Consider the following 60,948-nt stretch of genomic DNA (forward strand, 5'->3'; position numbering starts at 1 on the left):
ATTCGCAACTGCCTGATTGATGGTCATTAACCAATCAGCCTGTGAAAACAAAAATCATAACATTAAAACAGCTTCTGGTTCAATTCAAGTAAACCAGACTTTGGCAGATTCAGCTCAGCTGGAGGTGGATTTGCCTGTAGGAGCAGGAGGTTACACCTCGAGGACAGAATTTTACTGTCTTCGCTCTGAAAGATTAGACCTTTACATGGCTTGAATGACCGAGTACCAATGGCGGTCCAGTCTCCACTAATGGAACAAAAAATATATTTTCCTGAATCGTACTTCGTCCTAAAACGGCTCTAAAATTTTCACTGAATAATGTTAAGACAATACCCTTTTCACAAGTTGAAACGACAAAATGTGTCAAACAAAAATCAAACGAAAAAATCGTTCAAACACTCGGAAGGATCATAATTCTCTCAGCTAACAGTTCATTTACAGTTTGCCTTGCCTCACCTTGTCAACAGTTGAGGGAGCACAAACAAGCAAGATCTCTTCCGGCGTGGTGATTTTGATGCCATTCCTTTGATAACCAATCAGAAATAACAAGAGTTCAGGTACGTTACTTTCTGACCCTCAATGGGCGTTTGAGAAGGGGGGGAAACTGTGTTTAAGTTTTCCTTCTTTCTTTCTATGACGCTACATAAACTCGGCGCTAAATCTTAACACTAGGGTGCGTTCCTTTTGGCCCTCGGATCATGGTAGATCAAATCAACCAATGAATCCACTCTGAACAAAGGATTCATCGGTTTATTTGATCCGAGTGCTCTCAGATCACTGATCCAGATCCGGATCATCTCAAAGGAACGCACCCTGGTCTGTGTTCGGAGTAGTACGTTGGGGTGTGCATCTCAGTATCTATCACACATCACTGATTTAACACATGTCGTCTCTTGATTCCCGGGTAGTTTAGAAAATGTAAAGGATAACCTACAAAACGCGGTCGCTGTAGCGAGTTAACCGTTTTGCAGCGGTAGTTTAAGTACTCACGTGATTCCTTGCTTCACGTCGATGCCTTCAGCCCACACCGTGGCTAAAGGAAAGGCTTGAAAGTGTTTAGCAGACTAAAGGACAAAAAAACAAAAGGTCACTGATAATTTTTTAGTCTCAGTAGGATGGTTCATCAACTAATTGGCAAATGGTGGTGAGCAGAAGAAAAGCTCGCGTACAGTTTCACGTAAACCACATGTATTTGAGACATTATTCCAACAAACCAAAACTTGGAAGGGGGTAAAAGAATTGTCCGCGATATTTCAGCGACGTTAACTTCAGGAAAACGGAAACAATTGTTTTGGCCAGATATGTACGGTAATTGTTTTTCAATCGTCTCTCCCCTTTCCACACAAATAAATTTGAACGGAACGTACATGCTGATTTCATGTATCCGTTAAACTTAGGCGCCTTGGATGAGAGGAATGGGTATTCAGCATACGTTCTTATCCCAGCGCTTACAAAGGTAATTAATGAGGAATATTTTGAAGAGACATTTATAATTATACTTTGAGGCGATCGACTACAATTTCGGTACGCACGAAGAGTTTAAAGTACAAAATTAAGGACGTAAACTTGGTATGTTTTATTGTCATTGACTGTGCAAATGAATCAGTGAGTCATACCTGAAAGTGGACGAAGAAGTCATCAAACAAGACATAAAGAGGAGATGAGAATCTTGTTCCTTTTGATGGATATAGGCTGTGTATATTACTGCTTCTCAACAATCTCCTTCGACAGTCTTTAAATGTTTCCTACAATAAACGTTCAAAAACTTGCTTTACTCTTAATGAAAATACCACAAAGATTAACTGCCTATCAAGGAATGTTACAAGTATCGAATGAAACACAATCAGTCAAGTTTTGTAGATAGAAAACTCTTTCATCGAGTGCCGTTAAACCCAACACCAAATCTGAAATATAAATTGACCAATCACAACAAAAGCTGACCATCAAATGAATCAATCATGTCTTGAAGCAAGTGGTAGGCGCGAAAAGCGCGGGAAAACCACAAAGCCAAACATTATTTCTCTAGCCAATCACAGCACGCGCAGACAATCAAATGAACCAATCAGAAGTCGAATTAATACGACTGGACATCCAGCAGGCGCCTTAGCCGGCGCCGTGCCGGGAAACGTGCCAGGTCAAACCAGGTCACCATTGGTTTTGGTTTTAATTTTGATTGGCTGCAAAAAGGTTCCGCGAAAGTTTCAAGCCAATGACACTGAGAACGAACATCTACATCTATAGTTTCAATTCACAACAGTTTCCCCATACACCATAGGGATCCCAGACTCTCAACAGCCTACTGGAAGCCAAATTATAAGGACTTGTATGGGAATTTATCGTAAGATCGATAAAACGGTCTAAAAAATGTAAATAAGCAGCTATTAAGTATGCATACCTTATAGACACGCCGTACATTCAAAATCCCCTCGACGAGGAACCCGTGTTTTTCCCGCCACTTCTTTGTAAAATGAGCGAAAGCGTTCCCTGGGTACCCCTGCGAATCTGGTTTTCTATGGATTGATTTTTGTCCTGTCTATCCCTACCGAGGGGATTTTGACTGGCAGCGTGGTTACTAAGCCAAGAGCAACGGCCATCGGTAGTTCACTACGAACCTGGAGAAGAGCGGTTCCACGGAAGCGCTAAGTTCAAATTCTCACCCTCTTGAGGCCATTGCCCGATGTTTGAAACAAGATTGAGATTGGGATGGCCTTCGGTCTATGCTCAAGCGAAGATTTGGAGCGATTGAGTGGAAGAAAGGTAATTTTTGTAGCTTTTTCTTCGGGCAGGGTAGAACAGCTGTGTTTTCCCCTTTCTTCCTTATAGTAGGTGAGAAACCAAACATTAAAACTTGCTTAAATGGCGTTTATAGGAGAGGAAACCGTAAGAAAACAACACAAAGTCAACCCTTTATGAGGTATGTATAATAGCTGTTTATGTATACTTCGACCGTTTATCGATCTTACGAAAATTCCCACACAAATCATTAGGCTGTTGTGAGTCTGGGATACCTGTGCACACACGTGAACTGGTCAGCACTTTTATTATTAATTAGATAAATAAATAAACATAAATTACACAATAAATGAATAATACTGGTTAAATAGATATATTAGGAAAGGGTCGCCTGCTTTGACATACAACTAGTACTAATGTAGAAAAACAAAACCAAAGACTCTATGAAATTAATTTCAATACTTGACTAAAAATTGTTTATGACAAGAGCTATTGACGCCATTGGCAACTCACTGATATTTTAGCAGGGCATTCTTGCCAAAACTTCTGTGTAGCTGCAGCTTGTGATTGTGTGTTTTCATCTCGAGTGATAAACTGTTCCCATTGCTCGGCCTCTTCTTGCAAACGAGCGCAGTCCACTGTGTTTTTCTACAACAACAAAAAAAGAAGATAAGCACCAGCAATACCACTTGCTAGCACTTTTTTAGCACTTACGACAAAAGACGCATCTGTCAGAACGAGAAAAAATGTATTATAAAGACAAATTGAACTGCAAACCATCGTTGTGAAAGATAAAAATACATTCAATTTTCTCCTAGCCAGAGAATCTGCCATCTCTCCTTGCTCCTTACCACAACGGACATTTCCGTTTTTAATAGAGTAGTAGTCCGAATCATAGAGATGACGGTTAAGAGAGAATTTACTGTAATAGCTACAAAAATCCGGTCCAAAAGTGTGACTCGACTTGCTTGTGTACCCCGATCTAAACGATGATCGAACCATCGAAGTATTTTTCTGCAAGAAAAGCTTACTAACCTCGGTCATTTGTATTGTACTGAGCAGTTTTCCTACAATAACTCGGTAATGTTGCATCTTTAAGAGTGGAAACTGCATCATGTACTGGAAGGCGTTCTCCGAACTAACAAAGTCCTGAAGCAAAGACAGGTACAAAATATTCTGTTATACACACACTACCACAGAAAAAAAAAATCCTTTCTACATGGACAACTTTAAGAGCGCTAATGATTGTCCCAAACTATTTCCTATAGAAGAGGGAAGAAATAACTTGACTTTCTAAGAACCAAAAGTAGCAATGACTGTACCATCCTATCAAAAATATACTTTAGTAATTAATGTTAGCCGGTGTTTGAGGGACTTTTCTTGTTGTAACCTTGTATGCTTAGAATTTGAATTGAAAGTTAGCAAGCTATACATATAGTTGACAAACAGTTCATTTATTGACGCGGTTCCGTCTACGGTTAAAAACGTCTTTTGAGGCATGTAAAGGGGGTTCGTTACCTGTGCTGAATCGTCTAAAATATCACACAACACAGCCTTGCTTTGCGTCGTTATGTCACTAAAAAACATAACACAAAACAGTTAAAAGAATAGTGACCAACATCAATTTTCTCCTAACAATGTCTGCAGAAATGGTTACGAGACTTAATCATATGATTACCAAAGAGAAAATGCTTTGATCTTTTATTAAACTCTCTCAACTTATCTCTAAAGAAATGTATGAATATCAGTCTGGAGAATTTGTATGTGGATATTAGGAGTCTTAAGTTGATAAATGACTCAGTACTTGAAAGCATGCACCGTATCATTTTTTAGAAATTAGTGTCAGGAACGCAAGGGTTAAAGTGCTGTTTTACTAAAAAATTGTGACATGAATGATTTAAAGCTGCAGTTACTTAACAAATACCTTGACACATTTGAAAATGCTGTAAACACGCCAAATGCCACTCCATTACTGAAACTTGCAGAGTACCTACGCAAAATAAACTTGAGGTAAGTTTTTTTTTTTATGCGAAAGATATAGCATCAACTTCACAGGAAATGGTAAAAATAACATGCAGTTTCTTGTCTATCGCGGATTCGACAGTGTAACGTTTTTATTTGGTTCTCACAGACATAAACATTGAAAAAGCGCAAATGCCAAGACAAACGTAAACAATTCGGAAATGGTCATCTCCCTCGGTTGCCACAAACGTACTACTCTAAGGGGATATGCCATGATGATTTCTACATTTTGGGGTCAAGGATGAGTTGAAATTCTCAGTCATCTTTTTTTAATAGCCCAGGTAGCTGGCGGTTTGTTTGGCGGGGGGCCGGGGGGAGGTTTGGCTCGTTTGCACACCCAACAAACAAAAACGCCAGCTTCGCAAACTACTTTTTATCGCTAATGCTGGAACCAGAAGGAAAGACATCAAGCGATTATCCCATACAAAAGGAACAACCAAGCATGGCCAGTTTTTATTAACTTTTTTGACAGAGTTGGACTTGAAAAAGGGGCCACGAATTCCTAATGTTACAATCCTTTTTCCCTGACGGCAATCAAAATCCAGGGAATGTCATTAACACAAAAACAGGACATAAATGCACTGATGATCAGTGCAGTTGAAGAAGCAGCTTATGCAGTTGCAAAAAGAAAGCCTGCAAAAATTTCAGGCTTGCTGGGATTCGAACCTTGACCTGTGCGATACCGGTGCAACTTACGGTGCAACGCTCCTAAAAAGTGGAACTATGTTGTATAATTATGTCTGCAAAGAATGCATGGAGCGTTTAAAAGGGATAAAATAACTTACTAAACAACCAGTACCTTTCAAAAGCTTGTAAAAACGCATCAGACCAGCAGTGTTTAAATAATTCATGGAAGCTTTTCATTGATGAAACTATTTGAGTAGCAGCTTTCTGATTTGAGGAGACACACTTTGTTATGTCATAAAAACTCTTAATGATCGGCGCTAAAACTTGACCAATCTCTTGCAGGGCCAAGACAGACCAAACTTCTGCAAAGAATTGAGCACAAAAGTCCATCAAACAAGGATATATCCCTCTCTTACTGCCTTCAAAAGATTTAAAAGACGAGCTGTAAAGCCCTCCCCACCCTCCACCAAATTCTAATGGAAGGAAAATCTCTGAATACGCTCCTCTTTTTTCTAGTTTTGTTAATGGGGAGGCATTCGAATGCAAAAGGAGTATACTAGAATGTGATTATTGGGTTTAAAATTTGGATAAAATTTAACCACAACATAATTTTTTTCATATATTTATTTGTGAATGTCTTGTAATAAATCTAACAAACTTTGACTCTTACTCAAAATCTCTAATCCAGACATATATTGTTTTAAAGGCATCAAGGAATTTAACTTACAATGATACTATTTGTTTTCTTTTGTTTTATCAAAAATCCTCAGTATGAGTTACAAGTTTTAAAAGTACATTAACTACTGTTACAGCTTTACTTTGTACGCAAGGTTTGAACAGGGTACAAAAAAATTTAGTTTTACAGCTTGACATTAAGGCAAGCTGTAGCTAGCATGTACTATAAGCCCAAACATCATTTCGACTAGCACGAAAAACAATTTTTAATGAGCAGGTTTCATTACAGTCCTTTTGTGATTTTAATTCCCTGAAAAATGTCATTTGCCCATCGTGCAACTTAAGAACAGAACTCATAAGTCGACGGCAAAATTCACTAGCCCCGGGCTATCAGACACTACTGTCTTGCACACTATTGAAGCGTATTATTATTATAATTACCTGACTGAAGCAGTGGTGTTAAGACAGCCTGCCAAATCAGAGCCAGTTGGTAATAAAATAACCTCTCTTTACTCGCAAGTTCACTCAATATCTCAAACTTGCCACTCCTGTCACTGTCAGAGAAGATCGACAATTTACTGTTAAAGCAGCAAATAATAATTGAATATATAAGGTAAGTTAAAGTTTGGATATATGGTAATCACTAGCTATCCAAACAACTGTAAATTAAACAGAACCTACAACTTACAAAGCGCCTTTTTTTAAAGTAAGATGCTACAAACAGTAGATTGGCTCAATGCAACAAATGCAAAAAGTATAATAAGAGCATAAAAAGAGCATAAATGTAGGATCTTACCTGGCTGCTAGACAACCACAGTGCTCTGTGTTAGCGGCTATACTGCGCAGTTGCCCCACCTATCAGATAAATACTCATTAGCACTTCGCAGGGTCGGCCAGGGTTTTTGGGTATACGGTATACAGGGGCTTTTTAAATCGGGTATACGGTATATTGCAGCTTAAATACAGGTATTCGGTATACCACTTTCTTTGAATTTCAGGTATAAAGTATACCTGGGTATAATTTTGGGTATATTTGGATGAATTTTGGGTATTTTGGGGTATTTTGGCGAATTTTTTTTTCGGGTATACTGGTATACCACTACCCCCCCTGGCAGACCCTGAATTCAAATTCACAGAGACAGCGTGGCCAAATGGTTTGAGGGCTAAACTTGTAATTCTAAGGCACAGAGTTCAAGTCCTTCCTTGATCGCTAGCTTGATTTTTTTCTCAGTATTCCTGAACTGGTTTGCATCCAGGCTAGTCATGTTCTATTTACATTACTTGCTTCGTTATCCCTGAAAAGCCTTATAAAGGAAGAGAATACTTAAAACATTATTTATTTATTTACTTGGGGACAGGGACAGGGATTTCCCTCGGCTACTGGGACCCCTAGTTTGTTTGCTCTGAGTAGCTTTCATTCGAATGGTCACACAACAGGATTTCATCCACTAATTCAAAAGTTAGAACCACCTTGTACAACATGATAAACAGTACCACAGCAAAGTACTGCTCAGTAGCTTTCATTTGAATGGTCACACTTTAGGATTTCATCCACAGACTCAAAAGTTAGAACCACCTTGTACAGCATAATATACAGTCCCACCAACAGTACCTGCTGAGTCAGTAGCTTTTATTCCAATGGTCATGCTTTGAACATGATTTTCTGCACAGAGTAAGCCTTGATAGTACTTTAAATACTTAAAACTAACCCTAGCCGAATGCATTGATTATACAAACCGTTCTAAACATAGTGAGCCGAACAATCTCCACCCTACAATGCTGAAGAGATCGTTCTTTGGTGTCGTCAAATGACTGAGATGATAGTAAGACTGGTCTGTCCTGGGGTGGTGCTGTGGCTCTTTTGTTTTCATCACTGGCACCTGTTGGCAATGACATTGACCTGCTTTCTTTTATGCTGTTCATGGTGGCAGCCACATTAGGCATAGCACTAACATAGAGAAATACTGTATTAGGTTACAATATGAAACGCATTTATAGTTAACATTATAACAGTCATGCCAGGTCAAGAAACCCTGAAATGGCATCAAACATCTATTAAACAACTCAGCCCAGGGTCTTGGCATGTAAGCAAGTCTTGGATAGTACTAATTGTCACCCCTTATGAATTATTTCTTATGAATATATTATTTCTTATGAACTTGTAACTTCCTGCAGGCATGCGCGTAAATTCCTTCTTAGCAGCTTTACATCTTCCATTGGCATGCAATAGTTTTTTTATTCAAATTCCATGTGCCCGTTTGTAGTCCTAGCGTATGTTGTAACAAACTTTTTGTTGGCAATTTTATCTGAGGAGTGCCGTACATGCCATGCGGTATGAAACTAAGTAGTAGTAAAAATGCCAAGTCAAATCTCACGTTGACTCCAGACAACCTTGATTATACTACGTCCTAGTCCTTCTATTGAGCACTCTGCTGATAGCTGTGCATATATGCATCAACTGGTATATTTCTTTTTTTCTGTATTTTTCACTATACCTTGGTTGACGTCCACAGACGTAAATATCAGGCTTGCTAACAGCCATATCACCAATGAACAGAGAATAGTGGCTGCCAGCTGCAATGTCCCACACCAACACATCTGCAAAACACTACATTGAACACATAAAATTACTTAAACAGTACAGAAGAAGAGTGACAAATATTTCAACATAAGCAGAAGGGAAGATTAAAAAGTTCTTATTAATTAATAATACCCTTATCTTCTTAGGTTGTAAAGCCATGCTCTTTTTCCTTCCAAGCTGGCCACAGGAATTGTCTCCCCAAGAAAACACCTGTCAACAGAAAATCGAAATTAATAAGGAGAGCAAAGAAATGAAATAAAAAGAAAAGTATCAAAAATTAGATCTTCAAGGCAGGCCTTTTAAAGTGCACAAAACTGACAAAATAGATAAATTTATTATAATGATTAATTATTATAATAATTATAATAATTATTTGGGTTTTTCAGGAGACAACGTTATGTGGCCAAGGGGTCTAACTAGATATAATTATGTGGAAAATTCTTTAAGAGGCCTCTGGAATAGATTTGGGATGGAAAATGTACTGTTGATTCCAGAGACTGTACATTATAATTTCATGCAAAGAAAGCTATGTGGCCGTAAACTAGCATTAAGTTTAACTTATTGTAATTTTGTCTCGATTATGAAATCTAAATGTAAAGAAGATCACTGCATGCAAACTGCATGTAAACTGCAATGATCTTCTTTGCATTTAGTTCTTCATCCCGCAGTTACATTATTTCATTATGAAATTAATTTCGAGTAATGACAATTTTTATTTGGATGCGACAGGATCAACTTCCCGAAATCAGATTTCCTAAAATTTTAAACTACCTCAATACAACCACATGCATTATTCTTTTAACTGCAGCATGACAAAGCATCAATGATATTCAAATTCAATAGAGTACCTGAGAACAAGCAGTTTGAGCCAATGAGTGAAATGTTCCTGCAGCCAACTTGGTGATGCCACCATCATTCAGAGTTTCCACACAGCATGGAAAATACCTGAGTGACAAATGATTTTTGTAAACTCCTCCAATTCACCTTTTTTCCAGCTTTTAATTATTGCGACTCTCTTAGCAGGGCTGCCATTAAGAGGTGCAGGGTTAGGGATTTCCCCTGACTACTATGAATGTGGCCCCCGGCTACTTTCATAGGAAAATAGAAGAAAAGTAGAACCAACAGTAACCCCTAGCCCTTTGATTCCCCAGCTACTTGTTGTAGTTACCCTGCAACTTGAAATCTTAGTGACCACCCTGTCTTAAGGTGATGTAACATGGGACAATTCACAACGACGATTTTTAGCACAACACAGCGTTGCCATGCTGGAACAATGTTGTAACCATTCGAAACAATGTTGCAACAATGTCGCAACGCTGTGTTGTGCTACAAATCATTGTTGCAAATCGTCTCATGTAGCATCACCTTTAATTAATTAGTTGAGGTTCATACATCCCTGGTCAAATTAAGCCAGTGGTCAAGGTACCTGTATTCCATTTGGAATACTAAATAACCCATTCTGCAGCCATGGACCAGGCCAGCGTCTCTTAACAGGGCCTTTGAACAGAGTACAGACCTCCCCAATGGGGACTAAGGAAAGTACCCTCCTAACACAGTCTCATAACCTAAGAAAGACAAACACTTAGCTTTGTCAGGAGTCCCCTCCCTGAGATTGCAATGTCCCTTATGGTTCTATAACCCTTTCAAGCCCAATATTTACATACTGTACAGATTCTCCAGACTTAGATCAATACATTTCCTTAGTGGATAAGTTGAGAGAATCTGAAAAAAGATCAAAGAATGTTCCCTTTGGTGATTATTTCGTCAATTGAAAGGCTCCATGCAAAAACATGTAGCTGGGAAATGGGAGTTTCTCTCTATAATATCTATAGATCATCAAGAAAAGAAGGGCTCCCTTCAAGAATGTCCCCTGAGCAAACTGGTGTCAGAGGACATTCTTGAAGGGAGCTCTTCTTCTCTTGATGATGTGTAGATATGTTAGAGAGAAACTCTTGAGAGTTGGAGGGTTAATATCCCAAAAAATTCAGATTGGTAAAAGCATTATGAGATGGAACCAGCATTTTTCATTTGTATCCAAAGACAAGAATACTCAACCATCACCCATGTCAAATATTTTTTTTAACCTCCTTAATTCAATACACACCTGTCTTCAGTGTCTCCAAGACCAAGTTGTCCACAGCCTCCTCTTCCCCACGACCATACCTGGGTGTTTGCACCAACAAGCTTGAATTTGCTACCATCTGTATCACACAAACACAGGCCAAGAAGACCACAGTTTTTACATGGCATCTTTGCCGTGACTGCCTTGGGTGGATCATGTAAAAATATCTGTCCAGGTGCCGATGTAATGAACATTCCGGCAACTGAACCAACGACGGCGCTTGTCAGCTTGCTAAGGTTAACATCAGATCTGATAAGTCTACTACTCAGAGCACTGTAAAAACTCAGTGAATTCTTTGAAACTGTGGAAGTTTCATCTAATTCCCTGCCGCGATTATCCTCTGAGTCTGAATCAGTACTGATGAAAGACAACATGCTTTGATCACTTGTAGGTGATGAAGGAAACAGTGGTGAAACAGATGAGTACAAAATATTCTCATTTGATTCAGGGAGCTCGACAGACAGTGGATGTTCAGAAGATTTAGTTTGGTCAGCATCGATGTGGAAACATTTGTTGTTGTCAACAATGGTTTCCTCTGAGTCACCAAAATGAGAATCACAGATCGTAAGGGAAGAATTCTCGTTGTTTGAAATTTTAACTGAATCTGATGCACATGGTACATTACTATCAGCACTACACTGAACATAATCTAATGAATCAAATTCCTGTGGCTCTACAGTCCTTTTATCATTTTTGCTTTGCACGATCTCTGGTGTAAGTACGTCATTCGTAACAGTTTGGCTCGACATCTCATCCTTTGAAACACTTGACACCGGTTCATAACTGAGATATGTTCTTGTGACACTACTCTTTTCAGCATGTGATCTGCTGATTTCATGCTTTTGCTCGGCTTTTGCTTTTTGCGGTGACACTGCCCCTTCATGATGCTTTCCTGAAGTTTGGTTCTTTTTTAGTGATCCTTTGGAACTTTTCCGTGGCTTCTTCTTAGATCTATCACGTTTTAACTTCGGTTCTGCAGTTGATGGAAGGTCATGTTCACTCTTACTAAATACAAAGGTTGGAAACGATTCCCCTCCTTGAATGATTGCTAGGCTATGGTACGCTCCACATGCAATCGAAGTAACATTTTTTCCGATCAAAAATTCTATTTGCTTAGGGAAATTAACTTGCTCTAATTTTACTCCATGTCCTAGCTGACAGCCGGTTCCCCAAGACCACACTTCTCCTTTGGAGGAAAGGGCTAGTGAATGAGATTCGCCGCACGCAATTTCTTTGATCACGGGTCTCTTCTTTGGAAGTGGCGGTGCATCGTCTTGCTGTGTTTCTGCTTGTATATTGTGAACAGTTTCACTGCGATTAAAGAAGATCTGACAAGGTTGATGAACTAGTTTATTTTCACCAACACCGCATTGGCCGCTCGACGAATCGCCCCAAAAATAGATTTCATTGTTAGCGCAAACGACTCCACTGTGATGCCCGCCACAAGAAATCTCCTGCACGCATTTGTCGCCAAAATAATCGATCACCGTTGGTTCTCGTCGCGGTTTGAAATCACCGAGACCTAGCTGACCAAAAGAGTTATCCCCAACGGATAGCAGTTGTGAATTGAACGTCAAAATCAACGTATGATGATTTCCCAAAGCTATCTTAGCAATGCCGTCACATAACGCCACACTTCTGATGCGAGGTTCCAAGTTGGTCGACCTCCAAAAATAAGAAATTCCTTTAGCAATGTCATCCTTGGATTTCTCTTTTTCCTCAGCGGCGTTCATGAAAACTGTTAGATCATTTTCCAGTGTTTAGTTTTCAAAAGAAAGGTTTCGAGCGCGGACAATGTTTTGATCGAAAGACAGTTTTTTTTCCTGGTACCCAGTACTCTCTCGGCGATTTGTTTGGGATTATGTAAGTGATGTGAGCACAACATTGTTCGATTCCTTTGCGCAATATTCAATACAGAAGGCAACCAATTTTGTTGTCGTTGTTGTCGTTATTATTGTTGTTGTTTTTAGTTTTTTTAATTATTTCCAATGTGGAATGTGCTCCCAGGAAGGGTCAAAATAAGCCCCGTGGCTTATATTTTTCAAAGGCCTTTTTTGGGGGGCTTATTTTTGGAGGGGCTTATATTCGGAGGGGCTTATGTACGGAGGGAAATTTGCGTTTCAAAATCGATTGGGCTAACTCGTAGTTGGAAGGAAATTTACCATTTTTGCTTTGTTTTACTTTGTATTCGAGAGCAAATTCCATGTACAAGCCCCCCCGGGGGGCTTATATTCGGAGGGGCGATTTAGCGGAGGGTTTTTCGCGTTAGGATTTTGAGGGGCTTATATTTGGTGGGGCTTATTCATGCAGGGACTTATTTTCGGAATTTTATGGTAATTTCTTCCAGTAGTACCAAATGTTCTTGAAAAACTGGTCAATGCAAAAACTTGATGTATTATTCAAATAAATATGCTAATATGATGGTGTTGCGAGAACATCCCAATCCCAGGTGCGAATCCACACTGGTTTCCACTGTTTTAGGAAAATTGGTCAGATTCTTAATAAATAAATATATTTTAATAATAATAAGACTTTCCAAGTTGAAATCTGGCCAATACCCTGTCCAAATGACTCAGAAACCCGGGAAAGGGAACTTTGGGGAGTTAAAATCCAAAAAATTTCTCAAGGGGGACCATGCCCCGGATCCCCCTAGAAGCTTGCGTTGGTGCTCATTTAGGAAATCCGTCAGTATCTATCCTAGATCTGCGCCTGAATCCTACGTCACAACAAACCCTACACACACTTTTTCAAACTAACGTGGAATTTTCATTCCTCTTTTAGAGCTGACTCCAAAGAAATCCTGACTGAGCTCAAAACCTGTAATATTCTAAAGGAAGAATTGTCTCCATCCAAAACATTTGCTAAAGGAGGAGAAACTACAGTGAACAAATAGGCAAAATTATAAATGAAAACGATAGCATCTGAAACTCTGAACATATACAGTATAATAATGAATAATCCACTCATTCGAGGATACCCAGGAAGTGCTGGTAAATGAGCTGTGTTTGCATTATCTTCAAGGGACAAGTGGCAGAAAAGTTTTTTCACCATTTTGACATTGCCCATTTTCACTTTATTTGTTCCACAAAATTTTGCATAACCATTGGGTCTATTTCACCAGGGTATCACAGTTCGCTGAAGAGAAATTAAAGACAGTCAAGACAATGTTTACCAGGACACAATACTTAGGGATGTGGTGCCTGATTCATCTTTATCGGGAAAATTCCGAGATGTCAGGATTTCAAAGTTTTTGCGATCATCCCAGATTTTTTAAGCAACAATTATTGCCTATTGCAGAAATCTGGGCTACATCAGGAATATGGAAACACTCCTCTCCTGATTTGTCCCTGACCTCAGTCCCAGACAATTGGGGATATCAAGTTCCTATTAGGTGGAAAAATTTTGGACAGGCTGGAAACAATAAAATCCCCCAATTGTCTGGAATTTTCTCCACATATAAAAACCAGGTTCTATGGGCAACTTCAAAGATACTGATGCAGTATATTAAGTTCTACACTGCCAAAAACATAGTTTACTTGATTCTGGGTTTTCACTTCAGTGAGCAGGAGTAAGTTACCATCAAGAAATGAAAATCAAGCCTGAGGCCAATTTAATAAAACTTTTACAAGTGTAATTTACAAGTCTGTACATTGTTTAAGAGACGAAAATAAATAGCTACACTTGTAAATCGTGCTTGTAAAAGAGGTTTGTGATGCGATGGGTTCACAAAAGAACCATAATAATATTGCAACAATAATTAACTTATACCTATTAATCAACTTGGTTTCATCATCTGTAACTTTTTAATATTCATATCACATTTTTTCATCACGCAAACAGTTTACAAGATCACCCACCGTCCCCGCTGCCGGATGGAATATTTGACCTGCTAAGTTTGATTTGCCACGTTTATTAAATTCAGCTATTACATGAATGAATCAATAAACAATCTTAGGTTGCCTTTTTTAGTTTTTGCATAATAAGCTCTAGAGTTTTAAAAACCAGTCAAGTGAATCATATTCACATCAATGAATCAACAGTGACTTCTTTTCATGAGCAATTTATTTTAGATTCTTGAAAATCGTCTTAAATTTTCTTTACATTGGACTAATAAAATTTGAATGATGAAGAAATAAACTAAAAATATACATTCGATCAGTTTCTTATAATTTTACAGAGTATTAAACTAGAGTACATAAGCTTCTTATTGTAATTAACTAAACAATAAAAACACAAAAACTGTTTGTATTTCTAATACAAACTTCATTACAATCGGCATAAAACTTCACAGCATGCACTAATCGCCCAAGAAAGATTTCACGTCGTTATAACCACGTTCCTTGGCCAGATGAATCATAATTCCGGTGCATCGGCGACCCCGCTTCTTCATGCAAAAGCTGCAGTTACAAATTCCTCGACATGGCGGACAATGCCATGCCGGATCCATCAAAGCTTTCTTGGCATCTTCTCCGTACCGATTCCTGAGGCACGGTCCACAAAATTGACCTCGTACACCAACACATGCCGGATTTCTACACGCCGTTTTGAGATCGTCGGTTTTCTGTCGGCATTGATGACACGTTGTACCATTCTCGGCGTCGTAATTCTTGTCAGCTACTCGCTCTGCTACCAAGATCAAATCTTCTTCGCTGATCTCTATCGCTGGTTTAGGCTGTCGCTTTGGCGATCGACGCTTACGTTTCGGGGAGGAACCGCCCGAATCCTCGCTGTCTGATGCACTCGAGCCTCGTCTGCCGCGTTTGTTGTGCAAAGACGGCCATAATTTGACGATCATGGTATTGGGTGAGTACACATTTTCTTCGGCGTTTTCAACGTCTTCGGCGTCCTCGTTATCTGAATCATACTTGCTGACATAAGATCTCGCTTTTCGTTTTGGAAGTTTTCTTCTGGGTAGCAAAATATCGGGAATATCTGATCTTCGTTTCTTCACGCGACCGGCCTTCGGTGATTTCGCGCAAGATAGCGCGGGCAGCTTCAACTCTTTAGGAAAAAGACTGTCGATCATAGCTTGGTTTTCTGCAATCCTTAAACGTCGCTGCTTCTCATATTCACTTTCCTCTTGAGTCACTGGCATCTTTGATGGAAAGTTTGAAACAATGATCAGATTTTCAGCCCTCGTAAAATCCGCCTGCAGAACTTGATCGCTCTAAAACCAACGCGTAATTTGGCGCGAAACTGATCATGTGCTTTTGGTCACGTGGCTCCTATCAAAAATTCTTCCTGCCCCAGCCCTATCTGGACATGAAGACGGGGCCAGGCCTCCCTTAGGAACAAAAAAATGACGAAATGAAGAAGCGGCCATGATCAGCAACCGCTTTTCAATTTGCTATCGCCAAAAACTTAGATCTATTAAAAAATACAGTCAAACTTCCCGCAAGAGGCCTTCCAAAATACAAAGTCGTTCGATTATAATTTAATACAGGAAGTAGTCGCTTACAAGAATCCAACCACAGAGGCTCCAAGCTTCCGTGACGAGGTCCGAACATATCTTTCTCTGTGTAGTTCCATATTGTCGCTAAGAGTGATACTCCAAGTTGCACACAATAAAACCCCGCGACTAAGAACCTGGATACTCAGTTTTAGTTAGCACACGTTCAGGGTATTTAGGTTTGCTCAAGTGCACAGAATTTTCATAGATTTTAGCAATAAGAACCTGTTTCAAATTTTAGGCTAAAAAGGTTCTTGTATAGAGGGGTCCTAACTGGCAAATCTTAGCCTAACAGGTTCTTAAAATCCACTGACGTTCTTAGTGGCGAGGTCTTACTGCATTACATACAGCGAACATCATGCATCAAGTTGTCGCTTACAAGAGGTTAAAAACAGTGAAAAATATTACCCAGAAAACTGGTCGCTGACGCTTACGAGAGATTCCAACTGTAAGGCTTTGACAAGGAAAGTTTTAGTGTTGGGGGTTGGTAGACTACGAGTAGTCCCCATTTTTCCTCAGAGATAGTAGACCGAGCGAAATTTTTCTCTCTCATCGCCGCGTCTCGCCTTTCTCGCGTGAGATGATTTTCACGCGCGCTTGCGTTTCGCTCGCTCTGCATCAAGTGGTATCGTTGCTGATCAACTGTCGTAGCACTCAGCCGTGAATGTGTGCCACCGTACCACCCTGCAAACAGGGTTCTTGAGAGGAGCAAAGTCAAGCCTTTTAATTCACTGAAGCCCGAACTTAATGATGGACTAGTCAAGTTATTTGTCGTCAAACTGGTTTTCCAAGTCTGAACATCCGTTTATTGATAAACCGATAGTCTCAACTGAGCACGCGGCGGTACCAAGCGAACGGCTACAAGGCCTGGGTTCGAAACTGTATCCCATTCATTCATTCATTCTCTGATAACATCACTGAATATTGGCAGAGAATAACCATAAAGTAATATGTTAAAATTTCAATCCATTTACCGAACAGTTTGGGCAAACGCGTTTTAAAAAAAGTCGAAATTTTACAAAGAATTGCACAGAGCATTTTCGCAGTTTTTCGGCGATGTCTGCTATTTTCCTTTATATAACTTGCAAGAGGTTGACATTTGCACAAATTAAATCTCCCAAGTTTACGAACTTTTTCAATTTTTGAACTTTAATACTTGTATATACGGCGACTTATTCTCTGGGTGACTTAGTCTTAGACTATGTTCAGGAGCAAACTGAAATCGGTAAACAATTCCCCACTCCAGAAACTATAAGGGAAAGGGTCAAGCTTTCGGCGCAAGGATTTCTGGGATCGTTTGGGTGGACAAGCGTTACATATGATTGGTATAATTTTTTGTATCCTGCCCTCTCGTCGATCCATCCAATAAGAGGGAGTTTTAGATAGTAGGACGCCGAGCGCAGGCAACACTATGAAAATTGCCTGTGTAGGAGATAGAGAGGATATGTATACAGCTTGATAGCAGTGAAAATAAAACTTCACTAGACTGTTAAAGACACTTTTAAGGCGATCATTCTAACTCGTTAAAAATGGAAACTTTACCTGAACTTCCCTGAGGGGAAATGACTGAATTCTTGGGAACCGAACTCAAGATTAGAAAAGAAGAAGGAAATATTTGTTACTCGTTGCTTTATAGCCTGCGAAAACATCCGTTTCTCCTCGCTCTTCGCCGCTAAACGTTCCAGCGGCGAAGGGCGAGGAGAAACGGATGTTTTCGCAGGCTAGTTGCTTTACGTCCCCCATAAAACGTCACGCAAGAGAAATCACGTCGTAATTATGTAGTGACGGCAAATATATGTAGAAAAAGAATACTACACGAAGACATGTTGCTGTGTTTTTGTCCGTAATAATTAAACCTATTGCTTTTTTGACGTTCACTTTGCTGTCGTAAGAAAACGAGCAGAAAATATTTGCTAATGACACCTTAACCGCCCTAACGATGTTTAATGATGATTTAAGCAATTGAACAATGCAAATGACCCTTGAATGTGTACGTAGAAAAGAATCATCTGAAGCAAAAAATCAGAGCGCTAAAATAAATATTGCATCTTGAAAACGAGGCAGACAAAAATTCTGCAAAAACTTGGAGCAAAATCAGTGTCTTTTAACCATGAAAAATTTTACGTGGTGTAAGAGAGCCTGCTAGACTTCTTGCTACTTCTCACAAATGTTAAAGAAGCAAATTTGAATCAGTAACCATAGAAATTTACACCTAAGAGGAAAACACTCGTTAAAAATTGACACAGCCTCACCAAAAGTTACTTTCGTTACGCTTGATCATTAATATTGGGGAAAACGTTTCAAGGATCTAATAACTGAACTGAAGTAAGGAAGTAATTTTTTAGTACTTTTTTATTAGTTTTAAAAATTAATGTAATTGTTCAAAACGTTTTTGCCTTGCTAGCAGATTTAGTTTACACCCCGAGATTTTTAAGGCCCGTTTCAAAGGTCGTGCTACTATCGTGCGGACTCAATTGATCGAATTAAATTGGACTTCGTGCTACTGTCGTGTACTGAGCACGACAAGCTTTGCCGTGCTTCACAGCAGTAGCTCGACTTGGTTGGTTTCAAACGTCGCGCTAATGCGGTGCCGAACTCAATTCATAAATATATAAATCAATAGAACACATTTAAAAGTTTGCTAAACCGATTCCTTATTTTTGTGTGTTGTTTTCGGCAACAGCCGTTCTATTTGCCTGTATTAAATTCGACGTCTGAAACCAAGTCGCGCTAGTGTGGTGCTGCAGTCGAGCTACACTCGAGCAAGCTTAGCACAGCAGTAGCGCGACGTTTGAAACAGGCTTAAATTAATTTTTCTAGAAATCTGAAGATTTAACTCTGCTCTGATCAGTTGATTCGTGAAAAGTCGGTGTTACATTGAGTTTTTTCACATAATTTAATTTTCAAAAACAATTCAGAAGTTCCAGTGAGTCTGTGCGGTTTTAGCGAAAAATGGGAAACTGCCTTGAAATCGGGGAAAAACCTGGCCGAAAACTCGATAAAAATTATGCAAATTGTCTATTTTCAAAACGGTCGTTCGAAACACTGAAATCTTGTCTTCACTTTTTAAAATTAAAGAAAGTATATTTCAAGCTATTTTTTTATAATGATTTACGCTTTCCGTTCCAATTATTGTACGCACGAGGGAGAAACTAGAGTGTAATCGACCCCTTCACGGGGGAAAATGAACACAGCTAGCTATTCATAAAATCAATTCATGTCTATTTTTCGCTGTTTTGTCTTTTTTTCTAGATAAAGGCTGATGAGATGAAGTTTCCTTGCCAAAACCTTTTGATGAGTTATCGGGTGTTGTTTGTCATTGCTGTGTCTTGTGCCGCTTTGGGTTTGCTGTACGTCATGATTTTCGACAATTTTTTAACGCCACAATGGAATACAATCTTCTACACCAATTCAAGAATGTATCACTTGAATACTAGCAACAAGAGTAAGTATATAAAGAGTGCGTGACTGACCAAGTTTCGTTGGTCTAGATGACAAAATTGGTTAGGTGTAAAGTTTTTTTTATTGCGGTTTTTAATTACTTTCACTACTGTCCATCATTTTCCGAGATTTTTTAGTGATATAAGGGCTCTTAGATACTGATTTTGTTAGTAAGTCGGTATGGCAGGTAGTATAATTCATTAAAAAAAGTTTATTATAATGATAGTAAATTGTCTTTATTGGGGAATATTAGCTATTTGCGCCATATGTAGTGTTATTAGAACAAAAATATTACCTTGATAACCAGTTATTAATTCACTTATCAACTCCCTCCAATCAGCCAATCAAGCATCTTCCAGAATTTCGCACAGAGCCCCGAGAGCCTGGGGCAAGTTAAGTTGAAAACATTCTCATAAGATAAGAGGGCTATTAAGTATTGTTCGATGGTTCCACCTTCTCCTAAAACACTATCCTTTTTTCTTGAAACAAGACTTACGAATTCCCATAATCCTAAGATACATTATGCAAACTAAACCTGCTCACAGTGCATCTTCGTTCCCAGGGTAGCGACGAGTAGAACAGAACCCTGGGAACGAGGTTGCTTACAGCGGCGCTCTCACGTTCTCGTGACGACTATAATGCAGGTTCGATTCTCGGTCTATGCAACGTTGAGTCTCGGCGCTCTACTCTAATGTTTTTCGATCTCCGGGTTCTCCAGTTTTTAACCCTGGGAGCCGTCTCTTGCAATTGATAGAGGAAGAGAGAGAGAGAGAGAGGGTCCTTGAACGAGGTTGTGTCCAGTTCGAACGTAAACCCTCCCTAGTCTTCACATTGAAACTCTTGCTTCATTTCGGTGTTTGTTCAGTTACTGTTTGTTTTATCATATCATAGAAAGAACAGCAGTTTTTCAAATTAATGCCAAGGAAAAAGGAGACCACATCAAAGAGCAATCTTCACGGGCAGAAGCCAGCCAAATACGCAACAATTTGAGGAACTTAAGTACACTACAGTCTCAACCAAATTCAGTGGCAACGAGGAAAAATCTCATCATATTAAGTCCAGGCAGAGGAGGGTCTTCTTTCCTTGGTGGTATTTTTGACAGCAGTCCATATGTTATGTATTGGTTCGAGCCTCTCCACACAGTGATCACAGAAATATTAAAAGCTGATGTAATAAAGTTCTTCGAAGGAGAAGAGCCGAAAAATTACAGTCAAACTTCAGTCAGAGTAATCAACAGCATGTTTGATTGCGATTTTAGCAACATCAGTGATTTAACTATAACGGCATTTTCTAACAGCATGTTTCGTAAGCGCAGTAGAGCGCAAACCAGTGGCTATTTATGCCCGGATAAATGCTTACCTTTCACAAGATCTCTGCTTCGGAAAGCTTGCAACTCTTCCAATCATACGGTTATCAAGATTTTAACTGATCGAGTCCCCAACAAGGCTATAGAAAGTTTAGAAGAGTTATTCAAAATGACTGATCGGTATGATGCGAAGCTAATTCTCCTATTTCGCGATCCTAGGGCGCTTCTTTATTCCATGACAGAGTCTGCACGTTGGATAACTGACTCACCTCTGGATTCAAAGTTTCGTAAATTTGTTCATAGGGTTTGCAATCCCATTATTCAAAATATACGTTTTGGTTTGTCTCCCCCACCATGGCTTAAAAACCGCTTTAGAGTTGTTCGCTATGAAGATCTCGCGTTGAATACTGTCAATACAGCACAAGAACTGTTTAGATTCGCGGGATTTGATTGGTCGGAGAGTGTTGAACGATGGATAGCTAAACACTCAGGACGGAGCAGTAAAACATCCGCGAGGGATCCATACTCCCTTTACAGAAATGCGTCATTTGTCATTAACAAGTGGAAAAATGCTTCCGAGGTTTTCATAAGGACTGTAGAAGATACATGCGGGGATCTCATGGACATGCTTGGGTACGAAAAGTGGACAAAACATGGTAAATCTGATATAATTACAGTAAATAAGGAGATCAGATATCCATGACGAGACTTTAAGGAAAGCCTCGTGAGAAACACACTTGCTACGGTGCACAAGTTTTGTGTACTATAAACTCAGTGGCGGATCAAGGGGAGGGGTCCGCGGAGCCCGTGCCTCCCCCTTATTTTTAGACCAAACTGAGTCCCGAAGGGCGAAAAAATATTTCTTTTTGAGACCGCCCCCCCCTTATCGCAGGGTCTGGATGACCACCCCCCCCCAACTTATCTGAAGGTCTGCATCGGCCACTGAAACTATCGATTATTGAGTCCTCTGTAGATCAGAGGCCACTTTTTGCCCCTAAGAGGATAGGAGAGAGGAAGGAAAAGGGCGCAGAATGCGCGGAAGACGATAGGAAAGCAACAAGTAGGGCCGCCCTGGCAACAAGAGTGTTCCCGCTTCCCGCCATTTTTCCCTTCCCAACATCCTCTGCGCGCTTAAGGTGGAAAGAGCTGTAACCGAACCCTACCCTACATGTGTTCATGCTACCGGCAATTGAAAAATAATTGTAAGCAAGCAAATTCAAGAAGCGTAGCTGAAGAGGTTATGAATATTAAAACTTGCTTTTAATATCTCTTCATGCTTTTGCTTCGATTGAAGCGTTTCCATTTTCATTATTAAATAGATGGTAGGAGCGATCAATCACATCACCGATAAGATCACGAAGGAGCAAAACTTCATAAAAACTTCAATTTTTCATCCCCTTGAAATGACGCCACGATTCGTTTCTTAACAGGGCTGGTGGGGACTAAGCTAAATTCTAAATTGGAAGCTAATTCTCCTATTTCGCGATCCTAGGGCGCTTCTTTATTCCATGACAGAGTCTGCACGTTGGATAACTGACTCACCTCTGGATTCAAAGTTTCGTAAATTTGTTCATAGGGTTTGTAATCCCATTATTCAAAATATACGTTTTGGTTTGTCTCCCCCACCATGGCTTAAAAACCGCTTTAGAGTTGTTCGCTATGAAGATCTCGCGTTGAATACTGTCAATGCAGCATAAGAACTGTTTAGATTCGCGGGATTTTTGATTGGTCGTAGAGTGTCGAACAATGGATAGCAAAACATTCAAGACAGAGCGGTAAAACATCTGCGAGGGATCCATACTCCCTTTACAGAAATGCGTCATTTGTCATTAACAAGTGGAAAAATGCTTCCGAGGTTTTCATAAGGACTGTAGAAGATACATGCGGGGATCTCATGGACATGCTTGTGTACAAAAAGTGGGCAAAACATAATAAATCTGATATAATTACAGTAAATAAGGAGATCAGATATCCATGACAAGACTTAAAGGAAAGCCTCGTGAGAAACACACTTGGTACGGTGCACAAGTTTTGTGTACTATAAACTCAGTGGCGGATCAAGGGGAGGGGTCCGCGGAGCCCGTGCCTCCCCCTTATTTTTAGACCAAACTGAGGCGCGAGGGGGCGAAAAAAAATATTTTTTTGAGCCCGCCCCCTCCCCCCTTATCGCACGGTCTAGATGACCACCCCTCCAACTTATCTGAAGGTCTACATCCGCCACTGAAACCATCGATTATAAAGTTCTCTGTAGAAGCCACTTTTTGCCGCTAGGAGGATGGGAGAGAGGAAGAAAAAGGGCGCAGAATGAGCGGAAGGCGATAGGAATGTAACAAGTAGGGCCGCCCTGGCAACAAGAGTGTTAACGCTTCCCGCCATTTCTCTCTTCCCAACATCCTCTGCGCGTTTAAGGTGGAAAGAGCAGTAACCGAACCCTACCCTACATGTGTTCATGCGACCGGCAATTGATAAATAATTGTATGCAAGCAAATTCAAGAAGCGTAGCTGAAGGGGTTACGAATATAAAAACTTGCTTTTAATATCTCTTCATGTTTTTGCTTCGATTGAAGCGTTTCCATTTTCATTATTAAATAGATGGTAGGAGCGATCAATCACATGACCGATAAGATCACGAAGGAGCAAAACTTCATAAAAACTTCAATTTTTCATCCCCTTGAAATGACGCCACGATTCGTTTCTTAACAGGGCGGGTGGGGACTTCAACTAATTTTCCTGGCGAAATCTAGTTTAACCTGAGAAAAATAGTGAGCTCTGTGCTGATCTATGCATTATTGACATTATTGTGGAGATAACAAAGCTGAAACAGTGACAAACCTGCATCCGTTATTAACCCATTTCAGGGGCTACCTCTGAGATAGCAGGCTGAAATCTTTGAAAATTTTACGGGCTCGGCGACAACAAACGCCCTTCATTTGTCAGAACTGACCGGCCAGACCATTCCCGTTGTAATAAGAATTTCACTTTTAATAAAAAATATCCAGCCACATTAGTCAAATCTTAAATAGTATGCACGAAGGAGATGTCTTTTCAGCAAAAACTCTTGGGAAAAGCTTATTGCTTTGCCAAAATGACTGCTCCGGACATGGTCCTGCCGGCCAGTTCTGACTTTTTGAGCCTGAAGATATGAGTCCCAGTGCCCTGCAGGGAACCATCAGCCGTGCAGATTTCAGTGTGTTTCCCTGGGAACGGGATTGACAATAATCTTCACTTTTCAGCTAGTACTTTAAAAAGCCACGGTATTACGTTGGCCGTAATTCGCTAGGTTTAGGGCTCACCCTTGGTTTTTCTCAGTAAGGATACTTGTTCACTTTTGACAACATTGTCAAACAACCTCGTTTCCAGGAATTTTGCTTCGCTGTTGAGAGTTGTAGCAAAAGGGTTGGTCCTTCATAGCGAGAATAGCTACACAGTCTTGTGCGTGTATTTTTTCAACGAACGACCTTTTATCATGCTTATATCGCCAGAAACACAGAATAAAGGTTGATAACGAAACTTCTCGAAATTTTCGATATTCTAAGGGCGTAGTTAACAAGTTTCCACAGCTACGCACAGTTTTCCAGTACTGCTCAGTATCCCGTCTACCAAATGCAACTATCGTTTTCTTCGAGTGTGATTTGATCAATTTTCCTTTTCTAGCAGTAGGTAAGATATAAATCATCTTTCTGGGTTCTCTCTGTCGTTAAACAACGTTCCACATGCAACGAACCGACCTGTTCGTGCGTATGATGAAATACCAGGGCTGTGAACCCCAACTATTTAGGGATGATAGATGACGTCATAACGCACGGCACATGACGTCATTTGTGCAAAAATACTCGTTCACTCCGATCGTCACGAATTTTGGATAACACAAAACGCGCAAAAAAGATGTTGTTGGTATTGTAACATTTGACCTGATTGGTTTTAATACTTCCCACCAAGAGACCAATTGCATTATTATATTACATTATGGCATACCGGAGTTTGTGAGAAAACGATCGATGTTAACAATTAAATAGCCCAAACAACGCAAAATAGTTGACACTTTATTGTCGGAAACTCGAGTCTACTGAAGAAATGGCAATTTTCGGCAATTATCCTGGAGATTTCATACTCTAATCTGGAGACCGGGAAATACGGTCAAAAATCTGGAGTCTCCCGGATTATCCGGGAGAGTTGAGAACACTGAAATACTAGGGGGAAAACACTACATCTCGTTCTGAAATAAAGTACAAAGGCGATTGGTCTTTTTTTTTCAGCTATCCCCTCATTTCACTTTCCCTCACTAAATGCTTTTCTTTCCTTTCATTTTTCTGTTTTGTCCTTTTTAGTCTTTGATATTTATTCAGGTATGCACGTGCGTATTCGTTATTTGTACTCCCGTTTTTATTTCATTTTTTGTCTCATTTCCTCAGTCTTCTTGCCGTTTGGGATCAGTTTTATACTAGCAGTTAATATTTAGCATTTGGGATTTTGATTGATCCATTTGTGCATTCAGAGGTTTGGAGGAAAGAACCTCTGCTACCTAACCAGGCTATTATACACTATACCTTTTTTGTATAGACCAAAGGAGATTCTTTGACTTTCTGAAACGAAAAAGAAGCAAAACTGCTCGAGATTGCAGTGTCACCACCGGGGACCCGAGGGATGGTCGCGTCTTTTTGGCGCGAAGGAGCCATTAACTCAGATAATGAGTTTCTTTCAATCAACATGATTGGCCAACGTGGTGGCTGAACTTCATTTGGCCAATCAAAGCCCTTGTTAGATTCTCGAGTGGGGTTACGAGTGGGAGAGATCAAAGTTGGTTGTGTTGTGTGGCGCTGTGAAGAGCGAGCGAGAGGAATCGGAAGAAGGAGTTCGCCATACTTGACTTGGTTTCCCAGAACTGCTTCAGAACAGCACCCTTTCAAATCGAAGCCCCTTTTCACCACTTTTTGCTCTGTTTGAATATCGCATGTCCAGGTGAGCGACTACTTCAAACGAAAACCTTGGCAGTGATCTGTGAGGATCTTGCTTTGCAAATACATTTCTCGTCGCCACGTGTGTCGGATGTAAAGGAAATTCTGGATTATTTCTTTCATAATAATTCCTGGAAGTGACTAGTGTAACTCCAAGTCAATTTGTTTTCTTGTTTACTAGTTCTGGTTTGGTTTGTTTGGTGTTTCTGGTGCTTCACGTCATAAAAAGCGTTTTTAAAGACACCGATAGTTAGCCATTATCAGCGCCCTCTTTTTAACTGGTGTTGGTTGAATCGCTCCTTCCTGCCAGTCAACTTTTCGTGTGAAGAGCAAATTTTGTGAGGAGGAAACCTCGCAGCAAAGGAGTTCTAGTGACGTTTTCTCGAAACTTGTCTACTGGATTGGTCTTTGAGCCGTATGAGTTCAGCTAAAACCAAGAATTCCGCTGAAAGTATAGTCAGTACAACACCAGACGACGTGGTAGGTATTCTTTAAATTTTGTAGACATTTCGAAAGTGATGTTTTTAAAATCATATTTTTAGCGCAGTTTTTCTGATAAACCCTTTTCTTGATCTTGGATGGGTGATCCGGGAAATTAATGGCACGACAAACGGCTCTATTTAATGATATTTTGAGCGACCTCTTATCCAATATGGCTAGCAAGGCAAATCTTTATAAAGCATATAATACCTGCATATGCTTGTCCTCCACAGTTCATGTTAAAATATTACTCACAGTCATAGAATTAAGACGTTAGAATCCTCTATTTAAGATTCTTCGGCGCAGCCTTATCAGTTAAGCTCTTTTATACTGGCCATAATGCCTTGGACAAGCCATTTTGTACTTTGTTTTCTCCGAAGTGTACTGTTGCTTCAAACGTTACCTACAATATTTCGTCACACGAAAATTTCTCTCGGTTTTCGTTTCCTTGCAACCGTGGTTTGGGCTTAGAAAGGAAAGCCATTCAGTCCTGAACTTCCGGAAAAAAACTTGGGAGAAACCCTTTATATTTTTAGTTGTATAATATACCCCGATTTCTTCGAAGTAAGTCGATCGAGAATAGCAAACGAGCTGTGATCTCTTTATAGGATCGTAAGACCAGAATATTATCAGTTTTGTCGCCCATAAATAAGGTTTTTTTCGTATCATCCTCCTTAAAGGCGCTTGTGTTATTTTTAGCCATGTTTAATTGAAGATTTGATATTTTCCTTCCTTTTTTAATGCCGGAACATTACTCAAGCTGCGAATCTGAACGTAAATCGTTGTTTTGTGTTACGTTTTTTTCGAGTTTGTTTGTTTGTTAGAGTCCATAGATTGTCCTCGCAACAAGAACACAACTCGCTCTTTATTTGTGATTAATCTTGAATTGAGTACAATTTTATTCCATCAAGAGTAACGAGAAAATATTTCTGGTACGTTGAGTTTGTAGCAGTTAACTTAAAAGTCGTTAACCGTTTTGATACAAATATTTTCTGAATGTGAACCTCTACTCGACCTTTGCTGGGAGGGTTTCTTTTATTGCGGCCCAAATTCGACCGTGTGAGCTGTTTATTTGCGCTGCAGATGTTTTTGTAAGGATTAGTTTATTGGGGAGTACTTTGAAGGATTTTTTATTTAAAACACTCCTCATCTACTTAAAAATAGTCTGAAATGTCTGTTATAATAGTGATACATTTATTGTTGGGTAACAGGATTTCCTATACTTTGAGGTACAATTTTCTAATCTAGAAAACTCTGTTCTTCCTACAGCTGATATATTCATAAAATTTCTTTTCTAGGTTGGCCAGTCAAATGCCAAAGGGTCTCTGAACCCTAATGCTGCTGTCTTTGATTGTTTAAGGTGGGATGTTTAAATCAAGTTAGAAAACACATCTTTTGGTTTCTTGTTTTTGTCATGGCTTTAATGAGTCATTTGTGATAATTTGAAAACAAAAGATTATCACTTGTGATTGTGGTTTTTATAGCTGGTTAATTTTTTTTAGTCATGTCATACATGTATAAATATCTTAGTTTTGACATACCGTACCTTAATTATCCATCATATATAGAAGCCTTTGTTGTACAACTTTGTTACTAGGTTTTCTGCACAGAAATTTTGCTATGGATTAATTTGTTTATCTTAAGATAAATGTTATAAGGACATAAATTTACACCCTCAGTGAGGACATGCAACATAATTAACTCTCGTGTATGGATTGGTTTGAAGTTTCTCTGTTCCTCAAGCAAAAATTTAATAAGCAAGTATGAAAATTTCTGTCAGGTTAGCAGTAATGCAACCAAATTGCTACGCAAGGTTATGTCTCATCTATAATCACAAAATTATATTGATGTTGTGGTTCAATTTTATCCTTGGTTTAAATTTTATTTTCCTTTGTTTCAAACTCATTATCATGCATTACCATACCCAAAAACAAAGGGAAATAAAATTTAAACCAAGGATAAAATTGAACCACAACATAGTTGAGACTGTGATCAAATTCTTTTTTTGGAACAACAAGCCTGCAAATAACAGCCAGTCATCGGTCAATGACCCACAAATTTCAGATTTTGACGGGTAAAAGCTTGGCCTGGTCTGTCACTCTCTCTTCCTTCTTTCCTTTTTTTGACCTACCAGACTAGTGTCTTGACCCACAAAACCTGGTCCTAGTCTGGTCAAATGATCACCCTATATCCAAAAGTTATTTGCGGGCTTGGAACAATGTATTAAAAAATAACATAAATGCATGCATGTATATTTTAAATTGCACATGAGAATGAGGGCTTGAGTTAATGGCTGTCAACAGACAATGCCCAGTCAAAAGTAGAAGTTGTTCCATTGTACCACACTAGACTGTGGGACAGAAAGCATTAAGATGGAATCCACCCGGAAATTGGGTAACTTTAATTTCCAGTGGACAAAAACCTTGTACCAGAATAATTTAAAGAATATTGCATTCTTTTTTATATTTTTTCAAGGGCTAAAGATGTAATTAGTCATCTGTAATAACACTAAAGAAAATTTCTTATGAGTGCCTGAGAAAATGAATGTCAAATTTCACAAAATTACATCTTACACATGAAATGTTCAAAATTTTACCTGTGTTTTCACAATTCTTGTGAAATTTGACATTCATTTTCTCAGGCTACCGTAAGAAATTTTCTTTGGTGTTACTACAGATGACTCATTGCATGTTTAGCCCTTAAAAAATTTTAAAGAGAATGCAATATGCTTTAAATTATTCTGGTACAAGCCTTTTGTCCACTCAAAATTAAAATTACTCGATTTCCTGGTGGATTGCGTCTTAATTATATTCCATGAATTTCTTCTTGAGCTATTGCTTTACGAAGTTTTAATGGCCAAAAATGAGTTGTGTCCAAGCAAAAGCAAGTTTGATTGGACAGCATGATTGCCACTTACCAGTTAGTTATTTCAATCCCCGTGTATTGGAATACTGCTTTTCTGTTTCTGTAGTTTTTATCACTGTCTATTTTAGAGTTAAGTCCCTTTAATTTGCTTTGCAGTTTAGGCATCGGTGTATTTACATATAATATAGAATTGATTTATGGTGAACTTCCTAAGTATCCCCCACTTTAGAAAACAGAAGGAAACTGGAGCCAGAATGTCTGGGATTATTACTGGGGATGTGCAGGTCAGCTTTTGGCCAATTTCTTTTTTTCCATCCTTATTAACAGTCCCAGAAGTCTGCGCAAAAGTTCACTTGGCCCAGTCTCCCTCTTGTTTTTAAAGTGGCAAATTGTTAATGAATTATTTTTTCTGTTACAGTCACATGACACTTTCTGATGGTACAGATGGTTCAGTTGTTACCCTTGTCACTCCTCCAGTGACTCCCCCTGATCAATGGCCAGAGACTGCTCCTTCTAACGAGCTGCACAATATGCAGTACAGTCCTAATGCAGCAATGAATGGCTATGGTCCTTATAGTAACCCAGTTACCCCAGAAGTCATGCCTGTTCCTTCGGAATTGTCGCCTGATAAGCTTCCTATTGAAGAATTGAAAGTTCTTCTTAGACATCAGTTGGAGTTCTACTTTTCCAGGTAATTAATTTGCAGGAACATGTTAAAACACTCAAGGAACATTATTTTACTTCCACATTTACCTTCAACTGAGAACATCTTAGAGTCACATGGAAGGATGGGTTTAGATATTTCCTGTAGTTACATAATGTCCAGTGTAATTTCCTGTTCAGAAGTTAATTTTTCTTGTCATTTTTTAAATTTGCAGGGAGAATTTAGCAAGTGATACCTATTTAGGTAAGCTGCATGTAAGGTCCACAAAATTCATCGCTTTAATTTCCCTGACATAACTTGCCAGCAAAACTTGTAACAGCAAGCAAAATGACAGTGGTGTTTCAAAGAAAGTGAGCGGCTGAAAATTCCTGTTATATCAAAAACATGTATAGAAGTGGTGTCTCTGGATATTGTAATCTTTTAAGCATAACTTAAATAGCCATGCTGTCAATTCCCTTTTAGATTAATACCACAAAGGTAGTCAAATTGTCAAATAAAATGACTGAAGAGTAGCGAAGACAAATCTAGGACAGAGCTGTCATTAGGGGCCAAAACTTATAACACTTGTCACAGCTGAGCTCGCCTAGCATTAAGGGTGATCAAAGTAGAAAGATAGAGATGACAGTATAAACTTTTTGAGGGATGTTAAGATAAGCGACTTTCTTTAACCAGGGTTACAGGTGACAGTAATTAAAATCACTGATAAACTTGTGACCGTCTAAAAATAAATTAAAAAATACAATGAAATGAAGTAAAAACTAGCGATAGGTACAGGTGAATCTTCATTTGCTTGGCTGCTTCAAAATTTAGCAAGAGTCCTTTGGGTGTCTGTTTGAGATCTGCTCTAAAGAGGTGTCCATCATAAATGAGGGCACCTCTTCTAAGAATTTTAAAAATAACTTTTCAAAGTGTTCTTGATATTTTATTTTGGAGTCTCCCCTTTATTAAGAAGGTTATGTGAGTTCAAGTATTATACATTTTTTTTTATGTCAATTATTATTTTTTGTTTCTTTTTTGTAGTTTCTCAGATGGATGGTGATCAATATGTTCCCATATGGACCGTAGCAAATTTTAATCAGGCATGTTACTACTTTTTGCTGCATGTCAGCCATTTTCATCCTTACATTATTGTCCTGCGGTTTTGTACTGTACAGTTACCTTAAAAATTTCTTGCCAACTTAATCCAAAATGACAGGAGGCACAATAGTAATACTATGTAGATGTCTTGCAGGTTAAAAAACTGACAAAGGATCTTGACCTTGTAAAGAATGTCATGAGAGGTGAGTCTTGATTGTCACTTTGTGATTTTCCTCATAAGAACACCTTCTTGAAGAATTTGCAGCTAGTTATGAACCCAGGGCTCAAAGTAATTTTCAGACAGTGGCAGGACATGATGACTGGCCAAAGAAATTTTCTCTCGGTCAAGCCTTGTTTCTGACCGGTCAAAGTATTGGAAAAAGGTTATCCTGGTGTTAACTTATTCTTTTTGATTGGTGAAAGTAATTTAATGTATTTTTACAAAGAGACAAAATCTAAGATTTACAGGTGAGGATTCGGCTGTTTGTGCAAGAATGAGAGTATGCATGACCAGTCAACATGTCCCACGAGTGAAGGTTTTGGCTAGTTAAGTCACCATCCAGGTTGGACATTGTCTGTTGACAGGCCGTTATTTTGAGCCCTGGTCCTTGCTGTTCCTTTGTCATTGTCCTTGACACTTATAACCAGTACCAGAAGTCTCTTAACTAAGAGAGATTAGAAAGTTAACATCAACCCACAAGAAAGGTTATAAGCCAATTTTTAGCATATGTCATGCAAACCTAGTCCCTTTAGGGGGATTTTAACTTGGCTTCTTTATAATTGTATTGAGTTTTGTTTGGTACAGAATCTCCAAATTTACAAGTTGATGAGTCGGGAGAAAAAGTTCGACCAAATGTAAAAAGATGTATAGTTGTTCTGCGGGAGATTCCTGAGTCAACTCCAGTGGAGGTATGGTGTTCCAAAATCCTTTTGTTACTATTAAATGTTCTGGTAAAACCAGGTACCGGAAACTTCTGCTTATAAGCCTTGGACTATATGCATGTTTGAAAGGGGTTTTCGGAGGGTTTAATTGAGCTTTAAATTGTCATAATGGATCAAATTCAAGTAAAGATCGATAAGGAGTGGGGGGAAGCTTATAATGGGATGTATGGTATTCAGGGCTGTCATTAAAATTTCAAGTTGCCGGGCTAATGATACAAGTAGGCGGGGAATCCAACAGCTAGGGATTTTGATTTTGTTTAGTTCTGTTTTTCTTTGACAGTGGAACCCCGTTAATATGGTCACCAATGGGATAAAAAAAATTTGGCCGTATTAATGGGGTGGCTTCAATAATTTGCAAATGTTGACTAGTTTGATGAGCCTATAACCTTAATTATTTTATTTTAGGATGTTAAAGCCCTTTTTTCTGGTGAAAACTGCCCCAGCTGTACCAGAATTGATTTTGCACATAACAACTACTGGTATGTGCAGTTTGATTCAGAGGAGGATGCTCAAAAGGTAGGAAACTACTGAGGCAAGAAAGTTTGGTCTAAAAATTCCAGCATAGGAGCATTTAACCTAAATAATGTAACCAATGTTTGTAAGATTCACCCCACCAAGTCACATGGAATAGGTAAAAAAAGGATGTGAGTATTGTCCATTTTGCCCTTACATTTCCAGCATGCTTCAATTTTGATTTATCACGCCGTAAGCATGATGTTTAGCTGCCAAAATATATCTGTGACTTCATTTCGTGGCCCACCATTGCAATGGATGGCGGATTCTCGATGCACAGAAAAGTGACGTGGGGAAATGAGAGAGAGATGTTTGCTGGCTATTCTTTCAGAGCCAAGTGAACAGATTATCACAGATTTAATTCTTTCAAGAATACTGCCTTACCCAATTAGAGGCAAAGGCTGCTAACCTCCTGGTACTCTAACCAGTGACATCAGCCTTGTCTAAGAGCAACTGGGGCATGTGATGTCAAACGATGCCTATTTGTGAGCATCACATCATGGATCTTGACAGGGGTGGAATGATGGTGATGATGATGAACTGACAATGTGGTGATCACTAAATTGTTTTTCAAACTTGTCTTACAGGCATACAGATTCCTCCGCGAAGAAGTGAAGACCTTTAGAGGCAAACCTATTATGGTACAGTTTATTTTACTTTTATGATATTAATGAAACAGAATGCTGAGGTAAAGTGATAAAATTTTTTTGTGCTAAGCAATTGTCTATAAATGCTTTCAATCCGTAGTGGGTCCAAGGATTGAACATACAGCTATGTACACTTAAGACATTTCGGCAAAAAACATAATCACAGGAAAATTGAAGCAGGGTAGCGTTGGAGAACAACAACCCACTCCCCTCCTTGTAGACACAAGTGTAAAACTGGAATGACTAGTGCAAGGCTGTAAAGGTTGGGCATCAGACCATCTCGACTAGCTTTTTGCGGCATAGGAAGGTGGCCCAAGACTTTGTCTGAAGCCACAAAACCTTGTGACTGATGTGATTGAAGTATAGCATTATATAGGTTGTTTGTAATATGTGATGAATAATGATCATTGTGTATTTTACACATTACTTATTGTTGATCAATCTCTTCTAGGCCCGAATAAAAGCGAAGCCAATCCACCAAAGCAATAATTATAACATGCCAAAAAATGGACTCAGACAAGTAAGTACAACTTTGTAAAATACAGTGAAACCTTTATTAGGCAGACATCAATGGGGCCTTCGCTGGAGGTGTCAGCTAAGTACAGGTTTGTTTTATTTAAAGTATGGGTAGAAACATTTGAAACATACTTACCTATTTGTCCGCTCAATACAGGGTGTGCACTTATTGTGAGGTCTTCTTACTACAAGTTTCACTGTATGTTGCCCCATAACCCTAATTTTACATGCTTTTTTTGTTTGAATCTTGTTTAAATTTCCATGCAGTGTTAAAAATAACAGGATTAAAGAGTAGAACAGCTTAAAGCTTTCAAGTTGTTTTCGTTGACTAGTTCATAAAACAAAATGTTCTTCTTTTACAGCAACAAGTAACTGAACCACCAGCCACTTACAACCAGCAGCATTTCCAGTTCCCTCCTCCTGCGGTTTTTAATGGTCAGCAGGTATGAGCAGTTGTTTTCTCTCCCTGATTAGGCTAATGCAACTGTTCAGCCAGAGGACTTGTATTAAACTGATGGATTTTTCCAGTTTATGCTTTTGAATCAAGAGGAGATGTCACTTAAGGCCTTTCCACACCCATGCCTTCATTATTTGAAGGGTTACTTGAGTTAAGCCTCGGTTGATTTCGGTCAGCTGCTAGATTTTCCATCTAATTTGCGTTAAGGTTCTTTTATCTACGTAGGTTGATTCTCAGTTTTCTTTGTCTCTGAGGGCTAAAAATTAAGAGACAAAGGGAATTGAGAATAAACCTAGGTTAAATCAGAATTAACCTGAAATCAAGTTTACCATGTTACATGTAGACCTGTGACTCAAAGTGAGAATTTGCTGTTACAACACGAGTCCCAAAGGGCCTAATAGATCATACACTCCCTCATGTTTGCGTGACGATAAAGTTTTGAAACAGTACACGTAAAACAACTCTGGATGAAGATTGACAAACTTTGATTTGAACTCTCCTTTTTTTTCTGTTGTGTTCAATTATTATCAAGAAAATGTTATCAGACAGCAATTCTACTACATCCTTTAAAGAGTCTGATGTTTTTTATTTTCCCTCTGTTAGGCACTTCCTTTCTACCCTCCAGCAGCCAACATGTTAGCTACATGGCCTCCTGCCCAACCACTTTTTCAGGACCCTAACATGGTAAGTTTTTTTTTAACACTAAAATAATTTTGCATAAGAAGGAGCACAAACAAAAAGAAATTGCTTGTATGTAACTTATCAGCTTAGGCATAAGTCTTCAGTTAACGACTAGTCCAGCCACCTTTTAAGAATCCAGTCAGAAATGTTGCCACCCATTAGGTGGGCCAATATGACAAGGTGCACAATGTTTTGTTGCTAATAATTGTGAGTCATTTTTTGCTACCCCTGTTAATCAGTGGCAACCCAATTTTCATGCCTGGTCACCAACCTGGCTCCCAAGATAGGTGACTTTCTTCTTTGGGAAAACGTACACTAATGATAATCCATATCTTTCACAAAACTAAATCCATTAATTCTTAAATACAATTTTTGGTGACCAGAATACTTGTTCTGGTGACAAAAAATGAAAACTTGGGGGCCAGCTGGCCCCAAGATTTTTTTCTAAAAGTCAAGCACTGCTGTTAATGCTTTGAAGTTATTATGATTGAAATTGCCTTTCATTACCTAGGGCTGTCACTAAGATTTCAAGTTTCCGGTACTCTTTTTCTTCTACTTTTCCTAGCGTCAATTTCATCCGATTACTTTGAGTCGTTATTTTCCTTGAAAGTAGCAAGGGGGTGGGGTAGGGGGCATGTCCCTAGTAGCTGGGGGAAATTCCTGTCACCCGACCCCTTAGTTGACAGCCCTGTATGGCCTCTAACAAAATGGTGAAGGTGTTACTTAGTGTAAGAAGCATTCTGATGTATTTCCTTCTTCATTGGTCTTTAGCCCTCAGCTTACCCTGATGGTTTTACTCATGGGCCACTGAATCTTGTTGGTAGGTCTTACTTTTTCATGTCAAATATAGTTCTTTTGCCATTCATGTACTTGATACTACTCCAGCAGAGCCTTGTAACTGCTAAATGTTAATGTGACTTTTTGTTCACATGTAAATCACATCTACACACCAGAGTCTTGTTAATGATGATAAGGACTGGGGGACCTGCATCAAAATTGATGGGGTGCCTGGAATTGGGCCCCATGTGACCCCTGGACTTCTGATAAAATGCTACATTTTCCTTCCAGTTTCCCTCCATTTATTTTCAATTCAAAGGGAGAATTTGACACAAGATCAGAAATCTTAGGGCATTATTCTATGCTTTAATTTGTCCTTGTTGTGTTATTTCAAGCAAATCAGAGAGGTGGTGCCAATTGACACCGTGAACCCAAGGTGACATCTTCAGGGTTTTCATCAGGCATCGGAGATAGGAGAATTCTCCGACTCAATAACCTATGATTATTTTTTACTCAGATGTGGAGCCATTTTAAAACTTCTCCTGCAACATTACACCTTTCTCGTGCTACTAGAATTCTTAATGAAAACCCTGCTTCTTGATGTAAACATAACTTTTCCCAAATGTATCTCTCTGTGGGTACAATACAACCAAAAATATGGTCCCTCAAGAGTGTACAATTGTTGTAGTGGAAACAGGAGTGACAGTTTAAGCTTCAGCTTATTTTCTGCTATTATTTTGTGTTTCATGTTGCCAAATTGTTTGCCATTGCTAACATTACGTGTTTACTTATTTTCTTAATCTCACAGCCCCAGCCAATACTGGACGCCACAATTTCCAAGGAAATAACAGACCAAGGTATAAAAAAGGCTCACTAAGATGACAAATAATCATCAATTCTATAAACACATTGTTAACTTAACTGTAACCTAGCCTTCGTTTCAAGCTGTAACCATTTTCCACGGCAAGTCGTAGAAAATATTTTGGCCAGTGTTTGTACAGTGTCTTGAATTTTTGAATAAGTCTTGAAACTGGAAAAGCAATTTTCCTGACTTGGAAAATTCCGGAAATAAGAGATAAAGTGTGGAATTTTTTTTCAGAGCCATGACAAGGTGAAATCCTATTAAATTTCTCCCGTAGCCAAGACGTTCAAACACCGAATGAGAATTTAGAAATCTTTTAGGTCCTTATTGCACTGTGGTTCCTGTATGTTTGCAGAGCATCATAAAAAAGCTTGGTCACCTGCATTTTTCAAGGTCTCTGTTTATCACCTATTTGATATTTTGGAGTCCAGAAAAAGAAATTGTTGTTTGGGAAAAAAGTCTGGTAAAGCAAACCAAGACAAGCATGTAATAGCCCAGGGCAAGCTGAATTTTTTCGAGTTGGTTCAAAGCCTGAACTGGATGCCCTGGCTACTCTGCTTAATTTAATTTATTTTTTGTTTTCATTCTTATTATTTTGTCCATAGACCTCATACTTATCAAATTATTTAATTACAGGTTTCAAAATAATCACCAGAAACATCACCGTGATCAGCAAAATGACAGAATAGACAGAGACATGCAGCGAAACCGGTCACAGAACTCTCCTGTAAATAACAGCAGTAATGGGGGTGCTGTTAACAACATTAATAATAGAGCCGCTGGATTCTCCAGACAAAGGGACACAAGAGATGATGACTATGCAAGGTTTGAGTTTTGCATGAATTGTCACATTCATCATAATGTATTGTTGGGCCTTGTTGAACTAGGATGTTACTGTTTGTTTTGCCTTGAAATCAACATAGCTCCCCTTCCCAAACCTGAGCATATAGTTTTAGACAGTCGATTTTATTATTACACTTCAGTGTGCTTATTGAAAGCTCTGGTAATATAAATTTTAGTCTATGGCTCTTTGTCAGTGTTTTTTCACGTAAGCTCGACCCCCTTTTTTGCGGACCCCACAGGCAACTTGTAAAATCACTGTTTTCCTAGCTAATGGTTGTGTTTTTCAATTGTTTCAGGAGAAATGCAAGGAATAGAAGAAGAAGGGGTAGTAGTGAAGACGTCAGCAAGCATTTGGTATGTTTCTAGTTTTTTAAAATTGCTTTTGTGCATGATATCAAACAACTTCATTTCCCACTAAATTCATCTGGAAGCTGAAAGAAAGAAGGGTTTTTAAGTAACCCAAAGAATTTTGGCTATATTCCAGGTGTTAGACTGTCTGAGTAAATAATTTAAAGTCAGTAGAACAATAATGATAATATTTTTGGGGGAGTTTTTGTTGGTGCTTCAAATAACCCTGACTGTTGCAGTGTCTTTTGTTCTGTAAACAAGCTGTTTCAGAGGACTGCTTCCTAGTTGAATAAGATTTTAGCTAGAAGGATTACTTAGTCGCTGTTAAAGAAGCTACTTACTCCAGTCATGTAGTTAGTTGTGTAGGATGCAAATTATTTATATGGAAATTCTGAGTTTTCAGCTCTGCTAGAGCCTTGTTCATGGTGGATACAGACTGATCAGGTCACAAGTCTACTGTGAACAAGACCACTAGCAATGTGTCTTGTTTTGGATTATTTAATGTTGCAGCGCCAAAAAGAAGGCAAGGCGAGCCCCGTGCGACATAGTAAAGATGACAGTGATACAATAGACTTGGCTCCTTCACATTTTCCACCTCTTCCAACATCTCCACTTGCACTCTTTGTGAGTATATATTCCTCCTCTTATTATACCTTTGAGCCTAACATCAGTCAATGTCTATACTTTTACACACATCCATACATAGAGATTTTACAATCATAGCCACATAGAGATTCGAAAGTTCTTTTTGAGTGTTGAAAAATATTTCATGAGTGAGTAGAGTGAACAAGTAACACGAAGAGAAATTTGTGAGCTAGCAAGATAAATATACTGCATGTAACTCACCACAAGTTTCCTGTGAAAGGGTCACTCAAGCAGACAATTCTGTGAAATGTGAAGTGATTTGAAAAAGGCAACTTTTTACCCAATCAAATTTTAAGGCTAATAATAATTGGTCTAAGGCAAGTTCACAAAAAATGTAAATTTTAATCCTCAGAATTAAGTAGTACTCTGCTTTCATTTTTTCGACAATTTTTTCGACAATTTTTTCATGCCACAACTTGGTTTGGTAGTGAAAAGGTTAATTACCGGCATTTCTGGGCATGAGTGCTCTTGCTGGGACCTAGTTCACTGATCTCTGCAGCTACATACAGGGAATACTAGCAGTTAATATTTTGTTACGTCTGTGCAGCTCAGCAAAGAAAGGCAGTTAAGTGTTTTAAATTTATGACAATGTTTCAGTGAACATAATTAACCATTATGGTATACTGTTAAGTGAGTTGTTTCAAAAGCATCAAATCTCTATGTTTTGTTTTGTTCTCAGAAAACTCAGGGTTCCAAAGAATTTCCAGACGCTAAGGTAATCTAAATGAGAACTTTACTTGAATAGTGAAAGGTGACACACTAGGGAAGGACATTAATTAATGACAGAATGAATTGGACATTTGCTTTGCAAACAAGTACCAGAGGTAACAGTTCTCACGAATGCTTTTGCTTTTCTATGTAATGGGTATAACAGAAAATGGACTTAATATCAGACCTAAAAAATGAGATCTATCTATTGACTAAGTTTGACTGAACCTCATGAAGAATTCAGCTTTTCATTTAAATTTTTGTAAGGAAGCTCGAAATTGATTTAACAGTAATCATTTCTCCAGATTATTGACTCAATGAAATACTACTTGGTAAAATTTGTCAGGTGTATCTTACTCATTGGCATCTGTTGTTGATAGTTTCCTGTATCACATTTTTTTGCTGGTTTAAAAGTGGTCCTTGTTTAATTTCAGGAACCTTCATCACCACAGGACAAGAAAGTAAACCCAGTTCCAAATTCTTTTGAGTAAGTAATCAGAATTCTACTGTAGTCTGTTGTCAGCTTTCTGTTGTGTAGCCGCTGTGTAGCTGTTGTGGTATGTCATATTGTGTTTAACCCTTTAAACCCTAAGACCAAAATTTGAATTCTCATTTGTTGCCCCTATTCATTTCTTACAGAAGTAGTGGGGGGAAGTTGATAAAATATCAAGCAAATTCATCTGGTGTGATCATGTCCATAATTCTCGTGACCACTCTGTTTTACAAAGCATTGATATTACAAGGAGAAATTGGATGCTGATCTCTCTTAGAGCTTAAAGGGTTAATACTGAGGGAAGTCACCATTTTGAAGATCTGCTTATCCCTGTGACTTCCAAAAAAAGCCCAGATATAAAAATTCAAGATTATTTTAGGAATGGGGGGTGGGGGTTACTTTTTTTCCAATGGTTTGGTTACCTTTGGAAGGGATTTTGTATTTGAAAACAGTGGGCTAAATTAGGTGATCGTGGTTTGCCTTCAGATGAAACTCAATCCTTTTTATGCAAGGCGTATGGTTCATAATATTGACTGCATTATTTTTTATAGTCATAGAGTGAACACAGAAGTCAAACAGAAGGAACCACCTTCTCCTGTTAAAGTTGAAAACAAGAAAGTGCCAGAGACAAAGCCCATTCCCCAGTCTACGGTGAGTAACTTGCCCTACAGTGCAAACTGTGGTCATCACCTTGTTCTAAAATAAATAAATGAATGAATGAATAAAATAAATAAATAAGGATTTAAAGGTAGCAAATCCACTGAATGGTTCTTTGTCTACCTTATTCGAGGCCCTGTGAGGGTAAAATTCTGGCAAGGACATGGCCTTGAAACAGTGACATAGGAAAGCAGAAGTGGCGACAAACGACACAAAGATGGGTTAAAACTGCGACGGCCACAGAGAAAAGTGCAAATACAATAGTAAAATACAAACATCAACATGGCTTCCTCCTTAACCCTTTAAGTCCCAATATCCACATACAAATTCTCCAAACTGATCTTGATATATTTCCTTAAAGAATGAGTTGAGAGAATTTGATAAAAGATCAAAGCATTTTCTCTTAGGTGATCATTTTATTAATTCTCATAACCTAATCTCTGGACAATGTAAGGATATTGTTAGGAGAAAGTTGATGTTGGTCACTATTGGGACTTAAAGGGTTAATACATGAAACGACAGGTTTTGACATTCAGACAAGAGACACACATAACCTCCCTAAGAGGGTCTCTGATTCCTGGTGGAACTGAAATTTGGAAATGTTGACTTTTGAGGAGAGGACAAAACCAGAGTACGGAGAGAAAAACCTCTGGGAGCAAAGGAGAGAACCAAAAACGAACTCAACCCTTATATTATGACATCTCTCAGATAATTTTACTTTTCTGGGAAACTGCCCACCTACCCCTCCCCTAAACCAACCTTAACACCTAGTTCTTACTTAGGGCAAAATGTTGACTTAGGGAAGGGGTAGGTGGGCAGTTTCACAGAAATATAAAATGATGCCATCTCTCAAAGCTTCTGAAACTGTCCCTAAATTTCTCTCCTTCCTTTGTTGGTTGTCTTAATATCATGCTTCCAATGTCTGCTTTATGCGTTAGAATTTTGAACTAGGTGTAGACACAATAAACACTTGAGTCTGAGTATCAGAATCTGCAGTGATCCAAGTGTTGAGCTTACAACTTCTGTTTCACCAGTGATGAGAGGGAGCTTAAGCAAAGGCATTTTTGATCGATGGATTTCATCCAGAAATGGACGTTTTGCATTCTTGGATAGTGGATTTACATACATACGTACACACATACATACATACATACTTGTATTCTGGGTAGAACGTATTTCATAGAGCGCTCAATTCATTTAATTGAAGAGCATTGACTATTAATAATCACTGGAGTTCAGGCTTCAGAAGTAATCATTGATCCTTTATTACGACAGTGCTGTTTCGGTCAATCGTTGAAGTTGCCTGATGAGTGTGGTCCAACAATTTCGGACCATACGAAACAGCACTGTCGCAATAAACGATCAATGATTACTTCTGAAGCCTGAACTCCAGTGATTATTACAACATACATACATACATACATCCTTTATTATCTTCCTTAAACAAGGCTTTTCAAAGATAAGTAAATTTGCCCAAAATTTCAGGCAAATTGTCTCTTTGTAAGGGTAAAGGAGCTTAAGCGATGCAAATTTGGTAGTGTTGAGGCATATTAAAAGGGAAAAGGCTGCAATTCTGGTTGATTTGCGTTGCTCAGAAATGTCTTTGCTTAAACACGCTATCACTAAGGTGAAAGCACATGTGAATGGTCCTTTCATTACTGTGGTTGTTCCTTTGTTCCTTACAGTCAGTAAACTTATGTAAACCCAGAGACTAACCAATCGAAGAGAGTAGGCTGGCACTTGCAAATATCACCATTTTCTGAAATTATATTTTGGTGGTTGCTCTATTGCAGGAAGATGTAGTGCAATCGACAACGGTGTTAAGTTATGCTCAAGTAACCCAGAAAACCCCTACAAAGCAAACTGCTGTTTCCTCAGCTAACTCAAATAACAACCAATCCAAGTCGCCCACCAAGTGAATGCTGTGTGAGTAACCAATATGAAAAGTGCTTGTTTGTTTAGTTGAAACTGCTATGTGTAGAATGGAGTCTGACAGAACTTTAAATGGATAATGTTATGTGTAAAGCAAGATTGGCAAATCATCTACAATGGCTCTGCAATACTTCAACAGCTGTGAATGATGCTGCAGCCCTTTTCGTAGATGCAAACGTTTTACATTTTTCAGTATTCGCAAATTAAACAGGAGCCGAGACTTAGCAGAACATGCACTTGAGTTTCATTCAACAGTCATGCAGAACACTGATTGTTGGTGACAATGTCTGCAAAAGACTCCATCACAAAAGAATACCTAAGAAAAGAAAATATAAAACTGGAAAAACAGAATGAACAAGATGTCAGCGCAAAGAGAAAATGCAGAAAAGAGATAACCGGATGAAGTGTTAGGATACAAGTTTAAATACAAGGCAACCAACTTGTATATAAGTAATATTATGAAGATGACTTGCATTATTTCATGATGTAGATATTTTTTAAATATCTGGACCTGTATAATACTCACGTTGCTAATTGTACTAACATTACTGACTGCTCAGTGGATACTGAGAAAACACCTGTGGATATTGCGTGGTGTTCACAGGAAAGAGGTCTGAAGTTAAAGTTTACCACAAATTGCATCAACGGAAAGTTGTGGTGAATAATCTTGCCAAGATGCTGGTCTACCAAGCACAAGAACAGTAATTATCATGATCTTGGGCAAAGCAAGTCACAAACAGCCTATTTTGGCAATAGTTATTGGCTGAAATAATGCAGTTGTTGCAGAAATGTTATAAAAAAAGGATAACAAAAAGTATTTTATTGACCTCTAGCCAACATTTTCCATGGCTGGTGTATTACATGGCCAAGAACAAATTTCAAACCTCCCTTGTGATGGCCCAAATCACCTCCAAGAAAAAACGCTCAAAACTTAATGCCGCCAAAATTTATGACCAACAATATTTATTATCTCAAACCTCCTCACTTATAAGTCAGTATCAGAATACTTTAAAAAACTTAACATTGCACAGTGGCCCTGTACTAAGAGGCACCCTTTATTTTTAGGATCTAAAAATGATAAAAAAAAGAAAGAAAAGAAACTCCTAACATTGCCCCATATAATTATCAGTACGTTATTTTCAGGGTCTCATTCTCTTCAACCAAGTGGCTGTCTGTCGCATGTTAACTGGTGATAGGTCCAGACCCCCATTTCAGTTTTACTTTTTCTTTTGTTCAAAAACATTATATTGAATAATTTTTTCTGATTTTTATAAAGCATCCAATCATCAAATTGTAGACAACAAAAAAGAAACTGAATTGGCTTTTTACGCTTTCATATCTGAATTCAAATTTCACACAAAACCTGAGTTTTGCACAACCCAGCCCTGAACCTTATACCAATTTTTAGACTAAACTATTGAACATCACTGCGAACTGTAGCTGTTAAACTTGTTCATTTTTTTTATGTGTTTCATCTAACAAATGTAGACTTCTTCAGGAAGTTTTATGATTAAAAAAAATAAACACGTATATTGAAGCCATATCTGATAGCATTAAAAGTTTGGCTGGATCTGCGAAATAGAACAGGTGCAGGTGCAAATATTTACTGTATTTTAATGGTCATCAGATATAGCTTAAATACAGGCATTCAGTGTTTGGTTTTAAAACTCCCTGAAGAAGTCTATGGGTACTTACCATTTACCTGTAAAATACAAAAATTCTGGTTGGAAAATCAAATGTTTCCGGCCATTCTGTTTGGGCAGTTTCGGAAAACGTGGGCTGTGATTTGAAGGTATGCAATTTTTCTACTCTTTTTAGTATGTTCAGCTGATTTGGACGTACATTGCAGGTTGTTCTCCCACCATGTCAAATTTTAAAGTTTTGTGTTTATGGACAAGATTTCCACCCAGGTGGTTTGTGTTAGTGGTAAGCACCCTAGGTTAGCTCTAGGAAGTACAGTCAAACCTGGATGTGCGACCACCTCCCATAAGGGACCACCAATCCAGACAAAGACAAAGCATTACAGTCGGAACCTCTTGTAAACGACCACCTCCTGTAAGCGACCATGACTGCCTTTTGGGCCTGAAAGTTTAATGATTTTCCGTTGTTCTTAACCTCTTGTAAGCGACCACTTCTCTTCTTTATGTTCGCTGTGTGCACCATGCTACTTGGAATATACGACATGTACTTTATTAACAACCTGAACTTGCACATGGCGTAACTTAGAAATTGCACGCAATAAATTATCTTCCATAAAGTAGATGTGCCCAGACCTCTTTTCAGAAAAGACCCCCTGTGGTTCGACTTTTGTAAGCGACCAGTAAGTCTTTGCATTAATTTATTGGGTGGTTGCTTACAGGAGGTTCGACTGTACATCAGAAGATAAAAAGTTTTAAACCTGCTGTTCGCCCAGTGCTGCCCACTAGTTTTAGTTCTATAAAATTGTTTAACAGGGTTTCTACTCAGGGATATTTTGCCTTGGCCTGTTGGCTGTTAACCTGGCATCACCAAATGTGATCTAAAAGCAGAGAATTTTGAAATTGAAATAGCCGTTGAATGGCAGTTGATTTGTGATTCACCATTCACAAATTCGGTTTTGCTACTGCAAACTTGGTGCACTAATTTGCAAAGGTATGAAAAAAAGTCAGAGTTGCAGTCATAAAGTACAACCAGTCATTATGAATTTGCTGTTTTAGGACCCAGGGTACACTACTTGAACATGTGTACAGTTTATAGAGTGGAGATCCTTACACCATTATGTGGTGCCGAATGTTATTGATATTCATCTTCATATTGAAGCAGCTTAGTTTCTTGAAATTGAAGTTTAGAATCTTATTTTTGTAGTATGAATCCCACTTTCTGATTCTCTATTTCGTAGGCTAAAAAGCAACTTTTTGTTGGCCAGTGATCATGCTATAACAAACCATTTGTAACTCCAAAAAAGGCCTGCTGCTTCGCCACTCCATCTATATTGGCCAGTGATTGAACAACATAAATTTCATGGATGGTTTTTATATAACCTATTAATACTACCCAATAATTGGAAAACCTATCTGGTAAGAATAGTGCTCTGATACCCTGTTCCTACTGGCCAATAACCGGGCAACATTAATAGTCATCGTAAACAGTACATTCCAAATGGCATGTTGTCTGTCAAGGCATCAGAAACTACGAATTCTATCATTTTTTGAAGCTTGTTTTGACAGATGTTGATTCATAAATTACACACAAACCACCCTGCATTCTTACATACGTAACCAGTATGTTAATTATTTGTTGGTTGGCTATTAGTTTTAGCTAGTTGCATTTATGCATTGTTTTCATTTTGCAAAAAGGTGAATCCAAATTAAGTAACTTATATTATTAATAATTTAGCCTATTTGTTAATTGAAGTTTACTGTTGGTGGTATAACGTTAGGAATTATTGTATTGAATGATGCAGATGTAACATATACTAGCTTAGATATTTTATTCCACTTTTGTTGCAAGTCCTGTCCTGAGTGTTTTCCCTGTTACATTCAATTATTATTATGAGAGCAGTCTCGGCTAAAACTGGAAGACAATTATAATTTTGATTTTTTTTTTCTTTAATTCACTTTTTAATGAGATTTCTATCACTAGTCACTATTCTGCTTCAGTAGTTGTGAGTTATCTCTTTGAAGCATAAAACAGAGATTCCTATAGTGAGAACATTGATGACATACACAAGTCAGTTGAGCTTGGGGTGTCTGTGCTAGGAACTGAAATATGCATGTCAGTTCCTTTTTTTGACTGGGTGTGCTGTGCACATTGCTAATCTCTATGAGGTTTGCTGGCGACGAGTGTTCGTTTGTTTTGTTTGGTTTTGTTTCAGCATTCGGCGAGTTGCCTCAGTTCATAGGGTCTTCTTTCCTTAAAATTTACCTCGCCCCACTAAGAAGTTTCTTAAGGACCGTTAGGAGAGCTGGGTCTCTTTGTCTTAGTTAATTCCTGATTCTTTTCGTCAACTGCGAGCTCCAAATTTCAAACTGGCAGAACAAAATCTTTTGTGGACAAAATCGCGACCGCGTATCGCTTAAAGAAGATCCCCAAACGTCATAAATGAACCTTTCCATAGAAATTGAGATAAAAGCGTCCACTTGGGTCACTACTGTGCGAGGTATTTCTACCAGACAATGTCATTCTGATAGTCAAACTTAGCCTGCATTTAATTTTTACCGTGCGAGAAAAAGTTTCCGGGAAACGTTCCTCGTCTAACTGTTACTATGTAGGCCAGGTTAAACACAATGTCAGCCCGACCTCACCAATGCCCTCTCTAGTCATCACTGGTTTCTTTCTGTAGTTATCTTATGTAAGGGTTACTGGAAACTACTTAAACTTATTTAATCAGAATAAAGTGTAACTTTAGAATTTACTGATTAAGGGACAGATTTATTATTGAAATTGGGCAAGTAATCACGCTATTTTTGACAAATGTTATCTATATGATTGTATAAAAAGATAGTTCTGCTATGGCAGTACTGAGGCCAGAGTTGCACGGCTTTGAACTTTAGGTGGGTGCAATTTGACGTTAGGTTCGAGTTTAAAAGGTCAAAAGCCTACCTGCCGATAAAACCGTGCCTTAGTCTTTTGTTATAGTTTGACAACAAAACTCATGTTTTAAATAGGTCCTCAGCCGTTGCAAACATTATTGGCCGGTGTGCGTAGCTTGGTCCAAGCGTGACCATGTTTGGTAGGGGCTGTATTGGTTTTGAACGCGGCCGTGGTAAAGGCACCATTTTGTAAAATATCGTGATATGGCCCCTTTAAATTGTAAATTCCTGATACTTTACTACAGCTCTAAAAGCACCAGAGAGGTGTGAAAATTAATTTATAGCTCTGTGCGTTAAAAAACTTTACTATCTGGAGGACAAAACTTCCTGCGTGTTATCTAGAGTATTTGCCTTCATCATTTTCTGCTCTCGCATTCCCGGTAAATTTTTTGAGCAGTTTTCTTGTGACTAAAGTGTTGTAAAAACGAACTCGCTTATATTTAGCCAATCACAGCAGACGCAGTCATCAGAACACGAAAAAATACTTCTAGCCGACGCCAAGCGCGGGAAAACGCTTGTGAGAAAGCCACGATCGCTTTTGCGTTTCTTGATTGGTTTTATTACCCAGTCACATAGCCTGTGTGTAGTGCCAGCCGCTTTTCTGTTTTCTAATTTTTTCCGGAGGGTAGGGAGGCGGCTGAACACCTGCTTTTAGTCGCAAAACGACTGAAACAAAGCGACTGAAATGGAGCTGTCACATAGGGACAGCAATGTCAACGCGAACTGAAGGTTTAGCAGTTTTGTCCTCCAGGTGTGTTTCCCTTATACTTGGTAATTAATTACGTTAACAATTAATGAGCTGTGATTTCTAATAAATTCTGATGTTATTTATAAGGCTGCTCGTTTTTTTGTGTGTGTCATTTGGCCGGAGGCAGAAACGTTTTTGGCGTTTTCGAGGATGGCGATGTTAAGCTGAATAACAGCTGCTGGTTTTAAGCATTTTACTTTGAGACTACTACAGTCTGTACGATGGGGACTGGGTCTCCTCTACGCGCAAGGGGGAGCTTACGCAAAGACGACGGCGACGACAACGAGAATATTGAACTGCAGGGTCTATTGTCGACGAAGCCGACAAGTGAGCTGGGTACCAGATTAGTGGAGACAGTCGGAATGAAAGCCAAGCTAGGAATGACTTCCGGAAAACGCTCAACGTCCATATGTACCACGTGATGTAGGTTTGCAAAAACTCCACTTCCGGTTGCTGTCCGTCGCTCAAAAACGCCACGGCTTAATCTCCCTATTTCTTTGAGTCCCTATTACGGACTTCAACCACGGTTGTCTGCTTTCTGGGGTACAGCTGAACTCGCTACCTGGGTGGCAAGTGAACACGCGGGCGGCCAAACGATAACAGCTATCGTCAGCCAGACACCGAAATTATGAACTATTGTCAGAGTGAAAGTGATGCGTTAGTTTGTAGTCACTGTTGAAAATTCGTGGTCGGCGAACTGTCGTCAACTTCGGGTCAGTAACCCTGAAAAAAAGTGTAAAGAATGAGCTGGAAAACCGCCGGCCACTCGGGCGACTCGATATCCATCTTTCATGCGAATTCTTGGCAAGTTATTGATGGCAAGAAGATGTCAGACGGAAGCTTGACAGTTTTAATTAGTTGATCTTCAATACATAAGCAGTACACGTTGTTGATCTTGGTTATCAAGTTTTTTTGTGTGTGATTTAAGTTCTTTCCTTTCTCTGGTTTAGGCCCATCTACTCGCGCACAGAAAATATTCCGGTCATAAGGTCCCCCCGCCCCCCCCTTCGACAAGAAACTGACGAAAACGTCACTTTAAAAGTGAATTCGTGCTACTTCAAACTTTTTCGCTCTCATTCCAACTCGTTCAATTCGTCAAATGTTGGCAAATTTTTCTAGAGTTGAATTCTAAGAGAATGTATCAAATTTCAGGAAAAGAAAAATAAAGTCGTCTTGTGTTCACGTCCTCGACAAAACGTGAAATTAGGCACTTTCACGACATAGTCGTGCAGTGACGGCAGAGAATTGTCCCAAAAAGAGTGATGCACGTGCAAAGGTAAACCTATTGCTTTTCTGCTGTTCTCGTCGGCGTCGTCGTCGTCTTTGCTTAAGCTGCCTGCTGACTCGTTTTGCTACCCTAAATAGGCGTAGTAGGTCATTTCCACGATGACGTCATTTTATTAATACGACCAGAATCCTTCATGGTTTTGCTTTCTTGTGCAAATTAAGGCTTTTGATATTTAAACCTCGCTGAGATTACCAAAAAGATTGTCGTCTTAGTGTTAATGCTAATAATGCTAATAATAATAATAATAATTATAATACAAGCTTTATTTATACTGGAGATATCTATCAGCATTATACAACGCTGGTCTTAACAAGATGTCCAGTAAATACAAATGCTGCATTGTGTAGTGGTCATAAGGTGTCCGACCTCCTCCTGAAGAATTCCATGGGCTTCTTCCGGGTTACATTATCGCAGTGCAAATTACTCTGTGTAACCAGACATCTCTCCCTCTCTCTTTCTCTCTCTCTTCCCTCTAGCCGTCTCCCTCTTCACAGCACAGTCAAATACAGATTTATGATCTGACTTTACAAATTCCTTCGCCTTATCGACAGTCAAAGGAAACTTGAGGTGTCGATTTCAGGGAATTGTCCATGATCTTAGACTTGAGTCGCATACAAGTTATGATCCTGTCCCATGACCTCTCGCTCTTCGTTATTGTGGTTAGCGACATCTCCGGCGCGCAATCTCTCGAGTCTTTTCTAGCGCGCGAGCGATACAAGTGTTTGGCATCAAAAAGGCGGTTCAAGCTAAACATCTATGGATGAAGTACTAAATTGTCACAATTCAACTGAAAGATATTGAGCAGTACATACCCGTGTTGCCGTTCATTACACTGTACAAAGCGCGGCTAGCTTTCGAGTCGGCATGAATTCCAAAACAGTGGCCGCTGAAATGAATCAGCTGTTGAGTTGCAATTTCTTGAAAGCGTGTTATTCTGTCTCTTATCAGTACTAAACGAAATTTAGAACATGAAATGAATCTTAACTTTATCCGCTCTTGGCAGTCAGATGCTTTAAACACTATTCACTGGCCGACAACTAATTGCTTTTAAGGATTAACTTAATCTTCTTAGTGATGCCGAACTCTGATTCAAGCAGATAACCACCAGACAAAGAGAGGCGATATTGTTATTTTCTGCCAAAGACCACCTTGGACATAACTGGGAGAAACAATTGAAGTAGTGTAGTTATTTGCAGTGCTCGAATGCTGTGACCTTTTCAAGACCTTTTGGTTTGGAACTCGAGGAAATAGGGGTTCAAAGTGTAATTCTATAAGGGGAAAATAACAGGCCTTCCCCTCTTCCTTATAAGCCCCCCTCAATTACCATGATTTCGCTCGGCACATGTAACAGTCCCTAAATGTAAACAAAATTCTTTGAAAACAACCTTATGTAATGATTATCTGATTACCAAAGGTTGGGTGTGAAATATTGGGTTTCCTATCCATAAATTTTAGGTATCATTTACTGAGTTTTTCAGTAATGCCGTCAGTGAAATGAAAAGACAGATGAACGGTTGCTTCTCTAGTTTTAGACAAGCCCCTCCTTCTCCAATAAACCACCCTCTCCCACAAAATGTCTTAAAAATTAACCCAATGGGAGAGACTAAACACATTTCAAATTCCAAGTATTGACTGAGTTGAGACTATCTTGTACCCTGAGCTCGGATCGTAAGATAAAAATATCGCAGCCCGCAATGTTATCATGCAGTCGCATCTTTTCTAACGTCCAGCTCTCTATAAAGGGGCCATGGCCCCTGCAAAAACATTTACTGTTGCTTTAACTGCCCAACAAATGCCTCTACTTACAATGTCCATCCGTCGATCCCTAAGAAAACTAATTATAAATTTAGTGACGGGCAGTAATTGAACCAGCACAGTCAGAGCGAGTCAGCTACATCCTCGGAGACCCAGGGGCAGATAGTGGGGGCGAAGGAAAGTCTAAACGGGCGGAAAAATATGGCACAAAGAAACGTTTCTCCGAGGATGAGTCAGCTAATGCGGCTGCATCTTGTGCAGACCTGGGTCAATAAATATAGCTAATGCTGTCATTACACATGAGTGGAAAAATATTACGCTAATCCTTACAGCAAAAAGACTGGGAAAATTAGTCAGCAATAAAACAAAATGCAAATATTAAAACGTACTTTGACCAATATTTTAGTCTCGGTCTGCTATCCTTAAAGATCCGGTTTACGTTTTGTTTTCTTTCTTGGTGTCCAAAAGAAAACGCCCAAGATGGAAGAAAAAAATCTCCTGACTAAAGAAGGTTGGGAAGGTTGGATTTTCGGGCACCTTGAAGAGTCTGGTTCGTGCAGAAGCCTTGGCGTTGTGGGAACTATTGTTTCAGATTTTGGTCTCTTTAGTATATTCTGTCTTATCAGCCTTTCCCACGACCAAGTAGGAGCGACGAGAAACGGCTGTTTTTTCAGGCTAGGTTGACTGATGCTTGGATATTGTTTATTGTCTTTTTCACGTCACTTAGTAAAGGAAGCATTCCAGTTTAAGAAACGCCAAAACGACGACTTTCTATAGATTACATACCTGTAGTGTATATTATATCCCGCGATCCTGTAGTCTTCATCGCAGCCGCACGGACCGGCTGCGAAGGAGATTGCCTAGCGATCCTTTTGATATTTGTTCCCGCGGGAAAAAGCGAAATCCGCGCGAATCTAGCGATCTAGGTGTTCTATTTTCGCTTCTTTTGATATTTGCTTTTGCGGGAAAAAGCGAAATTCGTGCGAAATAAGGGAAAGGAAAAATTCAGGGATACCAAATCAAAGAAAGCAGCGAGGCAATGATGAAAAGACGCGGCAAATACCTCGGAGTGCGTAGTAAATGGGTGGGCCGAGCGGTCATAGCAAGCCAACGGAAAGCGCCGATGAACTCCCGGTTTTTGTCGGTTTTATCGTTTCGTCGCGCGCATGTTCTTTCACGTTAGACCGCAGTTAAGGTTTTGTATTTCCGGTTTTTGTTTCTGTCAGCTCTTCTTTTATATCTGCACTTGATGTTTTACTTGGCTAAAACTCTTTTCACTCTTGGCATCACTCCTTGACTGAGATGTGTCAGGATTCGACATTTTAAGTCTGTGCACGGAATTCATTGTTGTTATCATTCAAATGAAACCTCTTTGAAAACCTTCGTCGCAAGCGTTTTTAAGTTCGGTGGAGCGAGAGCAAATGAAATGAAAGATCCTTTTCCTCAACGAACTTGCGCAGAAACGCTTGCTAGGCAGGCCACATTTTTGGCAGATCTTTTGGATGATACTTCTCTTTGCTATAGAAATGTCGTTTTTTTGTGAATTTTCGCTTTAGCCACTCCAAGGAATGGAAGGGTTTATTCTTATTTCAGTTTATAGGTCATTACGTGGGTTAGACAAGCAGTCACAGCAGGTAGCGATCCGTAAGGAAAGGGCTCCTGCAGGCAGATGCCCAAGACACTTCCTGTTTTGTCCCATTAGGAAAATAGGCTTGCCAGTGCTTCAGGCGTAGTTGGCTTTCTGTCTCCGTTGTTTCTGTTTAGTATTTTGTGCGCCCCTGTTTCTTAGCATGGTTTTTTTTGTTTTAGGGTTTTGTCTTTCTGTTTACGCCGGGTTTTGAATTTTGTGACAATGTTCCACAGTAGTTTCCATTCTTTCTAAACTCATGACTCCTCTGTTCCAAGTCTTAATGGGCGCTTATGGAAACAAGTTATTATTGAAATTTTCAACAAAACGCTTTTATCTATTTATAAATTTTAAGGTTTTTATGACTATGATGATGGGGGAAAACGATTTCCTTTATTATGTAACAGCTTTCTGTGATGTGATAAATAAATTAAGCGCGGAATTTCATGAATATAAGCTTAGTTATTATCTGCTGGTGCTTGAACCAACGGCTGAACTCGGACGAATGGCTGAAAACCATGGCTGATGTACCAAACTGTCAAGAATGAAATGAATTTGCCAAACGTTTAAAGAGCATATTAATTTTTATTTGGGCAGTCATAAATTAAACCTCTGAAATAGTTTTCCCTTTCAGTGTCTGATTTCACAAACTAAAATATTACATAAATTTGTAATATTATATTCAAGTTTTATTTCTACCATCCTGTTTATTCCAGCCTTTTAAAATATCGCTTTGCGTTAGGGTCATGTTACTGCTTCGTCCATTATCAATTTTATAATTAATTTTTATTTTTATGGTTCAATTAGAATTATGAATAATCAAGAGGTAAAAATGTTATAATTGTTACTGAAACATACAGTAATTCTTACATTTTGTTCTTATTTTGATATTAATGGGTGGTTTAATACCCCATGCTGGGAATAGGAACAGAAATTATATTTCTAGTTTCGGTGGCAGGCTCACGTGGCCTACCAAAAACATTAGACCTTTTTCTTGCAAATTTGATTTATTTGACATTTACTCAGCCCGATATATCACCTAGAAACGATTTTCCTGTGCAAAAAGCTTGACGCACGCGTTAAATGTATTTACGTTCAGTGACTAACTATTTCACCCGATTGACGGTTTTTAGCTGCTGTAAAAATCTGTTGAATCCACCGGATACAAGAAAGAAGTACCCGTTTTTTTACACACTATCGAGTCAAGTTATTAAACTTTCATAATTTGTTTTTGCAACATCTTAATAAAAAAAATCAGCTGAAATTAAGTGTTTTGTCGGATTTCCTCTCAGCTTGATCATTGTTTTCCCAGACTGGTGTATGAATCACCGACAGGATTAAAACCGTGGGAGGATTTTGATTTTTCCCCCTTAATTCGAGACGGAATGTTTCGTACATTAAAATAGCAGACTGATATTTGTCTTTCTTTGTCTTTGTTGACAATTTCCTACCTCTACGATAACATCTTTTTGTCCAAACCCCCGCGATACATTTTTAAATATTGGACGCGTAAAAATGATCTTCATTCGGTTCATTCATATATTGCGCAGCAAAAATACAGCAATATTTTCAAACATTTTTACCAAGAAAAGCAATTTAATAGCTGAGCAAGACGACTCCTTCAGGCGTCTTAATCTACAATAACAAGTCTTCCTTTGTCCTTATTGTTGTTTATTGCCATTAAAAATGAGTTCTTCTTTATTTTTCCCTCTGCTCTCTTTTCTATTGTTTCTGTAGTATTGGGGGCGGCGATGCTTTACTCAAGATTTCAATGTGATGAACGAATTCACGCTTTTTGAAACAAGGGATGGTAAATTTGTAAGACAAAGGTTCTTCCGTCCATAATCACTGCCATTCTGTTGTAACATCGTCGTGAGAAGCTGCAATAAACTCGTAAAAATTAAAATCATAAACAGGTGAAGAGAATATAAGGCAACAATGAATTCCTTGTCTCTTCAATGGGTAGTCTATTACCAAAAACATCGTAAATCACATGAAGTATGAAAAAACCCCTGTGTCGCCACAATAAAACCGCGCACTTGAGGACATGGTTAAACATTGTCCAAGGTCGCTGGAGGAGAACTTGCTATTTACCGTTTTATTGACTCCTATTCGAGTGTTTATCTTTGTTATCACGGAGCAGGGGGAGGTTAAATATGGCAAAACACTGGTACTTTAGCTAAACAGACACACAGCACAGCTTGCCAAGGGAGTTTTGATACACAAAGACGCACGAAAAACGGTGTCGAGAAGGAACGTCAATTTTAGCACGTACACATTTACGCTCTAAGAGCACACTTCAACTAACTGAGCCAAGAATTCACAAGTGATATTGGAATTATAAAGCCTCCAAAGACATAAATCTCTCAGTGTCGGAAACATTTCGTTTTTGAGGTTTCCCCTGAAGACGTGACAGTTTAGCTGGCACTGAATTCACTAGTTTCTCGGTTCGTGAGCTTTGGTCCTTAATTATTGTCTTTAAACGACAGGAAGACCATCGAACGCTTTTTCCTCAAACTCGCGAAGTGCTTGCAAATGGTCTCGCGCCTTCATTAATGTCACGAACGTTGTCAGTTTATAAAACATTACTTATCGCATTTCAGGTTCCCTCCCAATATGACAGTTTCCTTGACACCAATCAACATTTTTGTCTCGTGGCGAACTTTGCGGATGCGTCATCGCTTTTTTACCGTCCGCAAAATCTGCATAAACGCAGTCTTTCACCGATTTTCTTTGAGTTCCCCGAAGCGAAGCTAAAAAAAAATCGTCTGTGTTTAGCTTTAAAGAAGAAAAAAACTACCAAACTCGCAATTAGTTAATTTCGAATGATATTGTTTAGGAAGGTGTGGTAACTCTTTATCGGTGACCTACAGCCCATGTCTTTTGTTCGACTGTCATCGCTTTGCTATCTTGGTGTGTTAATGGCCTTAGAGGCGTGATGCAGTATAATAGTAGGTGCGAGAAAAGATATGCAGATCTCAAAATATCCAGCCAATAATCCGTGAGCAAATATTTGCTAAGCTTTAGCCTTTAGAATATTTGCATTCTGTTTAGTGGGCAAACATCTTACAGCGTACCAAGTAAGGCAAACGTCAAAGCAGCTTATAGACAGGAGATCAAACGACGCCTCAGTAGGATGCCATATACAAAAAGAGATCTTTTGTGGAAATTTTACAACAAAGCCAGATGAACCGAGGAGAATAGGCCTGATGAAGCGCTAATTTCCAAGGAATTGCGTTTCTTTCGCTAATGGCCTTGGCTTAAAGGTTCTATTCAGAGATGTGCGAATTACATGTCACAATTCACTAATGAGAGAGCTTCGCTCGCTGATTGGTCACCGTATGAATCTGTCAATATTGCTAATCTAATGACAAGGGCGACATGCAATCGTCTAAACACTTACAAAACACCTCGCTAAGACCAGAATGAATTCACTTTCAGAATAGCGAGCCAACGTAATGGCTGTAACACACAACAGCGTGTATATAGCGTGGCTCTTCTTGACCGTGTTCTGTTTCGTTTCTAGCAAAGAAAGGAAATGCGAAAAAATCAAAATCCCCATGTGCCAGAGCATTGGCTACAACTTAACTTCTATGCCAAATATGTTTAATCACGATACGCAGGAGGAAGCAGCGCTGGAAGTCCACCAGTTTTGGCCTTTGGTCGAAATCAAATGTTCGCCGGATCTGAAGTTCTTTCTCTGCTCTATGTATGCTCCAATGTGCCAGCCGAACTTTAATTATGATGTTCCCCCGTGTCGTTCGATTTGTGAAAGAGCGAGGACTGGTTGCGCGCCTCTGATGCGCCAGTATGGCTTTTCGTGGCCCGAACGGATGAAATGTGAAAATTTTCCGCAGCTCGGGGGCAACAAATTATGTATGGGTCGTAACGCAACCGAGACCAACCAAACGTCAACCACAACAACATCGCTTACGCCTCTTGTTCCCGATTCAGAACAGAAGGACACCGCTACACCGCATGTGAATGCTGTGAAAGAAAGTCACCATCAAGGCAATTGTTGTTCATGCAGGGCTCCGTTTGTATCAGTCAAGGACGAACGATTCAAACAGACTTTACGGGACGTTTCAACGGGGGGTGTATCAAGCTGTGTGATGCCCTGCAACGGAACGTATTTCACCGCGGATCAGGAAAACTTCGCATCGTTCTGGATCGGATTGTGGGCTGTTCTGTGTTTTATATCAACCCTTGTGACTTCGTTGACGTTTCTTATCGACATGCACCGCTTCAAATACCCTGAGCGGCCGATCATCTTTCTCTCGTTCTGCTACTGTTTCGTGGCTATTGGTTACATAATTCGTTTCTTGGCTGGATACAAAACCGTTGCTTGTGATTCCCAAGGTTTAATGCGCTACGAAACATCAGGACCAGCACCGTGTACTATCGTCTTTCTACTAATTTACTTCTTTGGCATGGCTTCTTCGCTGTGGTGGGTCGTACTATCGTTTACCTGGTTTCTATCCGCTGGTATGAAATGGTCAACAGAGGCCATAACGAACTATTCACAGTACTTTCACGTCGCTGCTTGGCTCGTTCCAGCTATACAGACGATCGCAGTTCTTGCTATGTCTACGGTAGACGGCGATCCTGTTAGCGGGATCTGTTTTGTTGGAAATCACAACCTCCGAAGTCTAATTATTTTCGTCGTAGTCCCGCTGGTGATATACCTCGTGTTCGGAACTTCCTTTCTAATGGCGGGATTTTACTCATTGATTCGCATTCGGAAAATTTTACGCATGCAGTCTGATAAACTGATCAAAACCGATAAATTAGAAAAACTTATGATTCGTATTGGGGTTTTCTCGGTTTTATATACTGTCCCAGCGACCATTGTTGTAGCTTGTTACTTTTACGAATTTGCCAACAGGGAAAGTTGGGAACGATCGGCGATATGTAAAGACTGCAGTGGACAGAAACAAGTTCGACCCGACCACTCTGTGTTTATTATAAAGTACTTTATGGCGCTGGTCGTCGGAATAACGTCAGGGTTTTGGATCTGGTCTGGAAAGACAATAGAATCTTGGAAAAAATTCTTACATCGTCTATTCGGCCTTTCGCAAGCTCGAAGGGAAAAGGTTCCAACGCTGACTGTGACGGCGACTGTTTGAACAGACTTAGTCAATGTTTGTTTTAATAAGAAATATTTAAGACCTGCCAGCCCACTCGCTTGAAAACGCACACCGTAATAAAAGGCTCTCTTTGAATACACAATATCGGATTATTGGGCCGTGAAGTACCGACTATGTGAAACATGCGCCTGTTGAAGAAGCTAAAACTGCCAAACACACAAGACACACGGAGCTTAATCCTTCCGGAATTATGAAACTGTTTAAAAAAATAACTATTGACCTAAAAACATCAACCACGTTTCCATGTCGAGTTAAACATTCATGAGTTAACAGACAAGTAAAATTTACATAAGCTAATGGCTGTAGCTCTCAGTTGTGAATGCGTTAAACGCGTCGTAAAGCTACGCTTTTAATGAGAAACATTTCCTTTGCGGGCGTCTTTGCCGTCCTATTCAACTTAGATCCAAAAATTGGGACATCTGTCATGATCGCAAATCCCGCTTTTTAGTGGTGAACAGCTGACCGAAGAATTTGCAAAGCTGATAGTAGATTTTTTGTAGATACGCAGAGAAACGTTGGCCATCTTTTTCAATAGTCTAATTACGACGCTAATTGAAGGTCCCAAAGGGAACATCAAGCTACTGGCCATTAGCGCCGAATCATTCAGTAGGGCACGGTCCATATAAGCGAGACTTGTAAACAGAACTTTCCCTCGCTAAATATTTGAAAAAAGAGATTATTTTTAGTATGATTGTATCATAAACTGTCTATGTTTGTTGTAGGATTTATTTTAAGATAACTTGCATTCCAGTTTACATTAAATAAGAAACAATTTCATGAAGAACAAGTACTCTCTTAGCTTGTGTTGCTGTTGTTTTAAGTTACAAACTCGTTCGACTGTTTGAACTAGAAAGACTCGTTAAAAGCGCTAACATTGAAAACCGATTGCGACACATAGAAGCAATTAGTGAACTACAGGAGTATCTAGATGTTCATCTTTTTTTCCTTTTATATGACAAAGCACTTAACGAACTAAAAAAAATAACAAAAGATTTAGTTGCGGTCGCGAAACAACCCACTAATTAGCAAGGCTGTCGTATCACACGCTTGTTAATCAATGTCTCGCTTTTCGCCTGGATGAAGAATTGAATTTTGATAACAAGCTTCTGATAATGCTTTCTTTAAAACTCTTCCTTTTTTAACCGTCCAAACTTGCAACTTGTTTATTCGAAGGCCGTCATTAAGGCGAAGTTAAACAATACTGCCATTTACTAATAAAAGCCATTCTTCGCCTTGCCTCATCCGGTCTTATGACGAGATATTCGCTCGCCAAAGTAACAAAGTAGCTCACTAAAACTTTAGTGTCCCTTCCAAAGAACAAACAAAAGCAATCTGGCCTCTTGTGAATAGCAGTGATATATTTTTTTTGAATGTCTAATGTCTTGTTTTAGGATAAAGTAACTTGTATTCGTGTTTTGAGGCACTGAGTAATTGTACGTGACTAGAATGAAAGAACAGGCACTTGAATACTGGCTTTAATGGGTTTAATTCTTCTAGCGATAAACACATCAGCTATCAGGCAAATTCCTGTCTTGAGAGCCAGGTGCACTGCACTGTAAAATGATTCAAGTAACCGTGTTGAGGTGATTGGTGATAAAAGCTGGATATTTCATGTAAGAATTCACTGTTTCAGGGGTAGCTATTTCTTAAATGGCGAGTCTACTGATTCCGCCACATGTGATCGCCTGACATTTCGCGTATTTTCCTTGTTTTGACTTCTTGCGACTTATAGGAAGATTATCATTAGCCGCGATTCTTTCGACGGATCGGATCGGAAGGATTGCCTTGGAAAACTAGAATTTCGCGAAACTTCCAATGAAAGGGATCACTGCTTCGTAGACAGACAATATTTCGAGCTCAATATACGCTAGATTTGAGGTACTATTCAAAGATTATTTGTGGACAGCATCTACCCCAAGCTAACTTAAATCGCATTATCGTGCCGACCTGCGCTAAGAAGCTTGTAACTTTAAGACCGTATTGCGGTGGAAATTCACGCAACGAGGCTAATACAGTAATTCTTGCTCAAACTTTAAGTGTCCTTTTCTAGACTTTAACTTGAATTAGATGTATCATTGTGGTCATTTAACTCATTGGTATAATCACGTTAGAAGAACGAAATAAATGGCTTATAAAATGAGTCGTGACGCCGTAAAACAATCTTACGGTAATCAAAAATAGATAAAAAGTTTGAGAAGGGATTTGCCAGTTGTCAAACTAATGCCAGCTTAATTTTGTCGGACTTTTTGGCAATAGATATTCAACGTATTTGGGCTCAGAATAAAGGTCACCCATGTTTATCCATCAGCTAGAAAAATGTTATTTTTACTCCTATAGTTTATTTTAAACATGAGAACTTCGGACTTTCAGATGTTTTGAAATCCGTTTCGTGTATTTTTCCAAGGTGACTAAAAAACGTTGATTACAATTCTCATTGTGAATGAGTAAAATTTGCTGTAAAGTACTCATTATATGTTATGGCACATAATTCGTTTACAAGTAAAGTCGTAAAAAATACCTAGTTATACAGAAATTTGCTTTATTGCCATGAATCTTGCAGAATGTCATGCCACGTTTACTAATATTTTACAAGGCGACCAGTGGTCTCCTCAAAGAGCCAACAATCAACAAACAATACTATCCCTCCTCGAAGCTGCATATTTTAATGAAGAAAAAATCTTTAGACCCGACTTCTAGTCAGTAAGTGTTGTTCACAGACCCGAAAACCCAGTAGCATAGAGTGCCGCTAAATGAGAGCTATCAAATTTATAAGTCTTGCAGTAAAGGAATTTTAGGCTGAAACAAGGATGGCCTCTTTCAGGTACGTCACGTGTTTTGGTGACATTAGTCTCAAACCTGCGTGAGTTTACTGGTGAGTGGCTGACTTTGCACGTGCGTGCAGAGCTGGGTGGCCGTGGTTGCGAGCGACGAATTTTAATAAGCAACCCGTTGAAACACGGTAAAGACATTTGGGTGGGTATCAAGATGGTTAGAAACGACAAGAAGGAAAATTGTCGTGACTTGCCCAAGCTAAGAAAGACATCACAAAGTAAAGCACACAAAGACACTCAGAACTGCCAGCATTAACAGTCGCGTCACGTTTTCAGTGGATTTGACAGATGTGTTTTTCAGAGCGTGTACTGGCGACGCCACAAGTCCTAGCAAAAAATGACACTTGTTCCCCTAAAATCGCCCGCGCCACGTGCTCGCCCACGCCCGGAACCCAAATTAAGATTTCGCTCGTAGCGTAAACATTCACGATAATATTATATAATCTTCTCTTTTTCCAGATTATAAGAGTTGCTCATGCCTCAATGTGTGTAACACGGGTGTAAAAGCACAGTACGATGTGGTAAGATTGACGCGCACGTTACGACTGAAAAGAACACCAGTTATCGCCTCCAACAGGTCACCAAGTGTTCCATGCCTTTTCTTTGTAAGATGAGAAACTGCAGCATTTTTCCGACAGGAAATTGTTGCGTTATAAGTCTGGTCTCGAGGCAAAAAAAATTAACTTTGTTTCCCGAGAAATTAATGATTAAGCGAAAAAAAATTCAACGCGTACAAATCTATTAAAGTAATCTCAAAAAGCGAACAAAATTTGTGAGAAACAATGCACTGTTACCCTCTGACATCATAGATTTTGGAATGTTACCTGTTCAGCTAAAGAGACAATTTCGGCGGGAATAGTTAGAAGTCATGTGACCTTGAAATAACCAATGAGATGGTGAAAAAATTCCAGCTATATAACAAATAGACTTGAGAAAGACGTATGCCTGGAAGACAGCAAAGAT

General features: G+C 39.1%; 5 protein-coding genes across 7 annotated transcripts in view; 3 read left to right on the plus strand and 2 right to left on the minus strand.

Annotated features, from left to right (window-relative positions):
• Nucleotides 1-12,574, minus strand: part of LOC140924431 (alsin-like) — a 23,424-nt gene extending 10,850 nt beyond the window's left edge. The window contains exons 1-16 of one of the 2 annotated variants that reach the window (XM_073374463.1): nucleotides 10,743-12,574; nucleotides 9,487-9,583; nucleotides 8,771-8,848; nucleotides 8,553-8,665; nucleotides 7,795-8,005; nucleotides 6,854-6,912; nucleotides 6,499-6,611; nucleotides 5,555-5,744; nucleotides 4,658-4,723; nucleotides 4,252-4,309; nucleotides 3,769-3,882; nucleotides 3,247-3,381; nucleotides 1,617-1,745; nucleotides 991-1,064; nucleotides 457-523; nucleotides 1-39 (exon numbers count right to left, since the gene is read on the minus strand). The exon at nucleotides 1-39 is cut by the window's left edge and continues 26 nt beyond it. In XM_073374463.1, coding sequence (XP_073230564.1) covers nucleotides 1-39; nucleotides 457-523; nucleotides 991-1,064; nucleotides 1,617-1,745; nucleotides 3,247-3,381; nucleotides 3,769-3,882; nucleotides 4,252-4,309; nucleotides 4,658-4,723; nucleotides 5,555-5,744; nucleotides 6,499-6,611; nucleotides 6,854-6,912; nucleotides 7,795-8,005; nucleotides 8,553-8,665; nucleotides 8,771-8,848; nucleotides 9,487-9,583; nucleotides 10,743-12,493 — 3,294 coding nt within the window. In that variant the 5' untranslated portion in view covers nucleotides 12,494-12,574. The remainder of the gene's footprint in view (nucleotides 40-456; nucleotides 524-990; nucleotides 1,065-1,616; nucleotides 1,746-3,246; nucleotides 3,382-3,768; nucleotides 3,883-4,251; nucleotides 4,310-4,657; nucleotides 4,724-5,554; nucleotides 5,745-6,498; nucleotides 6,612-6,853; nucleotides 6,913-7,794; nucleotides 8,006-8,552; nucleotides 8,666-8,770; nucleotides 8,849-9,486; nucleotides 9,584-10,742) is intronic. The other variant, XM_073374464.1, reaches the window with a different exon arrangement.
• Nucleotides 12,575-14,347: 1,773 nt separating this feature from the next.
• Nucleotides 14,348-15,928, minus strand: LOC140924434 (uncharacterized). Its single transcript, XM_073374467.1, has one exon. It carries the CDS (start codon nucleotides 15,853-15,855, stop codon nucleotides 15,058-15,060), a length of 798 nt encoding a protein of 265 aa, XP_073230568.1. The 5' UTR covers nucleotides 15,856-15,928; the 3' UTR covers nucleotides 14,348-15,057.
• A 2,250-nt stretch (nucleotides 15,929-18,178) lies between these two features.
• On the plus strand, nucleotides 18,179-21,659 carry LOC140924035 (carbohydrate sulfotransferase 1-like). Its single transcript, XM_073374038.1, has 3 exons — nucleotides 18,179-18,199; nucleotides 19,462-19,654; nucleotides 20,542-21,659. Exons 1-3 carry the CDS (start codon nucleotides 18,179-18,181, stop codon nucleotides 21,657-21,659), a joined length of 1,332 nt encoding a protein of 443 aa, XP_073230139.1.
• A 4,083-nt stretch (nucleotides 21,660-25,742) lies between these two features.
• LOC140924433 (la-related protein 4-like) lies at nucleotides 25,743-47,423 on the plus strand. Of its 2 annotated transcripts, none has more exons than XM_073374466.1 (22): nucleotides 25,743-25,915; nucleotides 26,093-26,391; nucleotides 27,690-27,751; nucleotides 29,675-29,947; nucleotides 30,135-30,163; nucleotides 30,941-30,999; nucleotides 31,152-31,200; nucleotides 31,803-31,906; nucleotides 32,345-32,455; nucleotides 33,040-33,093; nucleotides 33,551-33,619; nucleotides 33,978-34,058; nucleotides 34,676-34,756; nucleotides 35,525-35,573; nucleotides 36,345-36,387; nucleotides 37,029-37,217; nucleotides 37,532-37,589; nucleotides 38,094-38,207; nucleotides 38,908-38,943; nucleotides 39,371-39,423; nucleotides 39,981-40,080; nucleotides 41,880-47,423. In XM_073374466.1, the coding sequence occupies exons 2-22, from the start codon at nucleotides 26,329-26,331 to the stop codon at nucleotides 42,003-42,005; spliced, it is 1,803 nt and encodes a 600-aa protein (XP_073230567.1). In that variant the 5' UTR covers nucleotides 25,743-25,915; nucleotides 26,093-26,328; the 3' UTR covers nucleotides 42,006-47,423. The 2 variants fall into 2 exon arrangements, with proteins under 2 accessions (XP_073230567.1, XP_073230566.1); XM_073374465.1 differs by having other exon boundaries at nucleotides 25,744-25,915; nucleotides 36,339-36,387.
• Nucleotides 47,424-54,776: 7,353 nt separating this feature from the next.
• On the plus strand, nucleotides 54,777-57,944 carry LOC140925180 (frizzled-5-like). Its single transcript, XM_073375144.1, has one exon. The coding sequence runs from the start codon at nucleotides 55,466-55,468 to the stop codon at nucleotides 57,131-57,133; it is 1,668 nt and encodes a 555-aa protein (XP_073231245.1). The 5' UTR covers nucleotides 54,777-55,465; the 3' UTR covers nucleotides 57,134-57,944.
• Nucleotides 57,945-60,948: the final 3,004 nt, after the last annotated feature.

This window comes from Porites lutea, chromosome 14, assembly GCF_958299795.1.
Source record: "Porites lutea chromosome 14, jaPorLute2.1, whole genome shotgun sequence".
Lineage (NCBI taxonomy): Eukaryota > Metazoa > Cnidaria > Anthozoa > Scleractinia > Poritidae > Porites > Porites lutea.

Bases quoted from the DNA above. Each gene is read 5' to 3' on its own strand.
- LOC140924434 (XM_073374467.1), bottom strand. From the start codon at position 15,855: ATGCCAGTGACTCAAGAGGAAAGTGAATATGAGAAGCAGCGACGTTTA.
- LOC140924035 (XM_073374038.1), top strand. From the start codon at position 18,179: ATGCAAATGACCCTTGAATGT. The intron at 18,200-19,461 runs GTACGTAGAAAA...CTTTTTTTCTAG, and splicing joins TGCAAATGACCCTTGAATGT to ATAAAGGCTGATGAGATGAA. The intron at 19,655-20,541 runs GTAAGTATATAA...ATCATATCATAG, and splicing joins CTTGAATACTAGCAACAAGA to AAAGAACAGCAGTTTTTCAA.
- LOC140924433 (XM_073374465.1), top strand. From the start codon at position 26,329: ATGAGTTCAGCTAAAACCAAGAATTCCGCTGAAAGTATAGTCAGTACA. The intron at 27,752-29,674 runs GTGGGATGTTTA...TTTCTGTTACAG, and splicing joins GCTGTCTTTGATTGTTTAAG to TCACATGACACTTTCTGATG. The intron at 31,201-31,802 runs GTGAGTCTTGAT...TGTTTGGTACAG, and splicing joins TGTAAAGAATGTCATGAGAG to AATCTCCAAATTTACAAGTT.
- LOC140925180 (XM_073375144.1), top strand. From the start codon at position 55,466: ATGGCTGTAACACACAACAGCGTGTATATAGCGTGGCTCTTCTTGACC.